The 72,089-nt window shown below is 43.6% G+C and overlaps 1 protein-coding gene across 1 annotated transcript; it reads left to right on the plus strand.

Annotated features, from left to right (window-relative positions):
* The first annotated feature begins 20,606 nt into the window (after positions 1 to 20,606).
* On the plus strand, positions 20,607 to 50,103 carry nat16 (N-acetyltransferase 16). The gene is made up of 5 exons (XM_046329035.1): positions 20,607 to 20,796; positions 44,191 to 44,414; positions 46,546 to 46,770; positions 47,031 to 47,300; positions 47,604 to 50,103. The coding sequence occupies exons 2-5, from the start codon at positions 44,199 to 44,201 to the stop codon at positions 47,934 to 47,936; spliced, it is 1,044 nt and encodes a 347-aa protein (XP_046184991.1). The 5' UTR covers positions 20,607 to 20,796; positions 44,191 to 44,198; the 3' UTR covers positions 47,937 to 50,103.
* Positions 50,104 to 72,089: the final 21,986 nt, after the last annotated feature.

Here is a 72,089-nt window from a genome sequence, read left to right on the forward strand (position 1 = left end):
CTTTACACCACTCCAGCCAACACATGGTGATCTTAGGCTTGTGTGGCTGCTCGGCCATGACAAACTGACTTGTTGGAAAGGTGGCCTCATATGGCGGTGTCACACACACACACACACACACACACACACACACACACACACACACACACACACACACACACACACACACACACACACACACACACACACACACACACACACACACACACACACACACACACACACACACACACACACACACACACACGCCTTTCGTTCCAGTTCTCTGCTGCCTGTGACTGGAACGAATTGCAAAAATCGCTGAAGTTGGAGACTTTTATCTCCCTCACCAACTTCAAACATCTGCTATCTGAGCAGCTAACTGATCGCTGCAGCTGTACATAGTCTATCGGTAAATAGCCCACCCAAATTACCTACCTCATCCCCATACTGTTTATATTTATTTACTTTTCTGCTCTTTTGCACACCAGTATCTCTACCTGTACATGACCATCTGATCATTTATCACTCCAGTGTTAATCTGCAAAATTGTAATTATTCGCCTACCTCCTCATGCCTTTTGCACACAATGTATATAGACTCTTTTTTTTCTTTTTTTTTCTACTGACTTGTTAATTGTTTACTCCATGTGTAACTCTGTGTTGTTGTCTGTTCACACTGCTAGCGTTATCTTGCCCAGGTCACAGTTGTAAATGAGAACTTGTTCTCAACTAGCCTACCTGGTTAAATAAAGGTGAAATAAATAAAATAAAATAAGAACACACACACACACAGCCACAAACATGCACATATTGGTTTGATGACCTGAGGGGCACTTTGGTTACAAAGGTTCACTCTGTACTACTTCGGTTAGATAGGCCTAACTGCTCATCCCAAATGACCCTGACAACCTATTGGGTAGCCTGCATATATAGGATTTCAATTTTAGACAGTTTACTACAGCAGGAAAATAATCCTGTAGCAACACAATATTTATTATTATGTGGATTATAATTAATGGACATTTTTGTAGGGGTTTATAGAGAGAGGAAACATCGAAGTGGAAATTACAAACTTCAAATACACTGCAAGTTTTATATTTCCTGCATTGCAGGAAAGTTCTCCTGCAACAGGGTGATCAAATTAAGATCCCAGTGTAGGCTATGGGTGGATAGGGTATTCATTTAATCTGTTTTATCACTTCATAGTCCAGTGGTCACCAACTCTTGCCCAGGACTAAAGGTTGTAGGCTTTAGTTCCAGACAGATTGGAATAGAACACATTCGACTTGTTCTATTAATGCTGGCATGGATTAAATGCCTGAACTGCCTTGACCAGGATCGGGGTTGGTAAGTAGGCTACTGCTATATCGCACTCCACTGATGAAAGCATAAATCTGTATCTATCACATATGGTGTCATGAGAGACAAAATATGGGACAATATTCAGTTACTTATACTGTGACTGTGAACGACCAAGACTGACCCCCTTTCCCATTCCCCATTTCAATCAAAACCTCCCTTTAATCTTGTCTAACTAGAACATGCTGTATTTTAGGGACAAAAGCTCAGAAGATAAAAGAGATTTCTGGCCCTGTGCATCCCAAATGGCACCCTACTACCTATATACTGCACTACTTCTGACTAGAGCTCTATGAATCCTGGTCAAATGTAGTGCACATTTGGAGCTCTACCTGGGATAACTGCTGCAGTCTGCGTTCATATCACTGTGACAGCTGTTATCCCCACTACTTCCAAGATGAGTTGCTCTTATCCGCCCTGTAACGATGGTTAATGTAATAACACCGGTTAATGTGATAACTTTTCTAAATGTATTAACCTTTAGATTTTTTATGTAATAAAGCCGGTTAATGTAATAACTTGGCAGATAACGCAATAAAATTTTGAAAGGGTAACATAATCATTTTTTCCACTTAAAGGTATAGTTCACCCAAATTACAAAATACATATTGTTTTCCTTACACTGTAAGCAATCTATGGACAAGGTATGACAGCAATCGATGCATTGGTTTAGTTTCCCTGGCATGGTTTCCACATGCATATTTTTTAGCGTTTGTGGCACAAATCCCATACTAGTCATGGGACCGATTTTAGCATTTTACTCACATGTTCAAAACATCTATAAGTGACTCTGTTGAGCAGCTTCACAATCTATTTGAGATACTTTCTGATGATTTGGACATGATGTGGACTTACACTCTTAGTTGTTAGTCTGTTTCTCATTCTGAGCATTTGAATACATTAACACATTTTTTTATTGGTTTTCAGTTTGCCGTAGATTACATTCAGTCTCTCTCTGTAGGAGAGCAACAGTAGCTTCCATGTTCCTCAGTTCTTCTACCTACCTGTCAGTCTGGCTTCTGCGGCTCCTAGTTCCATCAGAAGGTTACACATGTCTGGCTGGCAGCTACTGTTTGTCTTGGCTAGGGTAGGACTCTCTTGTACTTGGTTCTGAAGAAGGCAAAACACGACAGGACGGAACAAGGACACAGTACAGCAAACAAGGATCCGACAAGGACAGAAGCGGAAACAGAGGGAGAAATAGGGACTAATGAGGGGACTTCATTAATATCGAATAAATAAGACCAGCAGGGGGAAACGAATAGAAGAGAAAACAGGGACAACTGTTAACTGTTTGTTACTCATGATTATTTTAACCATGTTACTCGATTATTTTAACCATGTAACAATTAACTCATTAGGATTTGGGGCACCACGGAAGAAGTTGTTTAACGAGTTACCATCTCCTGAATTAAACGCGAGATGATATATACATAAGATATATCGATAACAGTAATTTATTAATCATTACCTCATATCAGTCTCATTCTGAATTTGTTACATTTTTTTATTTTTATTTATCCGTTATTTTACCAGGTAAGTTGACTGAGAACACATTCTCATTTACAGCAACGACCTGGGGAATAGTTACAGGGGAGGGGGGGGGGGTGAATGAGCCAATTGTAAACATAGCAGACCTCTTGAATCTGCAAGATCCTGCACAAATGGATTGAATTATGTGTTTAATAACTAACTAAATAATAACAAAGAATACACATACGCACTTACATGAGACAAAGGTCCCTAGTGAACTGACAAGATATGACGGCTTATTACGCAGAGATGGAGAAGGGGGTGGGAAAATAGAGAGATAGGGAAAAAGGGACATTTATCATATATTTGGAAACTACGCTCACAGTAACCATATATCTTGCACATGAGCTGCCGCCCGTTTGTGTAAGAAACGCAATGGATTTACATGTAGATGTCTTTGTTCGTCGTCTCTCTGTTGAAACCAATCAATCCTTCTATGGGGAATGGCTCGATGGGTGTAAGGTTCTGGTTGTCTACTTGAGGTCACAATGTCCTTCTTCTTAGTTGTCCTGTCTCCAATGACTGTTTCCTCGCAGCAGCTACTTAGCTGTACAAGTAACTGTCTGAAGTGAGCTTCTCGCCTCTTTTCTTCCTCGGGTAGAGAGTCAAAGTCCCAAATCACTTTACACATGCAGCTGCAGACTGGCGTTGTTTCTGGTCTGGTAGGTTTATCTTCTTCACCTCATGTAGAGATTGAGAGTTTCCAACCATTTCAACGTGTGGACCACGGTCACACGTCTTCTGGCATAAAGGAATTATTCAGGGTTCAGCTCCCGACCATTTTACACACCAGCAGCAACCCAGCAATGTCTGCTGCACAGCAGAGTCCACTTGGGGGCTTAGAGAACTTATTTTATACACATGAGTGTCACACTTGCTCCGTTCGGCCTCACACTTATCTGTCATGGTTTGCAGGTAGAGATGTCTTGAGTGCGGAGCAAGAGATTCAGTGATGAGATTTCCTCCGCTTGCTTAGAAATCAATATTTCCATCTTCATCACCTGATTTCTCTCATCATTCATTTGGTCAGCGACTTCAATGAGTTCCACTGATTTGTCATCCAACTTGGCCACTGTGTTCATTAACGGATCGTCTCTGGCCCGCAGCATTTGTACTAGAACATTATTGCTTTGAGTAACGTTCATCAAAACCGCATGCATGTTATCAAGTTGCGCGCTCCTGCTTCTAGATAACTCATCAGATTTATCTAGTTTGGTGAGGGCCTCGTCGTATTTAGTTTGGGCTAAATTGAGTTGTTCCTGTAGAAAAGGATTTTGTTGAAGAGTTTGTGCTCGTTCATCGTCCTACGTTTTTCCATGACTTTTAATTGTTCCGTTTTCAAACGCAGTTCCTCGGCTAGCAGAATGTTTTCCTCTTCCGCTTTTGTCATTCGTTTCCTGGTTCTCTCCAACTTTCCCTTTATATCAGCAGTTTCTTGCATGTGCTTCTGCTGTACACTGTGGTACTGGACTGATGCCAATCTCTGATGGTGACACATCAGGGCTAAACTGGAGAGAACCTATACAAGTCCTGCGCCAAATGGTTTAATTTGGAGGGCGATTGTCGCAATATCTGCTGGTTTTCCGCTCATGGCATAGTTAGGTTTGATATCGCTGCTGAGGTCAGCGATCAATCCTTTTATGAGTGAGGGTTCACTAATTAGCAGGGGAATGGGGACCACTCAATTAACAGGTGTGCCTTGTTAAAAGTACATTTGTAGAATTTCTTTCCTTCTTAATGCGTTTGAGCCAATCAGTTGTGTTGTGACAAGTTAGGGGTGGTATACAGAAGATAGCCCTATTTGGTAAAAGACCAAGTCCCTATTATACATTTACATTACATTTAAGTAATTTAGCAGACGCTCTTATCCAGAGTGACTTACAAATTGGTGCATTCACCTTATGACATCCAGTGGAACAGCCACTTTACAATAGTGCATCTAAATATTTTAAGGGGGGGGAGGGGGTGTGAGAAGGATTACTTTATCCTATCCTAGGTATTCCTTAAAGAGGTGGGGTTTCAGGTGTCTCCGGAAGATGGTGATTGACTCCGCTGTCCTGGCGTCGTGAGGGAGTTTGTTCCACCATTGGGGAGCCAGAGCAGCGAACAGTTTTGACTGGGCTGAGCGGGAACTGTACTTCCTCAGTGGTAGGGAGGCGAGCAGGTCAGAGGTGGATGAACGCAGTGCCCTTATTTGGGTGTAGGGCCTGATCAGAGCCTGGAGGTACTGAGGTGCCGTTCCCCTCACAGCTCCGTAGGCAAGCACCATGGTCTTGTAGCGGATGCGAGCTTCAACTGGAAGCCAGTGGAGAGAGCGGAGGAGCGGGGTGACTTGAGAGAACTTGGGAAGGTTGAACACTAGACGGGCTGCGGCGTTCTGGATGAGTTGTAGGGGTTTAATGGCACAGGCAGGGAGCCCAGCCAACAGCGAGTTGCAGTAATCCAGACGGGAGATGACAAACTATTATGGCAAGAACAGCTCAAATAAACAAAGAGAAACGAAAGTACATCGTTACTTTAAGACATGAAGGTCAGTCAATCATGAAAATGTCAAGAACTTTTAACATTTCTTCAAGTGTAGTCACATAAACCATCAAGCGCTATGATGAAACTGGCTCTCATGATGACCGCCAGAGGAAAGGAAGACCCAGAGTTACTTCTGCTGCGGAGGATAAGTTCATTAGAGTTAACTGCACCTCAGATTGCATCCCAAATAAATGCTTCACAGAGGCAAGTAACAGACACATCTCAACATCAACTGTTCAAAGGAATCAGGCCTTCATGATCGAATTGCTGCAAAGAAACCTCTACTAAAGGACACCAATACGATGAAGATACTTGCTTGGGCCAAGAAACACAAACAATGGACATTAGACCGGTGGAAAGCTTTCCTTTGGTCTGATGATTCCAAATTTGAGATGTTTGGTTCCAACCGCCGTGTCTTTGTGAGACACAGAGTAGGTGAACGGATGATCCTCTGCATGAGTGGTTCCCACCGTGAAGCATTATGGAGGAGGTGTGATGGTGTGAGGGTGCTTTGCTGGTGACACTGTCAGGGATTTATTTAGAATACAAGGCACACTTAACCAGCATGGCTACCACAGCATTGTGCAGCGATACGCCATCCCATCTGGTTTGCGCTTGGTGGGACTATAATTTGTTTTTAAACAGGACAATGACCCAACACACCTCCAGGCTGTGTAAGGACTATTTGACCAAGAAGTAGAGGGATTGAGTGCTGCATCAGATGACCTGATGTCCACAATCACCCGACTTCAATCCAATTGAGATGGTTTGGGATGAGTTGGACTGCAGAGTGAAGGAAAAGCAGCCAACAAGTGCTCAGCATATGTGGGAACTCCTTCAAGACTGTTGGAAAAGCATTCCAGGTGAAGCTGGTTGAGAGAATGAGGAACATGGAATGCCAGAGTGTGCAAAGCTGTCATCAAGGCAAAGAATGGCTACTTTGAAGAATCTCAAATATAAAATATATTTGGATTTCTTTAACACTTTTTTTAGTTAGTACCTGATTCCATGTGTTATTTTGTCACATTATTTATTTTGTGTATGGCGTCCTAGAAACAAGGGGTGGTACAACTAACCCTTTGGCACAACTTACCCCACTTTCTTCTACTGTGAAATATATAGGGTTTTAGTTTTAGTTGAATAGTAATTTAGTTAAATGGTAATACATTATAAATTATTTATTTGTATTGTAATATTGTAGATTAAATGTGATGTGTTTTTATTCATACTTGTAGTAGGACCAATAGATATGATTGGGACTAGGAAAAATGAAGTATTTTTCCCAACTTGGTAATAAAGGATTCCTCACTTCATTTCAAATTTTGTTTTGATTCCTGTCAGACCAGAATATTGGGTGCTTATTTTGAGTTGTGATCCTTCGCAAAGAATATTAACGCTGCAATGTGTTCAGTTGAATTTGTAGAGGATAAAAGGATGTGTTATCATTTAAAACCTCTAGAGGGACAGTTGTAGTTTGAGTCAAAGTAATCTGAGCAGCAAGGAACGTACCAACTAACCTACAGTATGCAGACGATGTGTTTCTCTCTGTCACAGGAAGAGGGCGGTGTTTCTTTACAGGTATGTGGTTTGATTGAGAGTGATTGATGAAAATGTCAGACTTAGATGTTGCAGATTCAAGATGACATCTACATCGTATTAAAATTAATGTATACACAGAGTCTACAATACACTTGTGCTTTCCATGACATAGACTGTATGGGTGGTCCCAGGAATCAAACCCACTACCCATATCCTTGAGCTAACAAGGACAACAACCCTGGAGCAATTATAGTTCAGCGCCTTGCTAAATGACACATGAACAGATGTTTCACCTCAGGGATTCGAATAACGACCTTTTGACTACCGGCCCAACACCCTAACCACTAGGCTACCGTCCGCGGTTGCTAATTGTCGCAAAGACTGATAGCAAAAACAGTCAATTGGTTGTACATCTCTGCTGTGTGTTGGATTGTAAACTATTGTGTGAAAAGGAATCTTGTAGTAGCGGGAGGTAGATTTGTGTCGTAATGTTGTTCTTCCCTGCCAATGTGGCCAAAAATACACACATATACATACCAACACAGGGATTGACATTAAAGGAGTTGCTCCATCCATTTTTGGAATGAAAACGTAAGGATGTACCTATTGATTCTTGAAAAATATAACTTAGAAAATGCCTTGTGTACTTAGTTAAACTTTCATACCTCACCAGAACTCAAAGTATAAGCTTGTTTGACTCCAGTATTTGTAAACAAACACTATTATAGCCTCAAAACATGGTTAAAACTACAATTTTGATATCATGGATGGTCAGTCCTTGCATCCATAATAATAAAAGTAATAATAGATACACAATGAGTAACGATAACTTGGCTATATATACAAGGGGTACCAGTACAGAGTCAATGTGCAGGGGTACGAGGTCATTGAAGTAGCTATATACTGTACATACAGTATAACTAGGATTAAAGTGACAGATAGTAAACAGTAGCAGCAGCGTATGTGATTAGTCTAAAAGTTTGTGCAAAAAGGATTCCTCCCAAGTGGTGCAGCAGTCTAAGGCACTGCATCGCAGTACTATCTGCGTCACTACAGATCCTGGTTTGATCCCAGGTTGTGTCGCAGCTGACCAGGAGCCCCATTGGCCCAGCTTCGTCCTAGCAAATCCTGTGACAGGCCGGGTGCAATGCACACTGACACTGTTGCCAGGTATATGGTGTTTCCTCCGACACATTGGTGTGGCTGGCTTCTGGGTTAAGCGAGCATTGTGGGTGGCAAGAAGCAGTGTGGCTTGGCTTTGGAGGATACATGGATCTTGACCTTCGCCTCTCCCCAGTCTGTACAGGAGTTGCAGCAATGGGACAAGACTGTAACTACCAATTGGATATCATGAAAAAGGGGTAAAAAAAACTCAGGGTAGCTGTTTGAACTGTTTAGCAGTCATATGGCTTGGGGGTAGAAGCTGTTCAGGGTCCTGTTGGTTCTAGACTTCGTGCATTGGTGCTGCTTGCTATGTGTTAGCAGAGAGAACAGTCTATGACCTGGGTGGCTTTTTAGGGCCTTCCTCTGACAGGGCATGGTAAAGAGTTTCTTGATGGCATGGAGTTCAGCCCAGTGATATACTGGGCCGTACGCACTACCCTCTGTAGTGGGCTGCGTTTAGATGCTCTCGAACCGCTCCTCTACAGCCCTGACGATGTGAACGGGAGTCTGTTCAGCCCCATTCAGCTCCTTTGTTTTGCTGATGTTGAGGAAGAGTTTTTTATCCTGGCACCACACTGCCAGGTCTCCCTATAGGCTGTCTCATTGTCGTTGGTGATTAGGGCTACCAAATTTGCGTCGTCAGCAAACGTAATGATGGTGGTGAAGTCGTACAGTAGTGGGGAGAACAGGGAGTACAGGATGGGACTAAGCATGCACCCCTAAAGGAGCCCCCGTGTTGAGGGTCAGAGTGGCGGATGTGTTGTTGCCTACCCTCACCACCTGGGGGCGTCCCGTCACGAAGTCCAGGATCCAGTTGCAGAGGGAGGTGTTCAGTCCCAGGGTCCTTAGCTTAGTGATGAGCTTGGAGGGCACTATGGTGTTAAACACTGAGCTGTAGTCAATGAACAGCATTCTCACGTAGGGGTTCCTTTTTTCCAAGTGGGAAAGGGCAGTGTGGAATCAATAGAGATTGCGTAATATGTGGATCAGTTGGGGCAGTGTGCGAATTGGAGTGGGTCCTGATGCCAAAACTGAGTCCCGGAATATATTGCAGTCAGCGCTCGCGAAACAGTCCTGTAGATTAGCATCCGCTTCATCGGCCCTCTTCCATATTGAGCACGTCACTGGTACTTCCTGTTTGAGTTTTCTGTTTGTCAGCAGGAATCAGAGGGATAGAGTTATGGTCAGATTTGATAAATGGAGGGCGAGGGAGAGCTTTGTATGCATCTCTGTGTGTTGAGTAAAGGTGAGCTAGAGTTTTCTCGATTCTATTTGCACCGGTGACATGCTGGTAGAAATGAGGTACGATTTAGGTATGACAGATTTCAGTTTTCCAGAATTAAAATCACTGGCCACTAGGAGCGCCACCTCTAGATGAGAATTTTATTGTATGCTTATGAACCTATACAGCTCATTGAGTGCTGTCTTAGTGCCAGCATCAGTTTGAGGTGGTAAATAGACAGTTACGAAAAATATAAATGTAAACTCTTGGTAAATACTATGGTCTACAGCTTGTCATGAGGTCTTCTAACTCGGGCAAGCAGAATCTTGAGACTTCCTTAAAGGAAACCTCTACCCAAAAACTATATTTTGGTATTTGTTTCATTAGTCCATTGTTGATATAGTCCCCAAAATGTTTGCTTGTCAGCTGTCATGCAGGTGAAAGAGGACCCAAAAGCGACTTGGCGAAAACAGAGTCTTTAATCCAGTAAAGTAATTACAAACAAAAAACACAACTTTCACTCGAAATGACGAGGACAAACTGGAGACTCGATCTTGAACAGCAGGTGAACAGCAGGTTGCCTCGGGAAGGCACTTGAACCAGACAGACTCAGACACCTGCTCACCACGCAGCATCTGAGGAAAACACGACACGACAGGGCGATACACAAACACAGCACGGTGAATTCTAGACAAGGAACCGACAGGACAGGAACGGAACACAAAGGAAGAAATAGGGACTCTAATCAGGGGAAAGGATCGGGAACAGGTGTGGGAAGACTAAATGATTGATTAGGGGAATAGGAACAGCTGGGAGCAGGAACGGAACGATAGAGAGAAGAGAGAGCGAGAGAGTGAGAGAGGGAGGGGGAGAGAGAGGGATAGAAAGAGGGAAAGAACCTAATAAGACCAGCAGAGGGAAACGAATAGAATGGGAAGCACAGGGACAAGACAAGATAATAAATGACAAAACATGACAGTACCCCCCACTCACCGAGCGCCTCCTGGCGCACTCGAGGAGGAATCCTGGCGGCAACGGAGGAAATCATCAATGAGTGAACGGTCCAGCACGTCCCGAGACGGAACCCAACTCCTCTCCTCAGGACCGTAACCCTCCCAATCCACTAAGTATTGGTGACCCCGTCCCCGAGGACGCATGTCCATGATCTTATGTACCTTGTAAATAGGTGCGCTCTCGACAAGGACGGGAGGGGGGGAGGGAAGACGAAGGGGGGTGCGAAGAAAGGGCTTAACACAGGAGACATGGAAGACAGGATGGACGCGACGAAGATGTCGCGGAAGAAGCAGTCGCACAGCGACAGGATTGACGACCTGGGAGACACGGAACGGACCAATGAACCGCGGAGTCAACTTACGAGAAGCTGTCGTAAGAGGAAGGTTGCGAGTGGAAAGCCACACTCTCTGGCCGCAACAATACCTTGGACTCTTAATCCTGCGTTTATTGGCGGCTCTCACAGTCTGTGCCCTGTAACGGCAAAGTGCAGACCTCACCCTCCTCCAGGTGCGCTCACAACGTTGGACAAACGCTTGAGCGGAGGGAACGCTGGACTCGGCAAGCTGGGATGAGAACAGAGGAGGCTGGTAACCCAGACTACTCTGAAACGGAGATAACCCGGTAGCAGACGAAGGAAGCGAATTGTGAGCGTATTCTGCCCAGGGGAGCTGTTCTGCCCAAGACGCAGGGTTTCTGAAAGAAAGGCTGCGTAGTATGCGACCAATCGTCTGATTGGCCCTCTCTGCTTGACCGTTAGACTGGGGATGAAACCCGGAAGAGAGACTGACGGACGCACCAATCAAACGACAGAACTCCCTCCAAAACTGTGACGTGAATTGCGGGCCTCTGTCTGAAACGGCGTCTAACGGGAGGCCATGAATTCTGAATACATTCTCGATAATGATTTGTGCCGTCTCCTTAGCGGAAGGAAGTTTAGCGAGGGGAATGAAATGTGCCGCCTTAGAGAACCTATCGACAACCGTAAGAATCACAGTCTTCCCCGCAGACAAAGGCAGACCGGTAATGAAGTCTAGGGCGATGTGAGACCATGGTCGAGAAGGAATGGGGAGCGGTCTGAGACGACCGGCAGGAGGAGAGTTACCCGACTTAGTCTGCGCGCAGTCCGAACAAGCAGCCACGAAACGGCGCGTGTCACGCTCCTGAGTCGGCCACCAAAAGCGCTGGCGAATAGACGCAAGAGTGCCTCGAACACCGGGATGACCAGCTAACTTGGCAGAGTGAGCCCACTGAAGAACAGCCAGACGAGTGGAAACAGGAACGAAAAGGAGGTTACTAGGACAAGCGCGGGCGACGCAGTGTGCGTGAGTGCTTGCTTAACCTGTCTTTCAATTCCCAGACTGTTAACCCGACAACACGCCCATAAGGAAGAATCCCCTCGGGATCAGTAGAAGCCACAGAAGAACTAAACAGACGGGATAAGGCATCAGGCTTGGTGTTCTTGCTACCCGGACGGTAAGAAATCACAAACTCGAAACGAGCGAAAAACAACGCCCAACGAGCTTGACGGGCATTAAGTCGTTTGGCAGAACGGATGTACTCAAGGTTCTTATGGTCTGTCCAAATGACAAAAGGAACGGTCGCCCCCTCCAACCACTGTCGCCATTCGCCTAGGGCTAAGCGGATGGCGAGCAGTTCACGGTTACCCACATCATAGTTGCGCTCAGATGGCGACAGGCGATGAGAAAAATAAGCGCAAGGATGAACCTTATCGTCAGACTGGAAGCGCTGGGATAGAATGGCTCCCACGCCTACCTCTGAAGCGTCAACCTCGACAATGAATTGTCTAGTGACGTCAGGAGTAACGAGGATAGGAGCGGACGTAAAACGTTCTTTTAGAAGATCAAAAGCTCCCTGGGCGGAACCGGACCACTTAAAACACGTCTTGACAGAAGTAAGAGCTGTGAGAGGGGCAGCAACTTGACCGAAATTACGAATGAAACGCCGATAGAAATTAGCGAAACCTAAAAAGCGCTGCAACTCAACACGTGACCTTGGAACGGGCCAATCACTGACAGCTTGGACCTTAGCGGAATCCATCTGAATGCCTTCAGCGGAAATAACGGAACCGAGAAAAGTAACGGAGGAGACATGAAAAGAGCACTTCTCAGACTTTACGTAGAGACAATTCTCTAAAAGGCGCTGTAGAACACGTCGAACGTGCTGAACATGAATCTCGAGTGACGGAGAAAAAATCAGGATATCGTCAAGATAGACAAAAACAAAGATGTTCAGCATGTCTCTCAGAACATCATTAACTAATGCCTGAAAAACAGCTGGCGCATTGGCGAGACCAAACGGCAGAACCCGGTACTCAAAATGCCCTAACGGAGTGTTAAACGCCATTTTCCACTCGTCCCCCTCTCTTATGCGCACGAGATGGTAAGCGTTACGAAGGTCCAACTTAGTAAAGCACCTGGCTCCCTGCAGAATCTCGAAGGCTGATGACATAAGGGGAAGCGGATAACGATTCTTAACCGTTATGTCATTCAGCCCTCGATAATCCACGCAGGGGCGCAGAGTACCGTCCTTCTTCTTAACAAAAAAGAACCCCGCCCCGGCCGGAGAGGAAGAAGGCACTATGGTACCGGCGTCAAGAGACACAGACAAATAATCCTCGAGAGCCTTACGTTCGGATGCCGACAGAGAGTATAGTCTACCCCGAGGAGGAGTGGTCCCCGGAAGGAGATCAATACTACAATCATACGACCGGTGAGGAGGAAGGGAGTTGGCTCGGGACCGACTGAAGACCGTGCGCAGATCATGATATTCCTCCGGCACTCCTGTCAAATCGCCAGGTTCCTCCTGAGAAGTAGGGACAGAAGAAACGGGAGGGATGGCAGACATTAAACACTTCACATGACAAGAAACGTTCCAGGATAGGATAGAATTACTAGACCAATTAATAGAAGGATTATGACATACTAGCCAGGGATGACCCAAACAACAGGTGTAAACGGTGAACGAAAAATCAAAAAAGAAATAGTCTCACTGTGGTTACCAGATACTGTGAGGGTTAAAGGTAGTGTCTCAAATCTGATACTGGGAAGATGACTACCATCTAAGGCGAACATGGGCGTAGGCTTCTCTAACTCTCTGAAAGGAATGTCATGTTTCCGAACCCATGCTTCGTCCATGAAACAACCCTCAGCCCCAGAGTCTATCAAGGCACTACATGTAGCACCCGAACCGGTCCAGCGTAGATGGACCGACAAAGTAGTACAGGATTTTGATGGAGAGACTTGAGTAGTTGCGCTCACCTGTAGCCCTCCGCTTACAGATGAGCTCTGGCTTTTACTGGACATGAATTAACAAAATGTCCAGCAACTCCGCAATAGAGGCACAGGCGGTTGGTGATCCTCCGTTCCCTCTCCTTAGTCGAGATGCGAATCCCTCCCAGCTGCATGGGCTCAGACTCTGAGCCAGAGGAGGGAGATGGTTGCGATGCGGAGCAGGGAAACACCGTTGATGCGAGCTCTCTTCCACGAGCCCGGTGACGAAGATCTACCCGTCGTTCTATGCGGATGGCGAGAGCAATCAAAGAGTCCACATCTGAAGGAACCTCCCGGGAGAGAATCTCATCCTTAACCACTGCGTGGAGTCCCTCCAGAAAACGAGCGAGCAGCGCCGGCTCGTTCCACTCACTAGAGGCAGCAAGAGTGCGAAACTCAATAGAATAATCCGTTATGGACCGTTCACCTTGGCATAAGGAAGCCAGGGCCCTAGAAGCCTCCCCACCAAAAACTGAACGGTCAAAAACCCGAATCATCTCCTCTTTAAAGTTCTGGAACTTGTTAGAGCAATCAGCCCTTGCCTCCCAGATAGCTGTGCCCCATTCTCGAGCCCGGCCAGTAAGGAGTGAAATGACGTAAGCAACCCGAGCTCTCTCTCTAGAGTATGTGTTGGGTTGGAGAGAGAACACAATCTCACACTGCGTGAGAAAGGAGCGGCACTCAGTGGGCTGCCCGGAGTAGCAAGGTGGGTTATTAACCCTAGGTTCTGGAGGCTCGGCAGGCCAGGAAGTAACAGGTGGCACGAGACGTAGACTCTGGAACTGTCCAGAGAGGTCGGAAACCTGAGCGGCCAGGTTCTCCACGGCATGGCGAGCAGCAGACAATTCCTGCTCGTGTCTGCCGAGCATGGCTCCTTGGATCTCGACGGCAGTGTAACGAGCGTCTGAAGTCGCTGGGTCCATTCCTTGGTCGGTTCCTTCTGTCATGCAGGTGAAAGAGGACCCAAAAGCGACTTGGCGAAAACAGAGTCTTTAATCCAGTAAAGTAAATACAAACAAAAAACACAACTTTCACTCGAAATGACGAGGACAAACTGGAGACTCGATCTTGAACAGCAGGTGAACAGCAGGTTGCCTCGGGAAGGCACTTGAACCAGACAGACTCAGACACCTGCTCACCACGCAGCATCTGAGGAAAACACGACACGACATCAGCAATCAAGTTTTCAAGATATGTACATTTCAAAATACAAAATGATTTCTGTGTTTAGAAAGGCACATATCTTGAAAACATGATTGCTGAAAAGCTAAAAAAGTTTTGGACTATGTCAACAATGGACTAATTAAACAGATACCAAAAGATAGTTTTGGGGAGAGCCTGCTCTGCGGTTGCCCCATCGGGCTGGTGATCTTTTTACGAAAACAACCATCTGCAAAGAATTTGAGAACACTGACCTTTCTGGTTCCTACCATTGTTTAATTGAAATTTTCAAGTTTGTGGAAAGGGTTCTACAAAGGGTTCTCCCATGGGGACAGCGAAAGAACCCTTTTAGGGTTTAGGGTTAGGGTTGAGGCTATAGGGTTCGGGTTGAACTGGGATGTGGAGATGAAGCTAGGGTAAGGGCAATGGCTAGGGTTGGGGTTGTGGATAATAAGCAAGGTTAGGGTTAGGTTTAGGGACTGAGTAATAGACGGGTTAGCTGACATCACTGAAACGATGAGCGCGATTCAACGGGGCAGAATTCTGTGAGTTATTGTGATTCTGAATGGCCAAACAGCTAGCAGCTATGGCAAAAAGCTGCCGGGGGAATCGTAGGTGGATAATTTCAACTAGTTTTATTTTGTTCTTGATACCATGTCTTGTGTTGAGATGTTTTGACTGATGTCAACCCTGTCTGTTTTGTCCCATAGTTGTGCACGTGTCTACAACCAACCCATCTATAAACCTCAGAATACATTTTATATAGAATCCGAACACATAGAATGGCAGTAAATGTAAAAAAGAAAGAAAGCTTGGTGCACAGGCATGCCCACGCAAAGCTCTCCGGTATAGGCTAATAGGTATGATATATGGAAGTCAGACAGACAGACATACATAGGAATTAAATGGTTGTAGGACTACATGGAATGATCCGAAAGACACAACCAAACACAAACGGTCCCCTGGTCAACAAGCGTACAGTCAACAGAATCTCAGACTGATTATGTGCCAATGACACGTTTGAGGCAAAACGTTTTGCTTTTACAAACCCAAACCCCTTTCAGGTCGGTATTTGAACTAGTGTTGGGGTTCCTATTCTATGGACTGGTTTTGTGCAGTGGTTCCCTCCCTATTTGGCCTTACCTTCCCATGTAGATCTCCTTACATCATAGACATTACATCACAGCTCTGTCATACTATCACACACAGTCATACCGTCACGTCTGATAACATACTTAGCCAGAGCATGCCATGGTATGGAAGTGGAAGTGGGCATCCGACGGTGTTGGTGTTCGCCAGCATATACTCTGAGTGTACAACACATTAGGGTCACCTTCTTAATATTGAGTTGCACCGCCCCTTTTCCCTTCAGAACAGTCTGGATTCTTCAAGGCATGAACTCCACAAGGTGTCAGAAGTATTCCACATGTGGCAGGTAGCCTAGTGGGGTGGCAGGTAGCCTAGTGGGGTGGCAGGTAGACTAGTGGGGTGGCAGGTAGCCTAGTGGGGTGGCAGGTAGCCTAGTGGGGTGGCAAGTAGCCTAGTGGGGTGGCAGGTAGCCTAGTGGGGTGGCAGGTAGCCTAGTGGGGTGGCAAGTAGCCTAGTGGGGTGGCAGGTAGCCTAGTGGGGTGGCAGGTAGCCTAGTGGGGTGGAAGGTAGCCTAGTGGGGTGGCAGGTAGCCTAGTGGGGTGGCAAGTAGCCTAGTGGGGTGGCAGGTAGCCTAGTGGGGTGGCAGGTAGCCTAGTGCTTAGAGTAACCGAAAGGTTGCAAGATCAAATACTTGAGCTGACAAGGTAAAAATTTGTTGTTCTGCCCCTGAACAAGGCAGTTAACCCACTGTTCCTAGGTTGTCATTGAAAATAAGAATTTGTTCTTATCTGACTTGCCTAGTTAAATAAAGGTTAAAAAAAAACGAAATCTACACTGATTGAAGTGGATTTAACAAGCGTCATCAATAAGGAATCATAGCTTTAGTCTGGATTGCTATGTCATGGAAAGAGCAGGTGTTCATAATGTTTGTACACTCAGTCTATGTGCGTGCGTGGTCTCTGTTAAGTGTGTGTACACTATGATAATGTGTACGTACGTATCAGTGAGTTTGTGCGCCTGTACACACAACACAACTTATGTTGCAATAGCACATTAAAAGTCCACATTTTTGTGGGCACATTTGTTTGTTTGTAAGCGTGTACGTACTGTATCACATGTGAGTGTACGCGACTACTGTTCAGTATGTGGATGTCACAATAGCAGATTAAAAGTCACCACAGTACCGTATTGCCATGCCAGCTGAAATAGAAGTGGAATAGTACAGTATGGGCGTGGAAAGATTTCTTAACGCTACTTACAGTGAATTACTGACACTTGCTGTGAATGCCTCTGTTGTCTGTAACAGTGTCCTTTCGTTCTTAACAGCGTTGAAATAACTTCACTTTCTTTATATTACAACACTTGCACAACTACTCACTTTCACTGATTGTCAAGTGAGTGAGACCCTTTTATCCTAAGAGTGCGTACATTTTATGTATGGGTGGTCCCATACATAAACTTCTGTCATCTTCCGACAAATTAAATGTATTCATTTGGGCCATTGAAACTAAAGCCAGCATATGTTTTTTTGCTTCACCAAAACTGGTGTCTAACCCTTTGGCCACTTGACACAATCAAGACTGTACTCAAAAGACTGCCCTCCACTGTGTGAGGTTGAACGCTCAATCAAACTGAGACAGATCTGAATGACACCGTTATTTACCTGGAATCATAGAATCAGCAAAAATACAATTAAAATGTTATCTGGAGTTGGATTATATTTAGGCCTAAATTGCATATATTGTATCTAACTTCATGATATTATTCTTATTTCCTTTTCTTTGCAATATAGTTTCCAAGCATATTTAACACGCGGTGGAAGAGAAGAAATCAGATCCGTGAAAAGGGTGCAGTGACTCGACACAATCTATTGTCTGAGTGTCAGGCGTAGGTCCAACAATTGTTTCCACTCAGTACACCCTCCCCGAAAGGCAGCACATGAGGAGAGAAGCAGGTTTTCTCCATCCATTGTCCCTTCTCCCCTCGCGAAGCTGTTTTAAGTAGCGGGTGAGTGATAAAACGTATCGGCGCTCGTCGGCCATTGGCCATAAACATTACACAACAAGTTGGAAATCGCAAATTCAACAATGAGTGGTTCGGAAGGAATCAGTGGCTAACTGCAAGCGGTGCAAATGCAATCCCTAGCCTGCTTTTCAGTGGAGTGGGTGTGTGGTCTGGGTTTAAAGGGTCTTTTTACCAAGCTGAAAAGGACAAACATTCAACATTGGCAGCATGACCATGCTCAAAACAACTGGAAACTCGGAACTGGGAAATCTCAGACTTCAGTGAGTTCGAGACAACTGGGAACTCTGAGGGAAACGAGCTCCGACTGGGAAAATACGTTTTAAACTGTCATCCAACTTTGAATTGCAAGTCGGGAACTCAGGCCTCTTTCTAGAGCTCCGACATGAAGATCACTGACATCACCATGATTCGACCATGTTTTTCCACCCGAGATTCCAGCTGTCTTGAAAGCACCATAAATCCAGAGAATGCCCGACTTTGATGACAAAGCTTGAAGACAACATTTTCCCACACAGGACCGTCGTGCCACCTTCCTGTTCAAGTGAGCACAGCACCACAAGGTGAGTCCAAAAATGTCTTGTATGCTGCTTCATAAGTCATGTCATATGCCAGGGTGATACGAATGCTGTAGCTAAGAAAGTAATACTAAGTGTATGTTGTGTAGTAAGCTGTTAGTAGCCCATGTGCCTCATCCTAATAATTTGGTCCCTTTTCCCCCTCATCATTTTGCCTACTGTTCTGACTTGGTGGTGCACATGTAGCCTATATAGCCTGTTTTAGAGAAATGTAATCACCGGATATTGTAAGAGCTTTCATTGCCTGCTTATATGCCCCCTTTATTAATCCCATAGTTCTGACTTGGCATACAGGGAGAATACTGTAAAAACGGCCCATGTTCTGAATTCTGTCGCTGTATATTTAAAAAGGGCTGAACAAATAGTTATATTGACTACGTCCGTCCAAGCTCGCTTATTAATGTCTTAATCGAAATTACGGATCGCCTCTTATCGACTCGTCGTCCCCTTATGTCATAGTTTGTACATCTCAATTGTCAGTAGAAACCACATTTGATTAACCCTCCTGTTGTGTTCGTTTCATTTTAATTAATTTTGTGTTCCCGGTCCAAAATGACCACCCCATAACTGATTATAAATCCATAATAATACATATATTATCACCTAATGTTGTGTTAGATCTTTTTATCAACTTAAATTATTGTGAACATTACAAGTTTTGAACTACTATATGCTATTTATGGCCTGTAGGCCTCATTGACCTGAGCTCATACAACTCGTTTTTGAGTTCTAAAAAAGCATAATGTATGGATTATTTTGACTATAACAAATACTCAGATGGAACATATTGTGCTACTGATCACAGACTACTTTGTGTCAAAGTTTAACAAAGACTCTCTCCTCCTCACCAGTGTCATGATCAAAGATATGACCAAGAGCCTCACATATAGTATATCGTTTGGTCATTGCGCTGCCACAGAATGAATTGTGAGCAAGGTCTCAAAAAAGATGTATATACCAGAGCTGCGAGAAAAGTTCTATATATTATTGAAACAATAATTGTTTCTGAGAATGCCAACAGGTGTGGTTCCTGTGGGGGAAAGATTCTATTGGGGAAAGGTTCCCGTGGGGGTTGCCATGGAAGCCAAGAAGGGGAGTGAGGTGTGTGTGTGTGTGCTCAAACACACGTGCATGTGGGGGTCTGGGAGAGAAAGTGTGCCTGAAATCAATTTTATACATTCATTGTCGTCTCACCCATTCATTTCAAATTTTTGACGGGGAACACCACAGGTGTACAAAAGATAAATAAAACACCCTAATGTAATGAAAATCATCTAAATGTATTTTGTGCGTTCAGATGCCCTGTGTGGACAAAGTCATGGAAGCTTATTAACAACATTTTTCAGAGAGAAAACTTGTAAATCGGTCCAATTTGAATGGAACACGGCAAGTTGTTTTTTAAAGACCGTAAATGAGGCTGAATGAACTGTTTCGCTTCCAGACAAGGCTCCGCTGATAGCCAGGTGTAGCAGTGGTAAGGTGTTGGGAACTGCTGTTGAGACTCTGCTGTTGGGACAGCTTGTGGGCACTGTTTGTCACCGTTATAATGCCATTAATGTATTGTTTACTGTAGTGTTGTGTTGTGGCTTTACTGGCATGTATCTAAAAAAATATATGTTTTTACCCCCCCCCACAGTTTTACATGGGAAACTCGCCACTGCACAGAACCATAAATCATTTGAAAACAAATCCTATTTTGATTAACTCCCATATCTATTTTGTGAAACACAACAGTATACCATCACAGCAGCCAGATTTGTGACATGTTGCCTTTCATACTTCAACTATTTGCATATTGTTATAACACTGTACACAGCCAGTAATATAACATTTGAAATGTATCTATTCTTTTGAAACTTTTGTGAGTGTAATAGGCTATTTACTTTTAATTATTCCACTTGGTTTGGCAATGTAAACTTGTTTCCCATGCCAATAAAGAGAGAGAGAGAGAGAGAGAGAGAGAGAGAGAGAGAGAGAGAGAGAGAGAGAGAGAGAGAGAGAGAGAGAGAGAGAGAGAGAGAGAGAGAGAGAGAGAGATTGATGGGCGGCTGGGTGGGGGATATTTCGGTGATGATGGTAGGCAGGGGTTAGGATAGCCTAGCCTACTACGAAGAGAGAGAGCCGAGCATGCAGGGTTTGTAGGAGGGGCCAAAACGGTAATCTCTTATATTGAAAACTCGAGCCGGTGGCTGGGAGAATTTGTATTTTATCCTGAATTTGAACAGTAGCTGCTGTAACCATCCATCCACCTCTTGCACCTGGCAATACACCTGCCGTTACCGACAACACTTGCACGAGACCTCCGGGCTTCACTAACGGTAAGAGGGAATGAATACATTTCACCGGCAGTGGCAGACATTTGGAGCACATTGGGTGAGCATAGTCGAGATGATCGATCACTCACGATAAAGGTATCCATCCATGATCGATCATTATGATTTTGTGATATTTGTTGTCATATTTGAAATCATTTTTTATTTCTAGGCCAAATTATATATTCAAAGAAGGCTACGTGTGATCGGGTATTCTGCATTGCCTTTCTATTATGTCTCTGTAGCCTACCTAAACCTTTTCTCATATTCCCGACCCGATTATTCCACTATCCCCATCCTATTCTTATCGGCCATTTTGTGTGGCCAAATTTAAGGAATTTGCCCGAGAGTCTTAGTTAAAGCGGAGGAGATGGTAATGATAAAGCAATTAAACGATGTATAAGACAACCCCGAAACTAGTCCATGGGCTACAATGCAGTTTTTATAGTCTACTGTGGGCCTATAGCATTATGGGGCGGTGTGTCTGTCTGTATGTACTATAGTATAGGCAATGCGGATGAATGATGCCGATAGCCGATCTAATCGAATATGGACATGATCAAAAGATTCACCCAATCACCGTTGAGGATGCAATCCTGGCGCTGTCACCACCATCACCCTCAGCCGAATATAATACATGAATATAGTCATACGAAACAATCAAGATAACAAACATGTTTCTCAGATATCACCTTTCGGCATCACTTTTGCGATATATTTATTTGTTAGGCTCTATCCAAAGATAAGCTGTGCAGTTGCAGTCAGCATGGAATGCTGAAAGCCCTTGGAAAAGGAGTCGCATACATTTAGGCATAAAGGACAGATAGATAATGTGTGTGGGCGGGTGGAAGCGGGAGATTTAGGGGGCAGGAGATGGCAAGCTACGATGAATAATTCCTTTATTCACAACATAGGCTATGTTGCATAAATCCGCATCTGCGGCCGCAATGCTATGGCACCAGTGAGGGAGCTGCTGAGCGGTGCGCGCGCCTCCGGTATGTGTACGTACAGCACGTGCTTGGATAGAGTCGTGACAGCTAGAATTCTTAGGTTCTCTATACGTTGGTGCACGTGTGGTGCAATTTAGGTTATAGGCTATTTCTCAGAATTGAGCTATAACTGCAATTCCTGTAATTCTACGTTTAGGTTTAACTTAACATGTAAAGGAAATACATTATGTATAAGCACACATGCTAGGCTAAGGTTATTTCCCAGCCTGGGACAGTTCCACCGTAGATCAAAGCCTGCTCTATTTCTCCATATTCAGTCTGGGTTGGGAAACTCGCTCACATTCGGCATGAGGAGCTGTGGGAGATGGAGTGAGACTTCTAACCAACCTGCTCTTCGAACCAACGTGCCCATACAGTGCGCGTGCCGTGCGCCAAGGAGCGCGTGTGCGTGCGCTCGCGTTTTTGCAACCTCTCTTCGGGAATGACGAGGGAATTCATGCATACTTTGTGATCTGATTCCACTTGGCAGTTTGGAATTCGGGAATGAAAGAGGAGAGACATGACTGTGTCCTCATGATTAGACGTATCCAGAGATAGTTGATGAGGGAGAAAGATGGGAAAGTACAACATTGAGTAGAACAGATTCAGGGCATCAAGGCCTGCAAACTGTCCAACCTTTTATAGATATACAGACAGTTCTCTCTTTCTCATCCTACTCTTTGATTTCTGGTCTGTCTGTCTCTCGCTCTCATTCCTGTCTCTCGCTCTCACACTCTCTCTCTTTCACTGTCTCTCTGTGTCTCACTCTTCTCACTCTAGATAGATTTGGGATGGAGTGAAGTGAGTGAGTGTTGCAGCATTTTCAAAGGACATGCCCGAAGGACTTGCTGTGTGTCCCACATGACACCCTGTTCCCTATGTAGTGCACTACTTTTGACTAGGGTCTGTAGGGTTCTGGTCAAAAGGAGGGAGATACATAAGGAAAAGGTTGCCATTTGGGGGGTTGAGCAGTTATATGTTTTATCATGAAGGGCTGTCGTGGAAATTCAGTACTGAGAGAAACTTGGTCATTTTTTTTCAAACAATCCTCTTTATTTAATATCAATTAATTATTGCAATAATGAGGCTAGTCCCCCCACTCTTGAGTGTTGGACTGAGTAACCTAACCCGTACACAACAAGTGCAGAAGTGTCCCGTACACAAGTGTCCTGTATATAGCTGACACTAAGAATGATTCATCGTGGTTGGTTCAACCACTTCATACAGAACAAGGAGCATCATAAGTCACTCTGGGTTCATCCTGCCATTATCTGCACGGGGAAGTGGTCTATCTCGGCTACACCGACCACATCTTGTATATGTAATGCAGTCTTTAACTCATCTGTCAGCTCAAGTCATCTCTAGTGACCATACGCCCAGATTAGCTGCAGGGAACTAGAGTGGAGACCATAAAAACACAGACACTACTAGGACAGAAATGTCTTACTATTAGTTAAGTAAATAATTGTTACATATCCAGCAAATGAGGTATGTATGCAATTTTCAGTGTGTGAATTACAGTGTGGGGGGGGGGGTCTCTTCCCTAAATGCAATAGCAGTCAAACTTTGGGGTTCTCTAAATAATGCTAATTTAACCATTCTCCTTTTTGTTTGAAATGCAATTTACCTGGGCATGAAAATGAAAGCTAATTCTAAATGAAACGAAGACCCCCACCTATCTGTCATGGTTTAAACCATGTATTGGCTGTTTGGATGCTAGAATTATTTCGGAGTGGATGAATATGCACAGGTAGCCTGCTTTTTGAAGTGATTTGTTTGACAATCAGATGAAAACATAATGTCTGGTTGTGTTCATGCCACATTAAAAGGTCATTATTTTTTGCCTTTAAATTTCATGTCTTTTACTATCAGGCCCATGAAAAATGACACACTTAGGAGGTACCATGAAAGGTTAGAGCCCCCCCCCACGCACACCCTCCCCCTACCCCCCCACCCCTCTGCATCTGTTCTCCTTTTTGTCCATTCACCCCTCATTCCTTCTACTGTATACACACACATGCACACACACGTGGCCACGGCACACACACACCCTATACGCTCTATACACACTCATTTGACCCCCCCATCACATTCATCAACCCCCTCCCGTCCCCAACCCTCCACCCTCCCGTCCCTCTTAACCCAAAAGCAATTCTGGTGAAGTTAATTTATTCAGACTCACTAGGGTGTCCTCTATACCCACACAGGACTGAGTACCGACCATGCAGTTTATAAAGGCTTAACAACACACGCACACACACACACACACACACACACACACACACACACACACACACACACACACACACACACACACACACACACACACACACACACACACACACACACACACACACACACACACACACACACACACACACACACACACACACACACACACACACACACACACACACACACACACACACACACACACACACACATATATATATATTAGAGTGTTAGAGTGTTGGGCCAGTAACCAAAAAGTTGCTAGATCAAATCCCTGAGCTGATAAGGTAAAAAAATCTGCCGTTCTGCCCCTGAACAAGGCAGTTAACCCACTGTTCCCCGGTAGGCTGTCATTGTAAATAAGAATTTGTTCTTAACTGACTTGCCTAGATAAATTGAAAAAAAAAATAGTTGGTTGAAGTTCCTCATGTATTGCCTACACACTGATCTGAGATAATTCTGTGTTTTTCCACCCTAAGGTTAGGAGTGGGGGGGTTAGGATTGGGGGAGGTTAAGCTGATCCTAGATCTGTGTAGAATGGCTAACTCTCTTACTGGAGTGAGTGACAAATAGTGTTATGGGAAGGTAAGAGTGTTGATGAGTTCAGTGCAACAGCGTCATCGTCAGCTATTCAGTCTTGTTAGTCTGTTGCTGCATTTGCTTGCTTGTGATGCAGACATTATTGTGATGCCGATCTGGGTCTTTTTCATTAGGAACAAAACGGAAGAAAACAGACTGAAACAGGTAGGGACCTGTACTTTTCCAATAAGAGATGTTAATTTAATTTTCATTGTGTGTCCTAATGATCATGGTGATGCATGCCAGGGCATTTGTCCTGTGTCACTCACATCAGTATAATGGACCTCAAGGGAAACAGACTCATGCCTTCGTCATTCACAGCTGGATAAGAATAGCATGTTTGTTTCATAAGTGTTTTCTAAGACATGTTCTGAACATAGAGATACGAAAAAGGGTAATGTTTTGGTCGCACCTCTAATTTTTCTACTATCCCATCCCAGCACATTGCATCAAACCGATGCCCGTTTTTGTTTAGGGTTATCAATTCAAATGTTATTTGTCACATGTTAGTGTGTTAGTGTTTGCTTGGTCCAGCGCAGCTCTAGTATAATGTATGGCTATATTTCTGAAGCTCTAGTATGATGGATGACTATATTTCTGCAGCTCTAGAATTATGTGCGTCTACATTTCTGCAGTTCTAGTATGATGTACAGGTAACTGCCAAAATAAAGGAAACACTTGAGTAAATGAGGAATACAAGGTATGTTTAAAGTAGGTGCTTTCACACAGGTGTGGTTCCTGAGTTAATTCAGCAATTAAAACATCCCATCATGCATAGGGTCATGTAAGAAAATGCCCAGTTGCTCATTATTCTTCGTACAATGGCTAGAAGAAGAGATCGCAGTGGCTTTAAAAGGTGTTCGAAGGTGTGTGTGTCTCAGTCACCAGGTCTCAACCCAATTGAACACTTATGGGAGATTCTGGAGTGGCGCCTGAGAAAACCACCAAATTATAGAATTTCTCGTGGAAGAAAGGTGTCGTATCCCTCCAAAAGAGTTCCAGACAAGACAAGGCGCATTGAAGCTGTTCTGACAGCTTGTGGTGGCTCAATTCCCTATTAAGACACTTTATGTTAGTGTTTCCTTTATTTTGGCAGTTACCTGTAGGTCCCTATTACTGCAGCTCTGCTAGTATGTTCTAATATGTCTATATCAGTGGTTCCCAACCTTTTCCACGGAGACGCACAATATTTTAAGCATGAAATATATTTGTGATTACATTTAGTCCATTTTAACAGTGAATGTAACAAATGAAAGGCCTAATATTATTGTAAACAATTTGTATTGTGAAAAATAATGTAAAATTGCTTACAATGCCATTAATACTCCCAAATATTATAGTTTTTTTGTTTATTTTTATTTTTTTAGATATAGAAAATATATGTAAAATAATTTGCAGACCAGCTGCAGTACTCCCGCGGACCATGTGTAGAAAACCACTGTTTTCTACACATACTGTACTACTCTAGTATGATCTAATACATATATATTTTCTGCAGGATGTAAATGTCTTTTTCTGCAGCTCTAGAATGATTTCCAATCCTAACACAAGGATATTGTATGTAATTCTCCTTAATAAAACTTATATGTCATGCAGGTGAATGAGGACCCAAAAGCGACTTGGCGAAAACAGAGTCTTTAATCCAGTAAAGCAACTTTACAATCAAAAGGCATAATACTACTCGTAATGACGAGAACAGACTGGAGACTTGATCAAGAACTGCAGGTTGCCTCGGGAAGGCACTTGAACGTAGCAGACTCAGACACCTGCTCACCACGCAGCATCTGAGGGAAACACGACACGACAGGGCAATACATAGACACAGCACGGTGAACAATAGACAAGGATCCGACAGGGCAGGAACGGAAAACAAGGAGAGAAATAGGGACTCTAATCAGGGAAAAGGATCGGGAACAGGTGTGGGAAGACTAAATGATTGATTAGGGGAATAGGAACAGCTGGGAGCAGGAACGGAACGATAGAGAGAAGAGAGAGAGGAAGGGAGAGAGAAAAAGGGGAACGAACCTAAAAAGACCAGCAGGGGGAAAATGAACAGAAGGAAAAGCAAAATGACAAGACAATCTAAGACAAAACATGACAGTACCCCCCCACTCACCGAGCGCCTCCTGGCGCACTCGAGGAGGAATCCTGGCGGCAACGGAGGAAATCATCAATAAGTGAACGGTCCAGCACGTCCCGAGACGGAACCCAACTCCTCTCCTCAGGACCGTAACCCTCCCAATCCACTAAGTATTGGTGACCCCGTCCCCGAGAACGCATGTCCATGATCCTACGTACCTTGTAAATAGGTGCGCTCTCGACAAGGACGGGAGGGGGAGGGAAGACGAACGGGGGTGCGAAGAAAGGGCTTGACACAGGAGACATGGAAGACAGGATGGACGCGACGAAGATGTCGCGGAAGAAGCAGTCGCACAGCGACAGGATTGACGACCTGGGAGACACGGAACGGACCAATGAACCGCGGAGTCAACTTACGAGAAGCTGTCGTAAGAGGAAGGTTGCGAGTGGAAAGCCACACTCTCTGGCCGCAACAATACCTTGGACTCTTAATCCTGCGTTTATTGGCGGCTCTCACAGTCTGTGCCCTGTAACGGCAAAGTGCAGACCTCACCCTCCTCCAGGTGCGCTCACAACGTTGGACAAACGCTTGAGCGGAGGGAACGCTGGACTCGGCAAGCTGGGATGAGAACAGAGGAGGCTGGTAACCCAGACTACTCTGAAACGGAGATAACCCGGTAGCAGACGAAGGAAGCGAGTTGTGAGCGTATTCTGCCCAGGGGAGCTGTTCTGCCCAAGACGCAGGGTTTCTGAAAGAAAGGCTGCGTAGTATGCGACCAATCGTCTGATTGGCCCTCTCTGCTTGACCGTTAGACTGGGGATGAAACCCGGAAGAGAGACTGACGGACGCACCAATCAAACGACAGAACTCCCTCCAAAACTGTGACGTGAATTGCGGGCCTCTGTCTGAAACGGCGTCTAACGGGAGGCCATGAATTCTGAACACATTCTCGATGATGATTTGTGCCGTCTCCTTAGCGGAAGGAAGTTTAGCGAGGGGAATGAAATGTGCCGCCTTAGAGAACCTATCGACAACCATAAGAATCACAGTCTTTCCCGCAGACAAAGGCAGACCGGTAATGAAGTCTAGGGCGATGTGAGACCATGGTCGAGAAGGAATGGGGAGCGGTCTGAGACGACCGGCAGGAGGAGAGTTACCCGACTTAGTCTGCGCGCAGTCCGAACAAGCAGCCACGAAACGGCGCGTGTCACGCTCCTGAGTCGGCCACCAAAAGCGCTGGCGAATAGACGCAAGAGTGCCTCGAACACCGGGATGACCAGCTAACTTGGCAGAGTGAGCCCACTGAAGAACAGCCAGACGAGTGGAAACAGGAACGAAAAGGAGGTTACTAGGACAAGCGCGCGGCGACGCAGTGTGCGTGAGTGCTTGCTTAACCTGTCTTTCAATTCCCCAGACTGTCAACCCGACAACACGCCCATAAGGAAGAATCCCCTCGGGATCAGTAGAAGCCACAGAAGAACTAAACAGACGGGATAAGGCATCAGGCTTGGTGTTTTTGCTACCCGGACGGTAAGAAATCACAAACTCGAAACGAGCGAAAAACAACGCCCAACGAGCTTGACGGGCATTAAGTCGTTTGGCAGAACGGATGTACTCAAGGTTCTTATGGTCTGTCCAAACGACAAAAGGAACGGTCGCCCCCTCCAACCACTGTCGCCATTCGCCTAGGGCTAAGCGGATGGCGAGCAGTTCGCGGTTACCCACATCATAGTTGCGTTCAGATGGCGACAGGCGATGAGAAAAATAAGCGCAAGGATGAACCTTATCGTCAGACTGGAAGCGCTGGGATAGAATGGCTCCCACGCCTACCTCTGAAGCGTCAACCTCGACAATGAATTGTCTAGTGACGTCAGGAGTAACGAGGATAGGAGCGGACGTAAAACGTTCTTTTAGAAGATCAAAAGCTCCCTGGGCGGAACCGGACCACTTAAAACACGTCTTGACAGAAGTAAGAGCTGTGAGAGGGGCAGCAACTTGACCGAAATTACGAATGAAACGCCGATAGAAATTAGCGAAACCTAGAAAGCGCTGCAACTCGACACGTGACCTTGGAACGGGCCAATCACTGACAGCTTGGACCTTAGCGGAATCCATCTGAATGCCTTCAGCGGAAATAACGGAACCGAGAAAAGTAACGGAGGAGACATGAAAAGAGCACTTCTCAGCCTTCACGTAGAGACAATTCTCTAAAAGGCGCTGTAGAACACGTCGAACGTGCTGAACATGAATCTCGAGTGACGGTGAAAAAATCAGGATATCGTCAAGATAGACAAAAACAAAGATGTTCAGCATGTCTCTCAGAACATCATTAACTAATGCCTGAAAAACAGCTGGCGCATTGGCGAGACCAAACGGCAGAACCCGGTACTCAAAATGCCCTAACGGAGTGTTAAACGCCGTTTTCCACTCGTCCCCCTCTCTGATGCGCACGAGATGGTAAGCGTTACGAAGGTCCAACTTAGTAAAGCACCTGGCTCCCTGCAGAATCTCGAAGGCTGATGACATAAGGGGAAGCGGATAACGATTCTTAACCGTTATGTCATTCAGCCCTCGATAATCCACGCAGGGGCGCAGAGTACCGTCCTCTTTCTTAACAAAAAAGAACCCCGCCCCGGCCGGAGAGGAAGAAGGCACTATGGTACCGGCGTCAAGAGACACAGATAAATAATCCTCGAGAGCCTTACGTTCGGGAGCCGACAGAGAGTATAGTCTACCCCGAGGAGGAGTGGTCCCCGGAAGGAGATCAATACTACAATCATACGACCGGTGAGGAGGAAGGGAGTTGGCTCGGGACCGACTGAAGACCGTGCGCAGATCATGATATTCCTCCGGCACTCCTGTCAAATCGCCAGGTTCCTCCTGAGAAGTGGGGACAGAAGAAATGGGAGGGATGGCAGACAATAAACACTACACATGACAAGAAACGTTCCAGGATAGGATAGAATTACTAGACCAATTAATAGAAGGATTATGACATACTAGCCAGGGATGACCCAAAACAACAGGTGTAAACGGTGAACGAAAAATCAAAAAAGAAATAGTCTCACTGTGGTTACCAGATACTGTGAGAGTTAAAGGTAGTGTCTCAAATCTGATACTGGGAAGATGACTACCATCTAAGGCAAACATGGGCGTAGGCTTGTCTAACTGTCTGAAAGGAATGTCATGTTTCCGAGCCCATGCTTCGTCCATGAAACAACCCTCAGCCCCAGAGTCAATCAAGGCACTGCATGTAGCACCCGAACCGGTCCAGCGTAGATGGACCGACATAGTAGTACAGGATCTAGATGAAGAGACCTGAGTAGTAGCGCTCACCAGTAGCCCTCCGCTTACTGATGAGCTCTGGCCTTTACTGGACATGAATTGACAAAATGTCCATCAAATCCGCAATAGAGGCACAGGCGGTTGGTGATCCTCCGTTCCCTCTCCTTAGTCGAGATGCGAATACCTCCCAGCTGCATGGGCTCAGTCTCTGAGCCAGAGGAGGGAGATGGTTGCGATGCGGAGCAGGGAAACACCGTTGACGCGAGCTCTCTTCCACGAGCTTGGTGACGAAGATCTACCCGTCGTTCTATGCGGATGGCGAGAGCAATCAAAGAGTCCACACTGGAAGGAACCTCCCGAGAGAGAATCTCATCTTTGACCACTGCGTGGAGTCCCTCCAGAAAACGAGCGAGCAGCGCCGGCTCGTTCCAGTCACTAGAGGCAGCAAGAGTGCGAAACTCTATAGAGTAATCCGTTATGGATCGATCACCTTGGCATAGGGAAGCCAGGGCCCTAGAAGCCTCCCTACCAAAAACTGAACGGTCAAAAACCCGAATCATCTCCTCTTTAAAGTTCTGGTAATTGTTTGAACAATCAGCCCTTGCCTCCCAGATAGCTGTGCCCCACTCTCGAGCCCGGCCAGTAAGGAGTGAAATGACGTAAGCAACCCGAGCTCTCTCTCTAGAGTATGTGTTGGGTTGGAGAGAGAACACAATATCACACTGGGTGAGAAAGGAGCGGCACTCCGTGGGCTGCCCGGAGTAGCAAGGTGGGTTATTAACCCTAGGTTCCGGAGGCTCGGCAGGCCAGGAAGTAACAGGTGGCACGAGACGAAGACTCTGGAACTGTCCAGAGAGGTCGGAAACCTGAGCGGCCAGGTTCTCCACGGCATGGCGAGCAGCAGACAATTCCTGCTCGTGTCTGCCGAGCATGGCTCCTTGGATCTCGACGGCAGTGTTACGAGCGTCTGTAGTCGCTGGGTCCATTCTTTGGTCGGATCCTTCTGTCATGCAGGTGAATGAGGACCCAAAAGCGACTTGGCGAAAACAGAGTCTTTAATCCAGTAAAGCAACTTTACAATCAAAAGGCATAATACTACTCGTAATGACGAGAACAGACTGGAGACTTGATCAAGAACTGCAGGTTGCCTCGGGAAGGCACTTGAACGTAGCAGACTCAGACACCTGCTCACCACGCAGCATCTGAGGGAAACACGACACGACAGGGCAATACATAGACACAGCACGGTGAACAATAGACAAGGATCCGACAGGGCAGGAACGGAAAACAAGGAGAGAAATAGGGACTCTAATCAGGGAAAAGGATCGGGAACAGGTGTGGGAAGACTAAATGATTGATTAGGGGAATAGGAACAGCTGGGAGCAGGAACGGAACGATAGAGAGAAGAGAGAGAGGAAGGGAGAGAGAAAAAGGGGAACGAACCTAAAAAGACCAGCAGGGGGAAAATGAACAGAAGGAAAAGCAAAATGACAAGACAATCTAAGACAAAACATGACATTATATAACCAGAGAGATGGGAAGAGGAAATTAGCCTTTTGAAATTATGCAATGTAAAACTTCCATATATCAGGATAGTAAGTTTGCGATTTTGACAAAAACTATATGATGAGAGACAGATAGAGAGAGAAAAAGAGAGAGAAATAGAGAGAGACACAGAGAGAGAGAGAGACAGAGAGAGAGAGAGAGAGAGAGAGAGAGAGAGAGAGAGAGAGAGAGAGAGAGAGAGAGAGAGAGAGAGAGAGAGAGAGAGAGAGCAGGACATTAGAGAATGAGACATTTATATAAACAAGGAGTTGTTCTGTAAAATGATGGGCTGATGAAGATGGGAGTAAAAAGAGGGGGAGTGGGAGATTTATACAAACGAGATGAAGTAAGGTACTCATGCTTGATGATGATGCCCTTAGACAACTGTTAAAACAGGCCACATATGCCATTTTGATGACATGTGAACGTCATGTTCCATAACGTGTGTGACGTCCTCTAGCGCAAAAATCATCTAGCCGATTAGAAGCTGCCCATAGGCACATATCTAGGATCAGCTCAGGCAATCCCCAATCCTAACCCCAACCATCATAGGGGCAATGTCAAAACAGACTTCAGATCAGCTGCTCTGGGAGGGAAATACTGTACAGGGGAAATACAGTGTATAAATACGTCATGGGATTTTACCACAGAGAGTTATGTAAACACACAAGCATAAGCACATGGACTAGATCCAGAGGGAGGGAGTCAGAGGAAATAGACAAAAAGCAAGGGAGAGAGAGAGGATGAGGCTGCTGCCACGTGCGTTTGTTGTGTGCTTGTGCAAGCACGCTTGCGTGTATGTGTGTGTGTGTGTATGTGTTCGTGACAAAGAACGATAGAAAGAGATAGAGGCTACTACCCTCACGTTGCACTGCCTATTGTGACGTACTTACAGACAAAAGCGAACTGAAACCAGGAGGTTATCCTTTTACAATCACCTTGAAACGCTGCAGCAAAAGCCTTCTCTAATGTAGCCTAATTCAGGAATCACGACGGATGTCCAGTATCTGCTTTGTGAAAATTAAACGTAATCTCCAGTTGTAGATTGTGTTGATGTGTTCTCCCTATTCAGATGAGAGGATGGAGAATTGTATCGTGCCGATGCAAAATGATCACGCACACACACACACACACACACACACACACACACACACACACACACACACACACACACACACACACACACACACACACACACACACACACACACACACACACACACACACACACACACACACACACACACACACACACACACACACACACACGTCTCGTGTGCTCGATGACGATGGGACGTATCGACGTGGCATTTTACCTCACACGGATCGGCAGACACTGCTCGCTGAATAAATCATCCAAGGATGTGTGTGTGTGTGTGTTCGTGTGTGTGTGTGTGTGTGTGTGTGTGTGTGTGTGTGTGTGTGTGTGTGTGTGTGTGTGTGTGTGTGTGTGTGTGTGTGTGTGTGTGTGTGTGTGTGTGTGTGTGTGTGTGTGTGTGTGTGTGTGTGTGTGTGTGTGTGTGTGTGTGAAAGAGAGAGAGAGAGAAAGATAGAGAATCCTCAATCTTACCCCGTAAGGTCTTCGAGATAGAGAACAAGGAAGGTCATAGGTGAGTATTTGATCCAGAAATAGATGATGTGAAGAGTGTTATGTGTAATAGGTTAATTAAAGGTGTGATCTGTCATTTCTTTGTCCCCTGTGTGGCCCACGGGATAAAATTGACAAAATCAAATGGAAATCTCAAACTCCCCCCACACACGCACACACACAGTCACACACACACAGTCACACGCTCCACGCACCTGAGTAATAGGATAGGTCATTGTGTTGATATTGGACTTACACAAGTACTGAGGTCACACTTATTGCGTACCTCTCTTTGTTTTGGCTCTCTAAAACTCGTAATAACTTGGCCTGCAGGCCTATCGCTCCAATCCTCTGTGTTTAGTAAAAGAGTCAGGACAGTAGCGCATGTGTGTGTGATGGTGTGTCTGACAGTGTGTGTATGTGTGTATATGTGTGTGTGTGTGTGTGTTTGTGCACATGTACAAGAATGTGCTTGTCTGTGTGTGTGTGTGCGTGTGTTTGTGCACGTGTGTGTGTGTGTTTGTGTGTGTGTAGTCTAGAGTATCATCACTACAACACTGTGACAGCAGCACTGTATAGCCTAAATCCTCCTCTTCGCTGTCACCCTCTGTTGACATGTGATCCAGTTTAGTCAGTGTCACTGCTGTTTCAAATGGATAGGAAGAAAGACAATATCCGGGCAAATGGATTTGACTTCATTCTATGCTTTCTTATTCTATTCTATTCTATTCTATTCTATTCTATCCTATTCCATCCTTTTCTATCCTATCATATTCCATCCTATTTTATCCTATCCTATTATATCCTATCATATTCCATCATATTCTATCCTATCCTATTATATTATATCCTATTCCATCTTTTTCTATCGTATTCTATCCTTTCATATTCCATCCTATTCTAGCCTATCCTATTCTATTCTATCCTATTCCATCCTTTTCTATCCTATCATATTCCATCCTATTCCATCCTATCCTATCCTATTCTATCCTATTCTATCCTATCCCATCCTATTCTATCCTATTCTATTCCATTCCATTATATTGTCCTATTCCATCCTATTATATTATATGCTATTCTATCCTATCCTATTCCATCCTATTCTATTATATTATATTCCATCCTATTATATCCTATTCAATCCTATTCTATTCTATCCTATCCTATTCTATTTCATCATATTTTATCCCATTCCACCCTATTCTGTCCTATTCTAGTATATCCTATTCTATCCTATTCTATTCCATCCTATTCTATTCCATCTTTTTCTATCCTATCCTATTCCATAATTTTCTATCCTATTATATCCTATTATATTCCATTCCATTCTATTGTCCTATTCCATCCTATTATATTATATCATATTCTATCCTATCATATTCCACCCTATTCTATTATATCCCATCCTATTCTATCCTATTCCATCCTATTCAATCCTATTATATTCTATTCCAACCTATTCTATTTCTTCATATTTTATCCTATTCCATCCTCTTCTGTCCTATTATATTCTATCCTATTCTATCCTATCCTATCCCATCCTATTCTATCCTATTCTATCCTATCATATTCCATTCCATTCTATTGTCCTATTCCGTCCTATTATATTCTATCCTATTCTATCCTACCCTATTCCCTCCTTTTCTATTCTATTCTATTCCACCCTATTCTATCCTATTCCATCCTATTCTATTTCATCATATTTTATCCTATTCCATCCTATTATGTCCTATTCTATTATATCCTATTCTATCCTATCCTATTCCATCCTATTCTATTTAATACTATTCTATTCTATTCCACCCTATTCTATCCTATTCCATCCTATTCTATTTCATCATATTTTATCCTATTCCATCCTATTATGTCCTATTCTATTATATCCTATTCTATCCTATCCTATTCCATCCTATTCTATCCTATTCTATCATATCCCATCCTATTCTATCCTATTCTATTCCATTCCATTATATTGTCCTATTCCATCCTATTATATTATATGCTATTCTATCCTATCCTATTCCATCCTATTCTATTATATTCTATTCCATCCTATTATATCCTATTCAATCCTATTCTATTCTATCCTATCCTATTCTATTTCATCATATTTTATCCCATTCCACCCTATTCTGTCCTATTCTAGTATATCCTATTCTATCCTATCCTATTCCATCCTATTCTATTCCATCTTTTTCTATCCTATCCTATTCCATCATTTTCTATCCTATTATATCCTATTATATTCCATTCCATTCTATTGTCCTATTCCATCCTATTATATTCTATCATATTCTATCCTATCCTATTCCACCATATTCTATTATATCCCATCCTATTCTATCCTATTCCATCCTATTCAATCCTATTATATTATATTCCAACCTATTCTATTTCTTCATATTTTATCCTATTCCATCCTCTTCTGTCCTATTATATTCTATCCTATTCTATCCTATCCTATTCCATCCTATTCTATCCTATCCCATCCTATTCTATCCTATCATATTCCATTCCATTCTATTGTCCTATTCCATCCTATTATATTCTATCCTATTCTATCCTATCCTATTCCCTCCTTTTCTATTCTATTCTATTCCACCCTATTCTATCCTATTCCATCCTATTATATTTCATCATATTTTATCCTATTCCATCCTATTATGTCCTATTATATTATATCCTATTCTATCCTATCCTATTCCATCCTATTCTATCCTATTCTATTTCATACTATTCTATTCTACCCTATTCTATTCTATCCTATTCTATTCTATTACATTCTATTGTCCTATTCTATCCTATTATATTCTATCCTATTATATCTTATCCTATTCCATCCTATTCTATTCTATTCCATCCTATCCTATCCTATTGCATCCTATTCTATTATATTCTATTCCATCCTATTCTATCCTATTCCATCCTATTCAATCCTATTCTATTCTATCCTATCCTATTCCATCCTAATCTATTTCATCATATTTTACCCTATTCCATCCTATTCTGTCCTATTCTATTATATCCTATTCTATTCTATCCTATCCTATTCTATCCTATTCTATTTCATACTATTCTATTCTACCCTATTCTATCCTATTCTATATTGTTGTGAAATTGTTAGATTTTACTGTTAGATATTACTGCACTGTTAGAGCTAGAAACACAAGCATTTCACTATACCCACAATAACATCTGCTAAACATGTGTATGTGACAAATACAATTTGATTTGTTTTGATTTGACACACTGTTTCTAAGAGATGGGAAGAAAGAAGAAATGGATTCCAATCTATTTCATTTATGCATAAAGGCTTACTGTATACATCATGTGGTTTGAACATACACTATATAATACAACAGTATATGGACACCCCTTCAAATAAGTGAATTCGATGATTTCAGCCACACCCGTTGCTGACAAGTGTATACAATTGAGCACATAGTCATGCAATTGTGAAGTGGAGCAACAACGGCTCAGCCACACAAGCTCACAGAACGGGACCGCCGAGTGCTGAAGCGTGTAAAAATCGTCTGATTTTGGTTGCAATACTCACCACCGAGTTCCAAACTGCCTCTGGAAGCAACAGCCTAAGATCACTATACGCAATGCCAAGCGTTGGCTGGAGTGTTGTAAATTTCACCACCATTGGACTCTGGAGCAGTGGAAACACGTTCTCTGGAGTAATGATTCACGCTTCACCATCTGGCAGTCCAATGTACATATCTGGGTTTGGCGGATGCCAGGAGAACAATACCTGCCCGAATGCATAGTTCGAACTGTAAAGATTGATGGAGGAGGAATAATGGTCTGAGGCTGTTTTTCATGGTCCGGGCTAGGCCTCTTAGTTCCAGTGAAGGGAAATCTTAACACTACAACATACAATGACATTCTAGACGATTCTGTGCTTCCAACTTTGTGGCAACAGTTTGGGGAAGGCCCTTTCCTGTTTCAGCATGACAATGCCCCCATGCACAAAGCAGATCGGTGTGGAAGAACTTGACTGGCTTGCGCAGAGCCCTGACCTCAACCCCATCAAACACCTTTGGGATGAATTGGAACGCCGGCCTCAAGCCAGGCCTAATCGCCCGACATCAGTGCCCAACCTCATTAATGCTGTTGTGGCAGAACGGAAGCATGTCCCCAAAGCAATGTTCCAACATCTAGTGGAAAGCCTCCCCAGAAGAGTGGAGGCTGTTGCAGTAGCAAAGGGGGGACCAACTCCATATTAATGCCCATGGTTCTGGAATGAGACGTTCAACAAGCAGTTGTCCACATACTTTTGGTAATGTAGTGTGTCATTTGGTGCCTCTTTGTTCAGCATGTTTGCTTGCCTGCCAACCAAACGTCAGCAAGAACATCATGCAGAAACAACCTTCCTATCCTCTCTTCTCCTCCTTACACCATGCACCTCTGATAGGCTTTTGTGTTTCTGTAATGGACAGGGGTCTGTTTACACTCGTAGAAAAAAGGTTTCCGAAAGGGTTCTTCGGCTGTCCCCATAGGAGAACCGTTTTTGGTTCCAGGTTTGGTTCGGGTTCCATGTAGAACCCTCTGTGGAAAGGGTTCTATATTGAACCCAAAAGGGTTCTACCTAAAACCAAAAGGGTTCTAACCTGGAACCAAAAAGGGTTCTCCAATGGGGACAGCCGGAAGAACCCTCTTAGGTTCTAGATAGTGCATTTTGTTGTAAGAGTGTATCTGTGTAGTAATTATCTTTCTCGTGTGATATTTCATGTCACTGAGGAGGTTAACAGATAGAAAAACGAGTGAAGCGCTAACGCGGGTCGTAGACGGTGGTGTGTGCGCGCGCGCGTGTATATGTGGATGGGTCGATTGATTGGAAGGGCGCTGCTGAGGTGTGTATTGATGCCATGCTAAAGTTCATGTGGCAGTGATTCATTGTGTGTGCAGGTTTGTGTGTGTGACACTGTCACTGCCCCCCCCAACCCCCCTCATCCCCCAGTGTGTTTATGGCACTGTGCCTATGCATGCCAGTTGATGGAAAAGTACCAGTTAGAGACAGGGGAGTGTGTTAGGTCTGCTGGGGCCAGACAGTGTTTTCTCTGTCCCAGGCAGGCGGCCTCCCTCCCTCCCTTCCTTCCTCAGCCCAGACACATCTCCCATCGACAGATTATCGGAAATGTCTGGCCCTGCCTCACTGCTTCAGCTAGAAGCCTCTTTCCCCCTGGGGCCAACTAACACTAGCTGTCCATGCATGCATGGGACAGAGAACACACACACAGATGGAGACAGAGATACACTCTTACACATAGAAATACACACAAAAAGTCTGAAAATGTATGCACTCACTACTGTTTGCTACTCTTGATACGAGTGTCTACTAAATTACTAAAACGCAAATGTAAAATGTACACACATATTACACACGGACGGGGGAAACACACACACCAGGACACACACACACATACGTACGCATACGCACATGGACACACACACATACGGACGCATACACACATGGACACACACACACACACACATACGGATGCATACGCACATGGACACACACACACACATACGGATGCATACACACATGGACACACACACACATTCTGATGCATACACACATGGACACACACACATACGGATGCATACACACATGGACACACACACACATACGGATGCATACACACATGGACACACACGCAGGCTTTAACCACTCAATAATCTCTGCACCTTTCCGGAATCCCTTTCCAACGACCTGAGCCCTCCTCCTCTCTCACTCGTTTCGCCCCATGCTTTTCCCAAGCTCAGAAAAATGTGATTGTTTTCCGAGTGAGCCAGTGTTTTCCGAGGAATCCAGGGAAGCGGGTGAGGGGGAATTACCGAAGGGATTAGGGGGATAGGGGGTTGGCAGAGGGGGGCGCGCCACAGGGACGGATGCCAGTCGCCTCTCTCTGTGCCACATACAAACTATTGCCAAACTGGACAGGCAAACTGGGCTGGCGTCCTGGCGATGACCAGAAGTCACATTAGTGCCGTCTGTGTGGTTAGGGGTTGTGTTGTCTGTGTTTTTCCTGACCACTCTGGTCAAAACATTGGGATGCGGTAGTAAGTTAAGAGGTTATGGTTGTGTAGACTGCCTGACCAAGACCCTTTGAGGTTGACGTGTTTTGAAGCTACTTACTCTGTCTGACCAATGCCCATTGATGTTAAAGTTGAACCATTGATGTGAATTACAGGGATATGGTTGAAGTGTTGTGAAGCATAAAGTATACAGGCATCTAGACAGTGTATGGGTGTAATAGGAATTGCCAGGACTGTAATGGGGAAATGTAAGGTCACTAAAGTTGCATATATTTGCATATATGCATATATTTATATGTGTCACGCCCTGACCTTTGTTTCTTTATTATTTTGATTAGGTCAGGTTGTGACATGGGTGATATGTGTGTTTTTGTCTTATTCTAGGGTGTTTGTGCTGTCTAGGGTTTTTTGTAGATTTATGGGGTTGTTTTCATCGAGGTGTTTATGTTGGTCTATGGTTGCCTAGATTGGTTCTCAATTAGAGGCAGGTGTTTATCGTTGTCTCTGATTGGGAACCATATTTAAGCAGCCATCTTCTTTGGGTATTTTGTGGGTTATTGTCTATGTTACGTTGCACGTTAGCACATTGTTTATATTGCGTCACGTTCGTCTTATTCGTTTTGTTATTTTTGTTTAAGTGTTCTTCGTGTTCTTCATTAAATAAAGAAGAATGTATTCTAACCACGCTGCGCTTTGGTCTACTCCATACGACGGATCGTGACAGAATAACCCACCAACAATGGACCAAGCAGCATGGTAACGGACAGAAGTAGCAATCAAAGAACTTCTGGACTTGGGAGGAGATTCTGGACGGCAAAGGACCCTGGGGGAATATCGCCGTCCCAAAGCAGAGCTGGAGGCAGCGAAAGCAGAAAGGCGCCGGTATGAGGAGGCAGCACGGCGGCGCGGCTGGAGGCCTGAGTGGCAGCCCCAAAAATGTATTGGGGGAGGGCACACGGGGAGTGTGGCAAAGTCAGGTAGGAGACCTGCGCCAGCTCCCCGTGCTTACCGTGGAGAGAGAGGGCGTTGTACCGGGCAGGCACCGTGTTATGCGGTAGAGCACAAGGTGTCCCCGGTGCGTGTGCATAGCCCGGTGCGGTACATTCCAGCTCCTCGTATCGGCCGGGCTGGAGTGGGCATCGAGCCAGGTGCCATGAAGCCGGCTCTACGCATCTGGTCTCCATTGCGTCTCCTCGGGTGGGCATACATGGCACCAGCCTTACGCATTGTGTTCCTGGTTCGCTGGCACAGCCCAGTGCAGGTTATTCCACCTCGTCGCACTGGCCTGGCTACGGGGAGCATTCAATCAGGTAAGGTTGGGCAGGCTCGGTGCTCCAGATCTCCAGTGCGCCTTCTCAGTCCGGTCTATCCGGTGCCATCTCCACGCACCAGCCCTCCGGTGGCAGCCCCCTAACCGGGCTTCCTGTGCGTCGCCAGAGCCCAGTTCTCCCTGTTCCTCCTCCCCGCACTCGCCCTGAGGTGCGTGTCCTCGGCCCAGTACCACCAGTGCCGGCACCATGCACCAGGCCTACAGTGCGCCTCGTCTGTCCTGAGCCGCTAGAGTCTCCCGTCTGTCCTGAGCCGCTAGAGTCTCCCATCTGTCCTGAGCCGCCAGAGTCTCCCATCTGTCCTGAGCTGCCAGAGTCTCCAGTCTGTCCTGAGCCGCCAGAGTCTCCCGTCTGTCCTGAGCCGCCAGAGTCTCCCATCTGTCCTGAGCCGCCAGAGTCTCCCGTCTGTCCTGAGCCGCCAGAGTCTCCCGTCTGTCCTGAGCCGCCAGAGTCTCCCGTCTGTCCTGAGCCGCCAGAGTCTCCCGTCTGTCCTGAGCCGCCAGAGTCTCCCGTCTGTCCTGAGCCGCCAGAGCCGCCCGTCTGTCCTGAGCCGCCAGAGCCGCCCGTCTGTCCTGAGCCGCCAAAGTTGCCCGTCTGTTCTGAGCCGCCAGTCTGTCCTGAGCCGCCAGAGCCATCAGCCAGCCAGGAGCCGCCAGAGCTGTTAGCCAGCCAGGAGCCGCCAGAGCCGTCAGCCAGCCAGCTACCCTTCAGTCCTGAGCTACCCCTCAGTCCTGAGCTACCCTTCAGTCCTGAGCTGCCCCTCAGTCCAGAGCTGCCCCTCAGTCCGGAGCTGCCCCTCAGTTCAGTGGGGCCCTTTAGTAGGGTTGCCAGTCCTAGGTTGGCGGCAAAGGTCGCCGTTCCTAGGAGGCCACAAAAGCGGACTAAGACTATGGTGGAGTGGGGTCCACGTCCAGCACCTGAGCCGCCGCCGTGAAAGAGGCCCACCCGGACCCTTCCCTTTAGATCAGGTTTTGCGGCCGGAGTCCGCACCTTTGTGGGGGGGTACTGTCACGCCCTGACCTTAGTATTCTTTGTTTTCTTTATTATTCTGGTTAGGTCAGGGTGTGACATGGGTGATATGTGTGTTTTTGTCTTATTCTAGAGTGTTTGTACTGTCTATGGGTTTTTGTAGATTTACAGGGTTGTTTTCATCGAGGTGTTTATGTTGGTCTATGGTTGCCTAGATTGGTTCTCAATTAGAGGCAGGTGTTTATCGTTGTCTCTGATTGGGAACCATATTTAGGCAGCCAACTTCTTTGGGTATTTCGTGGGTTATTGTCAATGTTATGTTGCACGTTAGCACATTGTTTATATAGCGGTCACGTTCGTCTTATTCGTTTTGTTGTTTTTGTTTAAGTGTTCTTCATGTTCTTCATTAAATAAAGAAGAATGTATTCTAACCAATCTGCGCTTTGGTCTACTCCATACGACGATCGTGACAATATGGTATTATACAGGGCGCATAATATTTAGCTTATAGTGATTAGCACAATGTTTATCATATTTATATATGATGTACTACACATGATTTCCAGTGTTCAATTTGTGATACTCAAGGTGTGGGTTGACAGTCACTAGACTTCATACTGAATGTTATGGATTATGTTTATGTCTTTTGATCGTGATTGACGCCAGACTGCGAATAGACCAGTGAATAAACAGTGTCCTCGGTCCTTGTACCTTCAGTCTGGTGTCAATCACTTATCAACAGATATGAGAATAATCCCATAACATTCAGTGTCAAGTCTTGTGACCATCATCCAGCACCTTGAGTGTCACAAACAGAACACTGGAAATCATGTGTCGTACATTGGGGTGACAGGTAGCCTAGTCGTTAGAGCGTTGGGCCTATAACCAAAAGGTTGCTAAATCGAATCCCCCGAGCTGACAAGGTCAAATCTGTCGTTCTGCCCCTGAACAAGGCAGTTAACTCACTGTTCCTAGGCCGTCGTTGTAAATAAGAATGTGTTCTTACTTGCCTACTTACAGAAAGGTTCAATGGAAAATATACATTTTTTTTAGGTACACCCATCTAGTACAGGGTCAGCCTCCAGAACAGCCTGAATTCTAAAGGGAATGGAAATGTTGCTCAATTGGTATCAAAGGACCTAACGTGTGCCATTGACACTAGGCAGGATGGAGCCATAGACTTATGCTGCTTTTGCCAAATCCTGACTCTGCCATCAGCATGACACAACCCGTTGTGGTCGTCTGCTGCAATAGCCCATCCGTGACAATGACAGACGAGTTGTGGGCTCCCAGATGCCATTCTGCACACCACTGTTGTACTGTGCCGTTATTTGCCTGTTCGTGCCTCCGCTGTTACTGTAGCTTGTACAATTCTTGCCGTTCTCCTTCGACCTCTCTCATCAACGAGCTGTTTTCGCCCAAAGGACTGCCGCTGACTGTTTTCTGTTTGTCTCTCCATTCTCGGGGGAACCCAAGAAAGACACTGTTGTGCGTGAAAAGCCCAGGAGGCCGTCCATTTCTGAGATTCTGGAACCGGCGCGCCTGGCAACGACGAGGTCACTCGATTTTGCCCATTCTAACGTTCAATCTAACGATAACTGAATGCGCCTATGCCTGTCTGCCTGCTTTATATAGAAAGCCACGACCACATGACTCACTGTCTGTAGGAGCGAACCATTTTCGTGAACGAGGTGTTGTACCTAATAAACTGACCACTGAGTGTATAAATATGCTAAACATTGTGCTATTCACACTAAACTACATTTCCCCATTAAATTGGGTATTTGTCATCTTTCTTTTTTGAAGGATACTTTGTATACCTAGCAGCTTTGGAGAAATGCTGGATGTGAGTTCTGCAGCATATTTCCCTTCTGTCGAACCTGCTGTTCTGTATTCCTCCTTAAAGGCCCAATGCAGCTATTTTTATAGCAATATCAAATTATTTCTGGGTAACAATTAAGTACCTTACTATAATAGTTTTCCATTAAAATTGTCAAAAAGAAACACAAATCGCTTTTAGAGCGATTTTATTGGCCTATGAACTAATTTATCACCTGATGATGTCATCAGGCAAGCCGAAACTCCACCCATGCAAAACCTGCGGATTACAAGGTCATGTGTAGATTGTATTTTCAACCAGCAACAATCATGAAATAACACAGATAAAAATGAGTCACTCTTTTACAGTGTAAGTTTCATAAGCTGTTGTACAATATGATACAAAACAGAATTTTGACTGCACTGGCCCTTTAAGATGGGATGTTATTTATCTATTTATCTCTAGAGTATATACTGTAGCTTTACTTTACTGGAGTTAAATCAGATCACATTCTCAATTACAGCAACGGATGTGCTTCCTGTCCATTTGCTTTATAGGCCTGCTCCTGGTCCCTAATCAGATTTTTGCACTCTCTCACCCTTTCTCTTTCTCCCTCTTCCTGATCTCTATTGATCTCTCTCCCTCACTCCCTCCTCTCATTCTCTTTATATCAATCTATATCCCTCTAATCTCTTCTCTCTCACTCCTTACTATTTCTACCCGATCTCTTCATTTATCTATTCCTCTCTCTCTTATTTGACCTCTTCCACCCTTCTCTCTCACTCTCCTACTCACCTCCATCTTATTCTTCTTCTCTTCCTCTCTACTTTCTCCAATATTATTTCCTCTCCTCCATTCCCCCCTTTCTCACTCCCTTCTTCTGGCCTTCCTCCCTCTCCATCCCATCTCTCCCCCTCCATCCCTTCTTCCTGTCTCCAGCTGTAAAGATGAAGATTGAGAACAGCCTGCCCCGCCCCCAGCTCCCCGAGACCCCTCCCCAGACGGGCCTCCAGTTCACCGTAGCGACAGAAGAGGACTTTGAAGAGATCATGGCGATGAGCCAGGACATCTATGGAGGGCTGGACTACCTGCCGACCCGCTACACCGCCTGGCTGTCCGAGTCCAACCGCACCGTCATACTGGCCCGCAAGCAGGGCAAAGTGGTGAGAAAAGGTTATAAAGTGTGTCATAAACATGTTGTAGCATGTTTACGAAGATGTGTTATTAAGGTGTTGTAAGAGTGTGAGGAATGCTACCAGGCCTGGCAACAGGAGACCAACTGTACCGTTGTACTGGAGTGCAAAGAGGGAAAAGTGGGGAGAAATAAGGGTAATATAAACATGTTATAGCTTGTTTTTAAGGGGGTTATTAAGCTGTAAAAAGGGCTGTATTAGGAACTACCAGTACCTGCCTATGCACTACACTGCCTGGCTGTTCGAGACCAACAACACTGTCATACTAATGCTTTGCAAACAAGCAGGGCAAAGTGGTGTGAGGAGTTACAAGAGTCTTCAAGGGTGATACCAGAGAAATAGAATCCATGTTAGAGTCCTAAAGGAACCCTGGAGATTAGAAGTGGCCTACTTTGGAACCATTGAGAGTTACAGTTGAAGTCAGACGTTTACATACACTTAGGTTGGAGTCATTAAAACTGGTTTTTCAACCACTCCATAAAAGTTATTTTTAACAAACTATAGTTTTGGCAAGTCAATTAGGACATCTACTGGGTGCATGACACAAGTCATTTTTCCAACAATTGTTTACAGACAGATTATTTCACTTATAATTCACTGTATCACAATTCCAGTGGGTCAGAGGTTTACATACACTAAGTTGACTGTGCCTTTAAACAGCTTGGAAAATTCCAGAAAATTATGTAATGGCTGTAGAAGCTTCTGATAGCTAATTGACATCATTTGAGTCAATTGAAGGTGTACCTGTGGATGTATTTCAAGGCCTACCTTCAAACTTAGTGCCTCTTTTCTTGACATCATGGGAAAATCAAAAGAAATCAGCCAAAAAATTGTAGACCTCCACAAGTCTGGGTCATCCTTGGAAGCAATTTTCAAACGCCTGAAGGTACCACGTTCATCTGTACAAATAACAGTACGCAAGTATAAACACCCTTTGACCACGTAGCCATCATACCGCTCAGGAAGGAGACGCGTTCTGTCTCCTAGAGATGAACGTACTTTGGTGCGAAGAGTGCAAATCGATCCCAGAACAACAGCAAAGGACCTTGTGAAGATGCTGGAGGAAACAGGTACAAAAGTATTTATATCCACAGTAAAACAAGTCCTATATCGACATAATCTGAAAGGCAGCTCCGCAAGGAAGAAGCCACTGCTCCAAAATGTCCTCTGGTCTGATGAAACAAAAATAGAACTGTTTGGCCATAATGACCATCGTTATGTTTAGAGGAAAAAGGGGGAGGCTTGTAAGCCGAAGAGAACCATCCCAACCGTGAAGCACGGGGGTGTCAGCATCATGTTGTGGGGGTACTTTGCTGCAGGAGGGACTGGTGCAATTCACAAAATAGATGGCATCATGAGGTAGGAAAATTATTTGGATATATTGAAGCAACATCTCAATTACATCAGTCAGTAAGTTAAAGCTTGGTCACAAATGGGTCTTCCAAATGGACAATGACCCCAGGCATACTTCCAAAGTTGTGGCAAAATGGCTTAAGGACAACAAAGTCAAGGTATTGGAGTGGCCATCACAAAGCCCTTACCTCAATCCTATAGAAAAGTTGTGGGCAGAACTGAAAAAGTGTGTGTGAGCAAGGAGGCCTACAAACCTGACTCAGTTGCATCAGCTCTGTCAGGAGGAATGGACCAAAATTCACCCAACTTATTGTGGGAAGCTTGTGGAAGGCTACCCAAAACGTTTGACCCAAGTTAAACAATTTAAAGGCAATGCTACCAAATTCTAATTGAGTGTATGTAAACTTCTGACCCACTGGGAACATGATGAAAGAAATGAAAACTGAAATAAATCATTCTCTCTACTATTATTCTGATATTTCACATTCTTAAAATAAAGTGGGTATTCTAACTGACCTAAGACAGGGATTTTTTACTTGGGTTAAATGTCAGGAATTGTGAAACTGAGTTTAAATGTATTTGGCTAAGGTGTATGTAAACTTCAGACTTCAAATGTATACTACCTAGAAATAACACGAGAATTGCAGATAATGTTCACACAATGTGTATCTCTACAGCTGTTCATAATCTCCCTACGTCTTTCTCTACCCCTCTCCTTTCTTCCCCATCCCCTTCTCCCCCCCACCAGATTGCCCTGGAGTCCGTGTGTGTGATAGATGACGGTGACACCATGCTGGTGGAGGGGTTACGTGTGGCCCCGCAGGAGAGGGGGAAGGGCGTGGCAGGGGTGCTTCTGAGGTTCTGCTCACAGCTGGTCAAGTCCAAGTGGCCTGAGGTGAAGGTGACCAGGCTGACCCGCGACGACCAGCTGGGGCCCAAGGACTTTCAGAAGTACCGCCTCATCACCAAACAGGTAGGTATTGGTTAATTGGTTCATTTGTTGCTTGCCTGATTGGCTAATTGATTGATTCGTATTGTTAAGCCTTCCAAATTTCCTTCCAGTTATTTCTAGTCGTCCTATTTCTGACGAGAAACCATTATAACTCTAGTCCACTTGTGTCAGGAAATCATGTTCTACCAAAATGACACATTCCCCTTTCACAACAGTCTATTAACCAACCACACAACCTTCTCTTTACCCTATGTCTCTTCACCACCGCCTCTCTCCGAAAGGGCATCCTGCTAGTTCGCTTCAATGCCGAAGACCTCAAGCTCCGGCTCTCCGAACTGGGGCTGCATGTGACCCTCGCTCCCTCCTCTGAGGGTACCTCCCAGGGTTCTGACACCCCCCTGGTTCCCCCGGTCCTTCTGGACCTCAACGAGGCCCATCAGATGTTCCTCAACTCTGGCTTGATGTCCAACGTACTCCCTAACGCTACCATCGTCCAGGACTGGCAGCCGTTCAAGCCCCTACCCAGCAACATGGCCATTCTTCTGAAGAAGGTAAAATATTATATCATAATGAGAACCTCTGTGGAAATAAGTTGATTGACTTTATCGTGTTTGGGGTTGCAAAATTCCTGTAACTTTCCCCAAATTCCCAGGTTTCCCAGAAATCTCTGTTGGAAGACTCTTGGAATCAGGGGAAAATAAGTATCTGTAAAACTTGGGAAAGTTACTCTAATTTTGAAAACCAAAAGTTGTAAAAATCCTTGATTATTTTCAATGTATTGCTCTACTCCCATGGCTGAAGCAACTCTATACGTATTTCACATTTCTCAAATAAAATGAATTCATTCATTCAAGGACATCGACTGGATGGTGGACGACCGCGACGTCCCCGCCGTGGCCAGCCTCTGCACCCACCCCTTCCGGGTGCCTGGAGGTCCTTACCGAGTTGGTGACGACACGTACTACCTCAACATCGACGTGTTCGGTAAGGACATAGGCCTGGTGCTCCAGCAGTTCCTGAGTCACCTCCGGCGCCACACAGCCACCCTGAAGGGCTACGTCATGTGTCAGATGTTTCTGGATCCCCCCATGTGGAAACCCATGGTCGAATTCTGTCGCCAGACACTGAAGGTGGAGCTGGTTAAGGAATACACAGAGCAGTGCGTGGTCGAGTCGGATGTCATGTAGCTGGCAGAAGAGGAAGGAGGAAGAGGAAGAGGAGAAACAATATGAAGGAAAAAACGGGAAAAGTGGACAAATTCAGAAAATGTTTCAGAGACCCAATGAATGAACAAACCACATTCTCTTTAGAAAATGAAATGGGAAAGTTCCCAAAGAAACTTCGGAACGATTAGCAGCAACCTCCCTAAGCAAGTCTATAGTGAAACAACTTAGAAGCCGCATTAGATTTGCAATATATTTGATATTAACACTACCGCTAACAAAAATATTTTTGGGAAAAAAGGCAGTTATTCAAAATACCTTTTGACAAATTAGTTTCAATTAATTTCTCAGTCTTTTACCATTCAGTCATCGCAAAAATCTAACTCTTAACAACAGGAGTAACTTCATGCTAACGTTACTCCTTTAATAAAATAGAAAATGCAAGCTAGTTTATGGTATGTTATGCCGTTTAATCCTTTTTTTTGTAAATATAAAGTATAAATATGTACACATTCTGAATTGCAAATAAGTCTGCACAACTCTTGAGGCACTTTATTAAACCATATGAGCTGTTGTGCTAAAGTGCGAGTGATGAAGTGAGGAAGAGAGGAGTTGGTTTACTTTTAGAGATGACTGAATTTAACTGATTTAGAACGCATCACTCCCATCCATAGTCATGGTAGAAATCCTTTTGGACTTATTCTATCTAACACCAAATCCCCAAATACTGTCGAACAAACAACAGCCCTTCAGTGAATCTTACAGAGCATTTGCACGCTTATAATTCACACTAAATGGCTGAAAATGAACAGCTAGAAACACACTTAGCTCATAACAATGAAACCTGGCCAGTTATCTTTTAAAACAATTTAGTTGTCTTCGTAGTTTTTTTTTAACAGTCACTCAGTTTTGTTTTTTTAAGCACTTAACCATATTGCTAATTTATAGCTACTTTTCCAAGCGTACTTGAATGCGTCAGTAGTACGTAAAGAGGTAATATATTAACAGCAGAAGCTTTCTGGAGGCTGTCGTATAACAATGTGCAATCTAAGCTAACTCTATAGTAGATTGCTAACAATGTGAGAAAAAGGTAGATGTACTATACTCAAACAATTGAACTAATATAGTTGAGATTGACTTAGCATTAACAACATTGTTCGGTAGCTAGAGACATATTTCAATGGTAAACGTCGCCATCACAAATATTATCTGACAGCCTTTGTAAAGGTTCAATTCTAGTCCCTCGTGGTTGTTGAAAACATCAACATAGATACTACAGTCACGCTAAGACACTTCATATCCACTCTACGAAGCTGCGTAGCCACCCTAAGAAGCTTCATAAGCTTTGGTACATGGTAAGAGCTCAGCAAAGCAAATGGGACACAGTTTACTCTCAAAGGCCTCATAACCACTCTACAAAGCTTCATAGCCACTCTACTAAGCTTTATAAGCTTTTGGCTCTTTGCTCTTGAACGTTCCCTTTAAGAAGTGATGCTTTTGACATGACGTAGCACTGAACGAGCCTACATTGCAACCCCCAAATTGAGACTGAAGCCATCTAAAACCACTACAGAAGAGAGACTGTCCATTCTATGGACTCTCCAACCTGCCCTCGTTGTAAAAGGGACCTTGTTGTAAGGGATGAATTGGACGGAGGAAGAGAATATCTTTTTTTATTTGTTTGGTACACTGAACCTTGTCTGGACACCCCATCTGTCATCCTCCTGTCTTTCCAAGACGAAAGGTTAAACACACTCACACATGATGAACTGAAGGATTGGACTGGATCGATATCGGACGATGGATGGACAAGATGCCTGGAGAAAGTGGAATGAAGAATGAAGCAAATGTCATAGCGGATTCCATATTCGTCAAAGCAAAACAGAAACAACGAAACAATGCTTTGTCAAGGCTGATGATGATTTTCTCAGTTCTTTTGAGAAGCACTTTCTATTTTTTTTCCACCCATTGAAGAAGCAGATCTGGACTGACCCCCCCTTTTTTGCTGCAGCTAGTCGTGAGGAAGAGGAAGATGAAGATTTTTAGCAACCCGAATCCAGTGGTGAAGAGTAGTACACAAGCAATCCCACATAGATGTATTTTTTAACAAGATTGGCATTCACATTCTAGCCCATTTACATCTACCCAATGCATACACTCCACCCCCACCCGTCTCTGCATACACTCCCCACCCGTCTCTGCATACACTCCCCCCCCCAGACAAATAATTTCTGAGAAATTCTCCATGATATGGGAAGGTAGAGCTTTTCCTCACAATCAAGAACAACCCCTCTCTCATTCTCTCGTTCTTCATGAATAGATTCAAGACCAATTAAAAGCCACCGAGTTTAAACCATCATTATGTAGATTATCGCCAACTCTTGGCTGGTCAAAGGTAAGGGGCCCTGGTTGTGCTGTCATATCCATGCTGGCCATCTGGTGTATGTAAATGGTCTTGGAGAGCCTGCTTTCCTGCTGCTAGTGTGTGAACAGAGGACCAGATGATGAGGGTTTTTACTATTCATGAAACTTAAGCAAAACGTTATTAACCTAATATCAACATTACTTGGCTTCTTGTTCATAAAACCTATTCAGAAAACCGCCGAGTTACTTGTGGCTCCGTAGGATTACACAAGTGAGTAATAGTTTTTAGTTGGTGTTGGACGTTCGTGAGTAGAGATCCATGTATTTACGGGAAAGCCATTGAGATGGGAGAGGAGGAGCTAATTTGTCTCTCTGATAAGACGGAAGAGTGTATCCACATTTGAAAAATCCTCTTTTCCCTTCAGTCCAGTTCCACACCCCATATCTGTATTTTTGTCTGCCTGTCCGTCTGTCTGCACAACTGGCAAATGGGAAGCAGTTCTACTGTTCCTTCCTGGTCTCCGTAACAACGGAGCTCCCTGGTCTCCGTAACAACGGAGCTCCCTGGTCTCCGTAACAACGGAGCTCTCCGTTCTTAAAAGCATCCGAAGTGACAGTGAGGAGTGTGATATAGCTTTCTTATAGTAACACGGTGTCATGGTAGTGGGACGCCGGTGGACGTTGCGTGGTCTCAGATAGACTGTGTTGTATTGTATACCCATAATACCTTGCAAAGTCCACAGACCCACGAATCCAATGATTTTCCAAGACCATATGGCTAAATTGGATACCACAGCACGGCACAAGGATACGACAGGGAGGATGTATTTGGTTGGAGGGTGAACACGCTTGGTAAACTTACTATATCTGATATGATACGCACGCACACACACACACACACATACACGCATCAAATCCACACAAAAGGAAATTGCAACCTTCCCAAAAAAACTGCCCCTCATCCCCATCACGCCCATGCAATCTATTGCCCAGATGCCCACTTACCCCCGCAACAACATGCCCTAATCTATGTTGTATCTACTACCACAGAGACAAGGTTGTTGTCATACAAACTGCCTCAGTGCCCAACATAACCACCCAGGAAAGACTGTCTATACCCATGGTCTCCATCTTCATCTTAGACTATACAAACGGTTGTCTGGTGAATTGGTGATTTGTCTGTGTCGTCTAGTATATTGATATATATTTGACCTACAGATATGTGCACAGTATTTCAGAGGGATGTTGGATTCAGTATGTATATTTTGTCTTGGGACTTATTTGATTATTTGTAAAGGTATGTTGGGTTGTGTGTTTGAGGGAAATCTGGAAGGACAAAGTTTGGTAGTGATCCAAAGAGATTGGATTGGTTCTAGACTGCTTCACAATGAATTTGTCTCCCATCAGATAATTCAGATTGATCAAAAGACTCTACAGCAGATAATCCACGCTGATCTATCCTTGTACTCAGAGATATTCTCTCGAGAAGTACAAGTCATCCACTGTTCTGAAACATTCTAAACAAACTCTCCTCCCTCCCTTGTCCCCCAGAGCACACAAACACAGCAAAGAGAATGAATGGTGTTTAACCAACAGCCTTAGGGTTTCCTAAAGCACTGTGTAGTAGTATGTGACATGCACTTTACATGTGAAAGCTACTGTATGGATATGTACTAAACCAAGAAGAGGGTACTTCATACTCTAACCATCCCTGATAGCGCTGATTTGATTCGTTTTTTTTTTAAATACAGCGAGTTTACTGTTACTGTGCTACCATTGAGTCGGATCTCGGTCTAATGATGGTAAAGTAAGCATTTTGTTCAGCCCGATTCATTCGCCCTCTGCCGCTGTGATTGTGTTGGGGTGGGCAGCAGGGCAGCGAATGAAACGAGGGTCTGTTCAAAATGATTGATGGAGTGTTGGGAATGGAATGGAAAGATGAACGGGAACACTCGATAGTGTTCTAATGTTGTCTGTCTCGCTGTCGTCAACGGCGATGTTAATCAGCCATGGTTACAATCGCCACGGTTACGCAACTCAGAGCAAAGATAAGATCTCCGTTGTGAATTAATTCTTTCTCGTTATGAATCTGATTAGATGCTTAATTGGTTGATTAAACATAATAGTCATACATACTCATTATTGATCACATTTGATGTACAAACAGTGCTTTGATTTACAATTCTGGTGACTGTTGATGGCTGGTTATCATCTTGCTGTGGGTTTGTGTTCTCCAATTGTACAAATTGTTAATTTTGTCTGAGATTCTTTAGTTTGTAAAAATTATTTCATCTTCTACTAATTATTTCCTCTTATCTAACCAGTATTCTTCCAGCATCCCATTTTTTTTTTCATTTTAATTCCTCACCCATGTTCACCTTTTTCTTAAAACCACTCAACATTTAATCTCTTTAAATCTAGATTTGGTCATTTTGAATGCAGAGATGGTTGTTATTAAAAGCCTGAGCTGTCATGAAGTAGATAGAGCGGAGACGTGTTACGGTTGTTAGCATTTTGTCTGATAGGGAAGCATGAAAGGTGCCATGGGATGTGTTTCAAACACAGGGAAGATGTATTGTCTCGAACCTGTATTGGTAACATTGCTTGTTCCCAGATCTGTAGGTGTTTCAGCCATCTCCTCTGTCTATGACAGTCAGAAAGTTGATTAAAACACATACTGATCTGGGACCAGTCTAGTGGCTAGTGGTAGCTATGCTTGGTGGTGGAGAAGAGAGAGTAAAGGGTGTTTAGGAAATGGCTTTTCACTTCTACTTTTTTCTTGGCCTGGTCGCAAAGACAGACGAGGGAAGGAGAGATGGGGGAGGTCATAGAGGATATGGGGTTGAGGGAAGGAGAGGTCAGGGAGAGCAGGAGGGGAAGGAGGGATGGTGTGGGGGTTGTGGAAGAGGAGATTAGAGTAGAGTAACAGGAGTCGCTCTCTCTCTCTCTTTATTATTGCATTACCACTTTGGTAATTAAAGGGCGTAAGAGGTTGGAAAAACCAGGGGCGGATGGTTACAGTAGGAACTGTAGACTCTACTGTACCCCAGGCACCCTGAAAACATTCCGTGAAGCTTTGTAGCCACACTAAGGTGCTTTATAACCACTCTATGAAGTTCCATACTGTAGAGTCTAAACTTTTACCCACATGTTTGTGGGTAAAAGTTCAGGCAAAAACGTGTGTGTGTGTGTGGGGGGGGGGGGGGGAGACAGAGATAGCAACAGAGGAAGAGGTGTATGACAACTGAGGACGAGGCCAGTCAAACTATTTATACATACATACTACCATTGACATGTATCCACACTATGTGTCCTTGTAGACACTTCAGCAGGGCTCTCCAACCCTGTTCCTGAAGAGCTATCCTCATGTAGGTTTTCGCTCCAACCCCAGTTGTAACTAACCTGATTCGGCTTATCAGCCAGTGATTAGAATCAGGTGCGCTATTTTAGGGTTGGGAGTGAAAACCCACAGGACGTTAGCTCTCCAGGAACAGGGGTACAGCCTGTGTCTCATTGGCAGTGCTGTGAGTGATAGGTTGTCTTTTCTGGTCACCAGTTATTTCGACCGGGTTACATTTTTCACACAACCAGTGTTGTGTTCACATCTGCTATCCAGGGCAACTAGAGAACCAGGAAGTCAAGTGAAAGCGCTATGCTGTTCTGTATGCAGGGTGAGGCTGTGTCCGGAATGACACTCTATTCCCTACATAGTGCACTAGTTTTGACCAGAGCCCTTATCAAAAGTAGTACACTATATAGGGCAAGGATGGGCAACTGGCGCCGCCCCCTTTTGATGGCCCTCGGATCAATTCAGTTGGGATCTTAACTTACTGTTGCAAGTTAGAATAGTAGAATACACAAGGTTCTCTGCTCTGCTGGCCAGTATTTATCTCCGCTCATACACAAGTAATAAAGGGCTAGTGTACTAATTTGATAGAGAAAATGTATTTTAATATATAAAAATTTAAATTAGATTTTTCATGGGGTGTTGAAGTACTCTCAGCACCCCTACTTCCCGCAACTATGCAAACATTTCTCTCCACCCCATGGCAAAATGTGTAGAATTGCAAAAAAGTACTTCTAAAAATTCTAAAATGTTCTCTCAGCTGTCAAGAGGGGGGCTGCTAAAATAATTTGCTGCCAATGTGGTGGGGGGTACGCACATATGGGTACGCAGACCCACGAGTAACTGTGGTCCCTCATGACGTGTTCTGTTTTTTTGTGTCCCCAACCCCATCAAAGTTGCCCATCCCTGATATAGGGAATAGGGTGCCATTTCAGACACACGGTCAGGGTTTCCTTTCAAGACTAAAAGACATTTAATCCCCTATGGGGAGGTAAGAACCAGCAAGGTTTGTATTTATATATATAGACTAACTCCACATGGAGATGGAGTTGAAGGCCCATCGCCTGCTGATGGCAGGATAAATGATACAGTAAGGGGCCCTAAACACACACACACACACACTTTACATGCGTCGACGTGAACACAGGCAGGAATGTCTATCCCTCTCCTGAACTGCTTACTGCTTATCCAGCAACACTGAAGAGACAGTTAGCTAGAGTTTCAGACAGACTTTCTCCCCGTGTGCATGCCTGCGTGTGTGTGCGTAATCTGTCGATGTGTCGCAGTGTCTGGTTGCACGGGGAGAGAGACAGAGACCCTTTTCAGTCAAATAGGGCAATGGTCTCCTTACCGAACCACCTGATCCGCTACTGTCTCAGCGGGTTGTGAATGGAAAGACTCCTCCTCCGTCCCAATTGGCACCCTATTCCCTCTGTAGTACACTACTTTTGACCAGGGCCCCCATAGGGCTCTGATCAAAAGTAGTGCACTATGTAGGGAATATGGTTCCATTTAGGACAATGGCTCTGTAAAGAGAGAACAGGAGAAGGGGAATAAGAGGAGAAGGGGGGGGGAGGTTAGGAAAGAGAGATGTGTAGGGTTTTTCGGACGCTTATCTCGAGTTTGGAAGGGGAGAAGTGGGAACGGGGGGAGAGGTTAGGAAGAGAGAGAGTTTTTCAGATGCTTGTCGTGGGTTTTGGAGGGAGCCAGACGGATACCTACTGTCTACTTTTATGACTGTTGGAAGCCGCTGCTGGTGGATGTGGTTTTGGCTCCAATGCGTGAAGCTCTGGATGTTGGAATGGACTCTGTGTCGAGGGTATAATGACAGGATAATAGTCATTAATGGGTAAATTATAGCTAGGCTTGGAATGGATTCAGACAGTGCTGCCATTGATATCGAGTAGCCAGGAGTAGCGCAGTTGTACACAGACATGCACATGTAATACACACATGTAACATATGTAATACACACATGTAACATATGTAATACACACATGTAACATATGTAATACACACATGTAACATATGTAATACACACATGTAACATATGTAATACGCACACAAGCACATACTGTAACATGTCAAATTGATCATAATCCCATGTTTCTATATTTTCTAAATGGATGAAAGCACCTACCCATCATGCGTGTTTGATCATCGCCCTGTCCTGGGAAAGTGTTTTTTACATTTGTTTTGTTTTCCTTTGTTTTTTTTCCATCCCCTTCTTCTTTACGTTTATTCCTCTTCCTCTGAACCCTGAAAGAGTCTTACATCTCCTCATTCAACTCAAGGTTCATTTAAGACAAAATCTTCATCTCAGTCAAAGACAGAAATGCAGGCGTAAGTTTGTGTCAAAATGTTGTCCGCGCCTGGGAAAAGTAATTAAGACGAGAAGCACAAATGAAAGCTTAATGTTTTTTCGAATGATAAATTCAACTGAAACTGTCATTCAAACAAAACACTTTCCACTGAAACCACAAGCAGAACTAAGAGGTTTCAAGTCTTTTCCTCTTCATTTCCTTTCCGAGGGGGAGATAAAAGAAAATGATATAAAGTGACTACTTGACCATACTGCCCCATGCCAATGTCTCTTCGAACTGTGAACAACTACTGTATTGTGCTTTTGTGCATTTATATGTTATGACTGTTGATGAAAAATACTGTAAGGAACATGGGAGTGGAAGAAACCCTAGGAATAGAAACATGGCGGCCGTTACCATTGATTTGAATGGGGATGGCCATTCTAGGTATTCTATCTCTATGGGTGAAACGCAACTGGACCCTCTACCCCATTTATCTGTGACCATGCATATAGCCTCTGTGTTGTGATAACTAATCGTGCGAACCGTGCTATGTGCATGTTATCCAACCCAAAGTAGCACTGACTGTCTTGCACATGAAATACAGTATGTACCCTTCTTGCATACAATTGTAAATAGCCTAAAAATCTATCTATCAGAGAGGAAGTCTGAATATGGACTTTTAGAAGAAGACAAGACACACCATATTGTAATTTTGTATGTTTGAACAGTTTAAAAGAGGTTTTAGATGCTATATGCACTTTAAGATTAAAACAAACACGAAAACAGTTTCCGGTTGCGTATCCATACCCAAGTTCTGGAAAAATGTTAAGTGGGATTGATTTTTCTGTAACAACAGACCGGGGTGGGGGGGATTTCTGTGTAACACCAGACGTGGTCATTCAGTGGGGTTTCATTCAAGTCACTTCAAAGGTCTCAGAGCTTCCTGATCAAATGGTCCACCACCACATTCATTCCTCAGGTAATCTTGAGTGAATACTCTTACTTACTCCCTTTCCTTCTTTCTTTCTTAATTACATCCAAAGATGTAAAGCAAAGAAACAGCATACTATGATATTATTCTCCCTATTAAGTGGAATAATCCCACCCGAATACTGGGGTGTTCTGGGTCCAAATGTCAGTTAAAGTCAAACCAAAGTCTTCTCAGATGGTCTCCCAGGCAACAACAACACAGCCCCATCTGTCAAACTATACTATTGTTATAACGTCACAATCAGAATTGATTATCTATCATATTAAGGTTGAAACACAGCTTCTCTGTATGACCAACTGTAAAAAATTGAAAGGAAAAAATATCATCGTAAATGTACATGTACAGAAATTGAATGATGGCAATTACTGCTGTGCCTGAAAGTGACTCAACAATCTCCTTTATTAGAAATAATAAGAGATATTTGGAGATTTCAAGATTAGGTGTATCTGGAGACGCCTTTAAAGTTAACAAATAGACAGCTTTGGTCAAAGACATGGCCATTGCTGTTCGTGATTGTTTTTGTTCTTCAACATCAAAAAAATGAAAAGCGGCAAAATATTCACACGTACCTTGACAAACTTTCCCTTTAGGGGGTCCATCTAAATGACCAATGTCTGAATGAACATACAAATACATATGTTATGTAGACATGGGCTACATGAAAGTGCCAAGACCTTGACCCCTGCTCGGAACCACCAAGGTCATAAGGTCAAAGGTCATAGAGCAAAGGTTAAGGTGCTGGAGTTTTCATATAGCCCTTTTTTTCCCTTGATATGGCTGCAGCTGTCGAGTTTCACCTAGAGTCTCACGATTATATACGGACGCAGAGTATAGTGTGGAATATATTGTGCGTTGAAGCCTATATGCCACTGCCTCAACAGTTATAACAGGTTATAACCTGCAATCAGGTTATACTGATCAATTCATGCTAGTATTATAGGATCCTGAGTGATAAAAGTCAGGATATACTGTACATTTATTAGTCTAATAACTTTACAGTTTAAAGTCGTTTTAGTGAGACTTCTTATTGGATTTACAGCTGTGTGTCTGCCGAGGGTTACATACAATAATCAAGCCAAGTTGGTTATTTGAAAAAAATGTTTTCCTTTATTTTCTCTTTTTTTTCTCTCTTATTAATATTTTTTTTTTATACCCAACTTTCCCTGCTTATTCTCAAGCGGTGATTTGGAGAGAAAAAAAACAGATTGAAAAAAACAAACAATTTAGTTTATTTATTTATTATTATTATTGATTATTATTATTCCGTTTTCAGAAGAGAAAACCATTTGTGAGACTGACAGATGCAAAACTATTTTAAATACAATAATTTAAAAAAAACAACAACTTTACAATCGACGAGAGGTCTAATTGAGCGTGTTGTTTTTATCCACCTCGAATGCAAAATGTGTGAATGTTGGGGAGTGACGAGGGGTTTGGCACAGAAACGTGGCTAGGTTTACACTGAGCAAAATGACGAAGTTCAAACATACAAGATAAATACTTGAGAAACCTCATAGGACAATACTTAAGATATGCATTTTGACTTTGTCTATGGCAGTATGTTTCTGTATTGACCAAGTGATTGAGTTATGCATTCTTTTAACACGTTATTCTTTACTAAGGAGGGAAGCTAGTATTATTTGGGGGGCGAGTATACGCTTAGATTATGGGACACAGAGGTAGAAGTTAAAGTTTCATGACTTTACACACACACACACACTCACAAAAGGATTTTTCGGTGTAAACCTAGCCATATACTTACATGTAATACAATATTTTTTTTAAACACTGTATAATCTTAAAGTGATGGCTACAAAAGGGGAAGTAGTATTGACTGGTAACATTTCTTTCCTTTTTACATTTTTTTGCTTGCGTTTATATAATATTGTTGTAGTAGTAGTAATCTGTGAAGAAAATTGTGTATTTCAACATACCTCCCTTTCTCTCCATTGTTAGAATAGGTAGTTTAACCAAGGACGTTTTAACATCTACAAACATCTAAACCTTATTACATGTATAATGCAACAGTAGATATTGTGACATTGTTAAAGACAGAACAGCAGTAAAACACAGAGACGTTGTGTAACTGTAGAAACATTGTGAAGCCATTCTAACATTGTGATGATAATAGCAAACTGAAGTCCGGGCTGCTTATGTGTGTAGTAGTATTTGAGTAATATTTGAGTAGTATTTGAGTAGTATATCTGTAGTGATATATTGTTTCTTATAGGATAAAAGCGAACAATGCAAGACTAACAGGGAACAGAACAGAAATGTTAGAAATGTTCGAGAATGAAACAGCACTACAGACTCTGACGTTTTCAGAAGTTCTTTGTTGATTGTTTCTTTATGATTTTTTTTGTTCCTTAGTCCCCCCCTCAACTTTCTCTGTTTTGATATTTGCCTTTGTTGGGTGTTGTTAGGTTTAAAAAAAAGGAAAAGAAACACGAAAAGAAAAAAAAAAAGAGAAAACAACAAGTGCATGCCAGAATGTTAGGCTCTTTCTATATATTAAAAGAGCTCACTTTTTTTGTGTTAGACTTATAGATATTTACAAGGACAAAAAAAAAACAAAAAAAAAACAAGAACAATAAAGGTGGGGTGGTGAGATGTGTGTGTTTTACAGGGGCACAGACAACAAACAAACAAAACGCCACGACAATGTGAGAGTGTAACACAAGGGTTATTATGCACCACAATGTACAAACACACACAAACATAAAGAAATCAAAACAGATAGCATACCCATTGAACATAAATCACACAAAAAGACACGTGTGTAGGCTTCGGGCTACATTTACCATTTTCTTTCTTCCTTTCTTTCACACACACTCTCAAACATACAACACACACAGTAGAATGTATTGGGGGTCCAAAAAAAAAGATCAGAGTTAAGTTGACGTTTTGGTGAAAACATTTGTAAGCATGGTCTGAAATGTTGATGCCGGACAAGGCTTGACGGGTGGAAGATTTAAAAACGAGAGTGTTATCTGTTTATAGCGTTAACTCAACCACCAACAAAACTATGACATTTTCAATGGCACCACAGTATCAGAACTATCCTTTTCTCAAATGTACTGTATTTATATTTCAGTGGTATAGGCAATGGTTCAGTGGTATAGGCAATGGTTCAGTGGTATAGGCAATGGTTCAGTGGTATAGGCAATGGTTCAGTGGTATAGGCAATGGTTCAGTGGTATAGGCAATGGTTCAGTGGTATAGGCAATGGTTCAGTGGTATAGGCAATGGTTCAGTGGTATAGGCAATGGTTCAGTGGTATAGGCAATGGTTCAGTGGTATAGGCAATGAATGGTTCAGTGGTATAGGCAATGGTTCAGTGGTATAGGCAATGAATGGTTCAGTGGTATAGGCAATGGTTCAGTGGTATAGGCAATGGTTCAGTGGTATAGGCAATGGTTCAGTGGTATAGGCAATGGTTCAGTGGTATAGGCAATGGTTCAGTGGTATAGGCAATGGTTCAGTGGTATAGGCAATGAATGGTTCAGTGGTATAGGCAATGGTTCAGTGGTATAGGCAATGGTTCAGTGGTATAGGCAATGGTTCAGTGGTATAGGCAATGGTTCAGTGGTATAGGCAATGGTTCAGAGGTATAGGCAATGGTTCAGTGGTATAGGCAATGGTTCAGTGGTATAGGCAATGGTTCAGTGGTATAGGCAATGGGCAAAGTAGTTGATGTGTGGCAGGGCACAGAGAGAGAGAAAGAGAGAGAGAGAGAGAGAGAGAGAGAGAGAGAGAGAGAGAGAGAGAGAGAGAGTCAGCATGGAAGACCAATCTGATTTAAATTGTCCATAAAAATGGCATCCGTTAGAAGGAGTTCTGGGTCACACACACATATATACACACACACATACATACACACACACATTTTTGGGTTATGGCCTTGGCCCCAACACTGGGTTTGATGGAGCCATTACTAAACAACACAACACTATAGCCAAGCAGTGGCATATAGGCCTCAGGGACACATTCTGTTGGAACTCAATGTTTAATGCAAAATGCAAAAATAAGACTTGGTCAATACACAACAATACAATGGCATAAAGGACAAGCTGGACCTTATCTCAACGGTTATAACACGTTATAAAAGGTTATATAGAGGTTACATGATTATTCACGTCATTATGTAACGGTTATAACACGTTATAAAAGGTTATATAGAGGTTACATGATTATTCACGTCATTATGTAAAGGTTATAACACGTTATAAAAGGTTATATAGAGGTTACATGATTATTCACGTCATTATGTAACGGTTATAACACGTTATAAAAGGTTATATAGAGGTTACATGATTATTCACGTCATTATGTAACGGTTATAACACATTATAAAAGGTTATATAGAGGTTACATGATTATTCACATCATTATGTAATGGTTATAACACGTTATAATAGGTTATATAGAGGTTACATGATTTTTCACGTCATTATGTAACGGTTATAACACATTATAAAAGGTTATATAGAGGTTACATGATTATTCACGTCATTATGTAACGGTTATAACACGTTATAAAAGGTTATATAGAGGTTACATGATTATTCACATCATTGGCAGGGCACAGAGAGAGAGAGAGAGAGAGAGAGAGAGAGAGAGAGAGAGAGAGAGAGAGAGAGTCAGCATGGAAGACCAATCTGATTTAAATTGTCCATAAAAAATGGCATCCGTTAGAAGAGTTCTGGGTCACACACACATATATACACACACACATACACACACACATTTTTGGGTTATGGCCTTGGCCCCAACACTGGGTTTGATGGAGCCATTACTAAAAACAACACAACACTATAGCCATATGTAATGGTTATAACACGTTATAAAAGGGTATATAGAGGTTAGATGATTTTTCACGTCATTATGTAACGGTTATAAAAGGTTATATAGAGGTTAGATGATTTTTCACGTCATTATGTAACGGTTATAACACGTTATAAAAGGTTATATAGAGGTTACATGATTATTCACATCATTATGTAATGGTTATAACACGTTATAATAGGTTATATAGAGGTTACATGATTATTCACGTCATTATGTAACGGTTATAACACATTATAAAAGGTTATATAGAGGTTACATGATTATTCATGTCATTATGTAACGGTTATAACACGTTATAATAGGTTATATAGAGGTTACATGATTATTCATGTCATTATGTAACGGTTATAACACATTATAAAAGGTTATATAGAGGTTACATGATTATTCACGTCATTATGTAACGGTTATAACACGTTATAATAGGTTATATAGAGGTTACATGATTATTCACGTCATTATGTAACGGTTATAACACATTATAAAAGGTTATATAGAGGTTACATGATTTTTCATGTCATTATATTTTTCAATACTCAACAATATAATGACACACTTAACATAGAGGTCAAAAGGATGGCTATATGGAGGTTATAAAAGGTTACCAGATTTTCCATGTCATTATGGTTTGAAATGACACACTAGCCCACTAAATATCAGGGTTTTATAAGTCAAGGTTGTTGTTTCTCGGGCGGCTGTAAAAGTATTTGCCGGGGAAAAATTGACAGTAGCCTACTTTGGGTAGATGGTTGGAATACAACAGTAAATCAGTGTGGGAGTACGTGGCTGTGTGTGTGTGTGTGTGTGTATGTTGTGCTCTCTGCGACCAAGAAAATAAACAAATAACCCCTCCACCCTCCCCCACTCAAAAAACAAAGCACAGAGATAATCTAGTTTTGTGGGTAGAAAGAGGACTGCATTTGGTCCTCTGTTTTTTTTATATTTTCAGGTGCCCAGTGTGTGGGTGTGTGGGTGTGTGTGCATGCGTGCATGCGGGAGCTCTTACCAATGCGTCTGTGACACGACTCATGGATTTCATTCTCTCTCTCTCTCTCCCATATCTATTCCTCTCTGTCTGTTTTATATTTAAAACACACCAACCCATCAAAAGCTATCTGCTGTATAACACCTTTAAATAACACAGGACCCGTTGAATAACGGGAGCACTTGAACAACTTTAACTGCAAATGGTAATAGAAATGTATAAGATTCCAATGGTGTCTATGGTCTCTCATCTGCTCTGACATGGTTGTGGGTTAATTTAAGGGGGGGGGGACAACAAATGGCTGTAAATGACAACCTGCAATAGCCAGATCACACTCCCTGGAGAGGGAGATGGAGAACGAGTGAAAGACAGGGAGGAATAGCGACGGAGAAATTGGGCGGGGAAAAGCTAGAAACAAGAAGAGAGGGAGCCAAAATTGCTTTAAAGAAAAAACATCACACAGTAGAGTTTAGGGCTAACCACCAGATTAGGGCTTAGGGCTAGATTCAATTTGGATCTCGGAAGAGCCGCGCTATGGCGTGAGACTGCATTTACTTGAAACGCTGCGTGCCCTATGTTGGCTCAATCGGAAATGACCTCATTTCAATCGCGCTAGAACGCAGATTTTCCTCGATCCGGGTTGAATCTAGCCCTATGGTTAATTTTGGGCAACAAATAGGAACAGAGAACAGGAAACAGAAAGAGAGAGGCTTTTATTAACGGTTGGGGATAAACACCACTTGGGTTTATTTCTGGTAGCAACAAATGGTGTCCATGTTTGACAGGTGGGGTTAGACGGGGATGATCCACCAGTGCCAGCTGACCCCACATGGTGGCCCCCTCACTGGGAGAGACAGATAGACAGCACCCTCCCACAACCCTGAACCTAAACCCAACCACCTCTACCAGGGTGCGGCTAACACTCACACTGGGGACAGACAGATGGACAAATGGATCCATTTGGTATGTGTATGGAAGGGGTGGAGGGGTTGATATTTGTTGGGTTGGGTGTGTTGTTTTCTGCCTGCAATTAGCAATGGCCATTCAGTATTCCTTTTGAGGTTTTAATTGGGCCAGACCACACAGGAGACACTGATAGGCACAAACAAACACACACACACACACACACACACACACACACACACACACACACACACACACACACACACACACACACACACACACACACACACACACACACACACACACACACACACACACACACACACACACACACACACACACACACACACACACACACACACATAGATAGACTCAGAGCTGCACTCAGACTGGGAAGAGAATCAATGACAATTTGGGGCCCTACAGAGGGGGAACGTGGTTGACCAGGGGTGGTTAAGACAGGGAAGAGTTGTACATCTTTTCCAATTGATTTAGTGGAGTGTTATTTTAGAACGCTTTAGAAGAATACTCCTTTTGAGTCTTCAAGCTACCTTGCTCTTTTATTCATATTTTTTTTTATTGATTTAGCATAGACGTGTCTTTCTTCAAGATACATAGCAACCAGTCTACCTACTGTACAGTGTTCTAACCCCTGGCCATAGCAACACCACACAGACGGTTACTCTTACAGAATTACACTCAATGAATATCTTAGGTGACGATCTCATCACTTTACAAGGTGGCAGGTCCAGTAACATGTACTGTTAACACACACACACACACACACACACGCAGTCTTGTATAACTAACCTTCTGGGGACACACAATTCAGTCCCATTCAAAATCCTATTTCCCCGAACCCCTAACCTTAACCCTTACCCCAAAACCTAACCTTAATCCTAACCCTAAGGTCCTTACCCCAAACCTAATTCTAACCTTAACCCTAAACTCCCCAGAAATAGCATTTGACCCCAGATGGTCAAATGTCTGTTTATTTACTTTTCTTGTGGGGACTTCTGGTAGACTTCATAGTTAAACACATCCACACACGTACAGTTAAACAACAACAGTTTTCACTTTGAGCTGCATTTTGTGTACGAGATATCCTATAGGCTACAGATAACGTTCATTTATGTATAATGTACTGTAGGTACACAGTAGTCACATGCACTGTGGGTAGGGACTCAACACAGACGGACACAAGTATGACCACGAATGCTCTGCAAGGGGATGAGTGTTGTTCTATGCCGCTGTATATATCCATTATCAGGATATTGTCTCATATGACGTGCTTCTTTCCATGCATTAAACTGTAGCGCATATAGGGTTTATAAATAGTAGCAGGATATGGTGTTTATGCACACACACACACACACACACACACACACACACACACACACACACACACACACACACACACACACACACACACACACACACACACACACACACACACTCTGATCATTATTATTTAGATTTTGCAGATCAATTTAGGATATAGTATGAATACCTCGTAACCATAGTCAATAACTCGTTGAAATGGTCTACCAACAATATGACATTTCATTTAGATCCAATTCATGTATCATACACGTTGTATTTTTCCATCCAGGGCCATATTGAAGCCCTGCTCTGCACAGACAGTAACACATCGTGTGTATGCAAAGACACACACACACACACAGCCGTACACACCGAGTGAGTAATGTGTCACGTGAATTTACAGCCCTCTAGCTGCTGCAAACACCGGATGGCATCGAACGCACAATAATCCCACCATGGCACTGACACCCCAAGGTTGAATGCCACTGTGTGTGTATATAATGCCAGTGGACCAGACAATAACCCAGTGGAATTTTCCTCTCCTCCTCTCCCTCCCCCTCTACGCCCCCGCTCCTATACACCCCCACCCAATTGCACTGTGGGGGAGGAGTGGAATTCTGATTGGACAGAGTTGGGGCAACTGTGGGAGGGGAGTTGTGTGTGTGCGCGTGCATGTAGTTTGTGGTGTATGTGTGTGCACGAGGCATGCTGGCACAGTTATCCCAGCTGGCAGTGTCTCTCTGAGCCCCTGGGCATTCATGCCAAGCTCATGGCTCAGCATCAGAGAAGAGGAGCGGAAAAGGAGGATGGGATGGAGGATACTGTAGGACTACAGGCTGATGTAACAAACGGCCCCGCAGCGCATCGAGCCTCCCCTCTCCTCATCCCCCGATACACACACACACACACACACATATATCTCTTTAATCATTATGAGCAGACTGTAGGCGAGGCAGATAGAACATATAGGGAGGGACAAGGGATTACACCAACCTACATAGTCTTTACTAAGTGGTGACATATCTATATAGAATATCTATGTATTAGATATTAGCGGCTAATTACTTCCTAAGACCTGCAGGTATACAATGTATATATCCCAATCTGTGTCTGTCTGGTCCTTCTTTGTAATCTTAGCGATAACATCAAAACTAAATAAACACATATATAAGTTCCTGCAACAAGATAGTTTATAATACACATGGTCATGCTGTGCCAACTGAGGTCACAGTGTAGCGTGTGTGCATGTGTGCCAGCATGACTATGTGCGTGTATGCATGCGTTACTAAGTGCCTGTGTGTGAGTGTATCACTGCTCCACTACTTCAATGTGAGAACCATGTGTGTTTGTACAGCACTGCAGAGGACTCTTCCCCACAGTCGTGAAGCTGAATGTGTGTGCGTGCGTGTGTCATGACGCTGAAACTGAAGTCTCTTCAAGCATAATATTCCCTCCCAGACCGGAGGATAGAACCAGGATGGACAGATGGGGGGAGGGGGGGATAGAGGGTGGGACAGAGATGGAGATACGAGAGAGATGGAAGGAAGGAGGAAGGGACGTAGACAGAGAGAAGAGGAAGTGGGAGAGGGAACCAGACAGGGAGAGGGAGGATTAAATAGAACCTGGAACATTTTGGGTGATCATCAACACTAAGTAGTAATAATAGAAGTGAGATGAATATATGTACTCCAAGGGAAGTCACCTAGAACAGATCAAAGTGTTTAGAAGGGGAATTATTATACAATAAGGAGAATAAGATTTAGGGCTTTACCCTTGTCTTGCGTGCTTATGTGTGTATGTGATTGATTTTATTTGATTAGGATCCCCATTGGCCGACGCCAATGGCGACAGCTAGTCTTACTGGGGTCCGACACATAACAAAGAAAGACATTACAGGAAAAAAAAGAGTTTACAATTTACATACATTTAAAAACATGAACATGTAGTGTGTGTTTGCACCTATCAGTTACAGATCCATGTCGGTACATGCACACAACAAGTAGGTCACGTGGGGGAGAGCCATCGTGCCATTTGTTTTTGAAACCAGGTTTGCTGTTCACTTGAGCTATATGAGATAGAAAGGAGTTCCATGCAATCTTGGCTCTGTAAAATGCTGAACATTTCCTTGAATTTGTTCTGGGCTTGGGGACTGTGAAAAGACCCCTGGTGGCATGTCTGTTGGGGTAAGTGTGTGTCAGTGCTGTGTTTATGTTGACTATGCAAACCACAAGAAGTGATGCAGTCAGTCTTTCCCCAACTCTTAGCCAAGAGGGACTGGCATGCATATTATTGAACAAATAAAATACAATTCTAAATCATTTTAAGATGTTAAGCAAAATGCTTATGTTCCTGGAGAACAGTCCATTAATACCTAACAATACACAACAATACAGAAAAATCCAAAAAAGGAATTAAGAAATATAGAAATATTAGAACGAGCAATGTCAGAGTCCAGAATATAAAAAGTGTATTCAGAAAGTATTCAGACCCCTTCCCTTTTTCCACATTTTGTTACGCTACAGCCTTATTTTAAAATGGATTACATTGTTTTCCCCCCTCATCAACCTACACACAATACTCCATAATGACAAGGCAAAGACAGGTTTTTAAAAAACAGAAATACCTTATATACATAAGTATTCACAACCTTTGCTATGAGACTCGAAATAGAGCTCTGGTGCATCTTGTTTCCATTGATCATCCTTGAGATGTTTCTACAACTAGAATGGAGTCCACCTGTGGTAAATTCAATTAATTAGACATGATTTTGAAAGGCACACACCTGTCTATTGTCATGACGTTGCCTTGTTGGGGGAGGTTTATGACCCCCATAAATACCTTTCCCCCTTTTCTCTCCACTCTACAGAATGGACTCTTGGAAAGCCCTTTGTTAACATAGATAGAGTATGGTAACATAAAAAGGTTGGGGAAAATAATAATATTTCTGTAATCCAACCAGTTGGTACTTAAAGAATATGATATCAGATCAGTTGGTGTCTAGGACATTATATCTGATGATAGGACAACATAAATTGTTTCTTGGAAAGTCTACACATTCTAGTTATCAGATTCACTTGGAATTGTGCAATTTAAATGTTTAAATATGAAACTATTTGTGAAAAGATTAAATGTAATTTTAACTTCTATTTGAGAGAATTGTTTTCATAAAGTAAACTATGCTCACTCAGTGGCCACGCCCAAGTGAACAGACCTTGGTTGAGAACTATGAAACACGCCCTTCTCTCCCCCACTGCAAAAGCCTGTTGACAGGAGTCAAACCTTAGTTCCCGATGACATGAAGACTGGTTTCCATGCATTTAAAAAGGCTAATTTCAACTACAACCTAACAAAATTAACATTTAGTTCCCGTTGACGTAAGGACTGGTGTCCATATGTTTAAAAGGGCTAATTTCAACATGGAGGTGACGATCACCACGCTGGAATGGTGAATTTCGACTAGACCAGCCAGAATAAGGCACGAGCTGAGTATGGCAACTTGGTATGAACTTTGAACTTTCCTAGACGTCGAGTTATCAGCAGCAGCTGTAAACGTACGTGGCCTAGGAAAGGACAGACAATCTCCTGAGAAGATATGGTACTACAACATATCCGCCATACAACACTACGACCAGACAGATTCTACAAAGTACAAGGACGATCTCTGCTGGGCAAACCAGTCTTCCATCTTCGACCCATCTATCAAAGCGCAGCTCAGGTTAAATATATATCTTGCATTTTCCTTTTCCGAATTGGCGGTTATTAGAATGCATAAGATTCTGTATTTACATTAGCAAAGCTTTTCAAGGTCCGATAGGGTACCAATCTCCTTTGTACCTCATTCTTCCCACTCTACCATTCAAACCCAACACCCTTTCTTTGTGTAACCAGCCGTCATATCGGTTTCGTCCGCTAGGGACTTTTTATTTTATGACATGATTAGTAATCAATGTATGATCCATCCTGTGTATATGTAATTCTGTGTGATTAATTAGGTATTCAGGAAATACCATTTTTAGAAAATGTTGTATTGCTGATTCAACTTGCTAGCCAGGGTTCGTGAAGATAACCAATACTTTTACGACGTTCAGATGAGACTGAATAAGGTGACAATTAATAATTGACTGCTATTGATATAACAGATCTTCAGATCTTTAAGAGTTTATTCGGAAGACAGCCGATCTATGAACACTCTTCCATGGTGCCTCAGGTTACTAACGAGTTAATTGTTGCATGGTTTAATTCAAACATGTAATCAATCAAACGTCAGGTAATCGGTTTGATAAAATAGCTTGTCACATAATTTAATCAGTCACAGACACGACACTATATAAGGTCCCACAGTTGGCAGTGCATGTCAGAGCAAAAACCAAGCTATGAGGTCGACAGAATTGTCCATAGAGGTGTGAGACAGAATTGTGTTGAGGCACAGATCAGGGGGAAGAGTACCAAAACATTTCTGCAGCATTGAAGGTCCCAAAGGACACAGTGGCCTCCATCATTCTTAAATGGAAGACATTTGGAACAAACAAGACTCTTCCTAGAGCTGGCTGCCAGGCCAAACTGAGCAATCGGTGGAGAAGGGCCTTGGTCAGGGAGTTGACCAAGAACCCGATGGTCACTCTGACAGAGCTCCAGAGTTCCTCTGTGGAGATAGGACAACAATCTCTGCAGCACTCCACCAAGCAGGCCTTTATTGTAGAGTGCCCAGACGGAAGCCACTCCGCAGTAAAAGGCACATGACAGCCCACTTGGAGTTTGCCAAAAGGCACATAAAGGACTCTCAGACCATTACAAACAAGATTCTCTGGTCTGATGAAACCAAGATTGAACTCTTTGGCCTGAATTCCAAGCATTACATCTAGAGGAAACTTGGCACCATTCCTACGGTGAAGCATGGTGGTAGCAGCAGCATAATTCTGTGGGGATGTTTTTCAGCAACAGGGACTACTTAGGATCGACGGAAAGATCCACAGTTACACCTCCAATTGAATCAAATTATGTAAATTTGCCTATCAAAAGCTTCTAAAGCCATGACATCATTTTCTGGAATTTTCCAAGCTGTTTAAAGGCACAGGAATTGTGATACAGTGAATTATAAGTGAAATAATCTGTTTATAAACAATTGTTTGAAAAATGACTTGTGTCATGCACAAAGTAGATGCCAAAACTATAGTTTGTTAACAAGACATTTATGGAGTGGTTTAAAAATGAGTTTTAATGACACCATCCTATGTGTATGTAAACTTCCGACTTCAACTGTATATGGACACACATACTTTATTTAATGCCAGTGGCAAGTCATTGGTAAAAACAGAAAAGATTAGAGGACCAAGAGAGCTGCCTTGCATACACCACACTTTACATGTTTAACATTAGAGAAGCTTACAGCTATTAGATAGATACTTTTGTATATATAGTGTATGTGGACACCCCTTCAAATGAGTGGATTTGGCTATTTCAGCCACACCCATTGCTGACAGGTATATAAAATCAAGCACACAGCCATGCAACCTCCATAGACAAAAATTGGCAGTAGAATGGCCTTGCTGAAGAGTTCAATGACTTTCCTTGTGACATCGTCATAGGATGCCTTTCCAAGTCAGTTCATTAAATTTCCCGGTCAACTGTAAGTGATGTTATTGTGACGTGTAAACATTTAGGAGCAACAACGGCTTAGCCGTGAAGTCGTAGGTCACACAAGCTCACAGAACAGGACAGCCAGGTACTGAAGCGCATAGTGCGTGAACATCTTCTGTCCTATGTTGCAGCACTCACTACCGAGTTCCTAACTGCCTCTTGAAGCAACGTCAGTGCAATAATTGTTCACCGGGAGCTTCATGAAATGGGTTTTCATGGCCGAGCAGCCACACACAAGCCTAAGATCACCATGCGCAATGCCAAGCATCGGCAGGAATAATATAAAGCTCGCCGCCATTGGACTCTGGAGCAGTGGAAACGCGTTCTCTGGCGTGATGAATCATACTTCACCATCTGGCAGTCCGGCAGATGAACCTGAGTTTGGTGGATGCCAGGAGAACGCTACCTGCCCCAATGCATAGTGCCAACTGTAAAGTTCGGTGGTGGAGGAATAATGGTCTGGGGCTGTTTTTTGTGGTTCGGACTAGGCCCCTTAGTTTCAGTGAAGGGACATTTTAATGCTACAGCATACAATGACAACTTTGTGGCAACAGTTTGGGGAAGGCACTTCCTGTTTCAGCATGACAATGCCCCTGTGCACAAAGCGAGGTCCATACAGAAATGGTTTGCCAAGATCAGTGAGGTAGAACTTGACTGGCCTGCACAGAGCCCTGACAACCCCATTGAACACCTTTGGGATGAATTGAAACGCCGACTGCGAGCCAGGCCTAATCGCCCAACATCAGTGCCTGACCTCACTAATGCTCTTCTAGCTGAATGAAAGTCCTCGCAGCAATGTTCCAATAGTGGAAGGCTTTCCCAGAAGATTGGGGGCTGTTATAGCAAAAAAGGGGTACCAACTCCATATTAATGCCCATAATTTTGGAATGAGATGTTCGATGAGCAGGTGTCCACATACATTTGGTCATGTAGTGTAGGTGAAAGGGTTAAAAGGGGGGTAGGACGTATACGATTAGGTTGTTTATGATTAGCGTGAGTGTTTATTATGAATAGTCAGTGTGAATATGGTTCTGCTTTTAAATCAAATCAAATCAAATCAAATTTTATTTGTCACATACACATGGTTAGCAGATGTTAATGCGAGTGTAGCGAAATGCTTGTGCTTCTAGTTCCGACAATGCAGTGATAACCAACAAGTAATCTAACTAACAATTCCAAAACTACTGTCTTATACACAGTGTAAGGGGATAAGGAACATGTACATAAGGATATATGAATGAGTGATGGTACAGAGCAGCATACAGTAGATGGTATCGAGTACAGTATATACATATGAGATGAGTATGTAGACAAAGTAAACAAAGTGGCATAGTTAAAGTGGCTAGTGATACATGTGTTACATAAGGATGCAGTCGATGTTGTAGAGTACAGTATATACATATGTATATGAGATGAATAATGTAGGGTAAGTAACATTATATAAGGTAGCATTGTTTAAAGTGGCTAGTGATAT

Source organism: Oncorhynchus gorbuscha, linkage group LG25, assembly GCF_021184085.1.
Source record: "Oncorhynchus gorbuscha isolate QuinsamMale2020 ecotype Even-year linkage group LG25, OgorEven_v1.0, whole genome shotgun sequence".
Taxonomy (NCBI): domain Eukaryota; kingdom Metazoa; phylum Chordata; class Actinopteri; order Salmoniformes; family Salmonidae; genus Oncorhynchus; species Oncorhynchus gorbuscha.

Bases quoted from the DNA above. Each gene is read 5' to 3' on its own strand.
- nat16 (XM_046329035.1), top strand. From the start codon at position 44,199: ATGAAGATTGAGAACAGCCTGCCCCGCCCCCAGCTCCCCGAGACCCCT. The intron at 44,415-46,545 runs GTGAGAAAAGGT...CCCCCCCACCAG, and splicing joins CCCGCAAGCAGGGCAAAGTG to ATTGCCCTGGAGTCCGTGTG. The intron at 46,771-47,030 runs GTAGGTATTGGT...TCTCTCCGAAAG, and splicing joins ACCGCCTCATCACCAAACAG to GGCATCCTGCTAGTTCGCTT.